Source organism: Lactuca virosa, chromosome 3 (genome assembly GCF_052849685.1).
Source record: "Lactuca virosa cultivar CGN04683 chromosome 3, Lactuca_virosa_CGN04683_v6, whole genome shotgun sequence".
Taxonomy (NCBI): domain Eukaryota; kingdom Viridiplantae; phylum Streptophyta; class Magnoliopsida; order Asterales; family Asteraceae; genus Lactuca; species Lactuca virosa.
The window spans coordinates 345,309,299-345,381,387 of record NC_136428.1 but is presented as its reverse complement, the minus strand read 5'-3'; the positions used below and the strand labels follow the sequence as shown (position 1 = coordinate 345,381,387).

The following is a 72,089-nucleotide window of genomic DNA, read 5'->3' as shown; positions in this document are numbered from 1 at the left end:
CTTGTCATGTCGTGAAAACCGGATAACAGCTTTTTCTGCTTCAAACTTATCTTCTTCTGGCTGTGGATAGTGTTGTTTTGTGGCTTCATGAAGCATCACTAAGGGCTCAGAGATGGTGTCTTCTTCAGTGGAAATGGCCATGATGTGAGGTTGCGGTTTTGAGTTGGTATTTTTAGGGAATAATCACTCGATCACAAGTTTTTTCAGTTGCCTATTTGAGTCTTGATGTTTGTAATGGAAGCTTGTTGGTTTCTTATTGTACCATCAGTATCATCTTGCCTCTTTTCACTTGCTTCCATGAACCTGTTCAGCATTGACTCAAAATCTGGTTTCTTCGGTGGTTGTTCTTTTTGGTAGTAGCGTCGACCGGTTTTTCGATACTTCTCTTCTTTAACCTTATTGTATTCATCATATGGCAACCATTCCCTCTTAGGCTTCCTCCAATCTTCATCATACAGGTCACCACTCGAGTAGCAAACTTGCGCTTTTCAGTTACCGTTCTCATCTAAGTCACAATCTTTTGTTAAGTGTGGTCCATTGCAATTGTCACAACCTACTTGTATTGCATGTATAGATTGGCCCATTTTGGTAATTCTTCTATCCATATTCTCAATTTTTTCCATAACCGCTGCTAAGTTCTTGTTTCCTCCATCTCCACTTACTTTGCCTCTTGTAATGTCTTCACGAGGGTTGTAGTATTCTCGCGAATGCTAGGCAAATTCTCCAATCAATGCCTTGATTGTAGCCGGATCCTTATTCATCATCGGTCCTTGAGAATCAAGGAGTTTACTTGTGGTCAAGTTTATCCCATCATAGAAAATAGACACTTCTTGTTGCACATTGAGGTCGTATTGAGTGCAATTTCTTAGAAATCCCTTATATCTCGCGCACGCTTTATATAAGGATTCATCGTCGTTTTGTTGGAAGTTTGCTATATTCTTCTTGAGTTTGGCTATATTTGAAGGACGGTTGAATTGTTCAATGAATGCTTCACGAGGGTTGGTCCAGGTTCTAATTGTTCCAGGTGCTAGTGATTTTAACCAAATTTTGGCATCTCCTGTAAATGTCACTAGAAGCATGCTGAGTAGCACTGCATCTCTTGAAATATTTGGAACATTGAAGTAGTTTGCAATGTCCAATACCTCATCAATATGTTTAAAGGCATCTTCATAGTCTTTCCCGGAAAATGAAATATCCTTAAGCATCGAGAGGATATTTCCCTTGAGCTCAAAATTCTTCGTGACGCGAATTTCTGGTGGAACGAGACCGGGACCGTTGTCGTTACACATCTGCCTTTTGTACTCCTCCATGGTCATTGTTTCTATATCTGCCATTGCTTCTATCTCGCTCTTGACTTCATCTTCTTAATCGCTTTTTGTTCCTGGCTCGTATCCGGTTCCTTTCTTGTAAGGAGTCTTCAAAAAGCTTTCGAACTTGTCCACGTGAAAACAACTACTTGATTCGTCGACCTTCTTATCTTTCTTTTGGTGGAATGCGGACTCTGGATCTTCAAGTGGTGGTGTGATAGGAAGCTGTGATCCCCTGGTCATAAATCATTGAAAAAAACAAAACAAAAACCGTAAAAACAAACTAAAAAGTAAATAAATGAAAAACTGAAAATTCAGATCTCACGTCGTGACAGAGAGTTGGTCACGACGTGAACACTGTAAAAGCAGAAAAATTAATTTAATGCAGAAAATTAACTTTTTGCGGTTTTGACCCCACAAAAAGGATCGATTAACCTAAATCAATTAAATAAAAGCATAAATAAGTCTTTCCTCAGCAATGGTGCCAAAAACTTGATGTGCACATATATACCTACCGGTTTTCAAGTTATAAAACCTAACAAAACTTATCTACTTATGCACTTATAGGCAGTGTACCTAGTCAGTTTATAATATCGAAAAAGTAAGTCGGGTGTCGATCTCAGGGAATGGAATTTAGCTAATAAAATCACTACTAAAAATTAATCTAGAAAAACAACTAAAGTGGGGGGTTTTTTTATCTAATTTTGCACGTTCAAATTAGCTTAAGTTACTTAAATCACTAATCAACTAACGCAAACAACTAACTAAATACGATTGTAATCAAAAGAATAAAGACACTTCCGTTTAGCTTTGAATCCCCTTTTTTCCTATGGTTAGTTTCAATACATGGATTAATTTAGTTGGTTACCAATATGTTGGAGCATGAAAATGCTCTACAATGTTGAGTGTTTATTAGGTTAGAATATTCCCTTGTATGAAAAGCATATTCCCTCCACTAGTATATAAAGTGGAGGTGATGGTCATTTTTATTGTAAGAGTGCACTATGTAGACTTTGTAGATTAGAGAGAGTGTGGTGGGATCTCTCCCACCAAGGGAGAGTTATCTCTCCCAACCATGAGTGTTCTTGTAATATTTTATATCTCTCTATCTATCTACTACAGTTTTACTCACATATATTGTTCAGCATGTTCATACACAATTATCTTCTTGGTAATATCTTCCGCACCGATCCAATCGATAAAATGGGAGCCTACAAGTGGTATCAGAGCAAGACCTTGGAGATCTCACGATTATTTCAAGGGAACGATTCCGATTGGTTTATTATCTTGAAGATTTTCGTCATTTATGAAGATTGTCTCAGCCTTCGCAACTGAAAAATCTTCTGTGAGTTATTTACTGTTTTGTTGGTGATGTTCTAGAAAAATAAAAATTTTGCTGCTACTGTTCATTACACTTTTGCTGCTGTTGAATTTGAGCTTATGAAAAGAAAAATATGTTTGCTGAAGAAGATGAAGTTCTTTTTAAAAAAGATGGTGTTTGATCTTATTATCCCATGCAAAAAGGTGTTTAGAAAAAGACAAAAATATGATTTTGGGGTAAGAGGTTGAACAGCTAGTCATTTGTTCGGAGTATGTGATTTTTTTTAGAGATGAAAATGAGTTGTGGATAAGATTTTCCGAGATGCTATGGATTTTGGAGAGAATTGGCAATCAATTTTCAAAGAGTACAAGTTTTGGCTAGTAATGTACAAGCTTATTATTTCGTATGTGTGAAAAGCACATTCTTTGAAGCTTGCGGTTTTTAGGCTGAAAAGGAAATTTACATGTAGGACTAATTCTCTATAAGAAGAAAGTCAAAAGTACATTGGAGACATAAAAAAATGATGACTGGAGTAGCATCTTTTTGTCGGCACATGTGATGAAAGTGTTCACATGTTTGGTGAAGTACACGTCAAATGAGCATTGTTGTGGGACACATTTTTTTTTAATTTGTTGCTGCCACACTTTTACCTTCCTACAAAAAGCGATGATACTCCATACAGCTGTTGTGCTCCTCTCAGCCGGGTCCCACATACATTAAACCTGCAGTTTTTTGAAGTCAAACAAGAATTTCCATCAAGCATTAATTGTTGCTTGCATTTGGAGACTACAACAATCACGTGCCAGCCTCAAGAATAATCACAGCTTCGGCGCTTGAAGTTCACGCTCCATTCACCGTTCGACAATTCAGCAAGTGACGACCCACTCAAACTTCAACTCGCCAGCTCATAGCGCCCGGGTCCCACATGTATTAAAGATGCAGTGCTTCCAACAACATGTTATCTGTCCGACAAAAATGTGCAGAGGAGAGAGAAGGTCAGATAATTAAATGATATTTTCTCTTTTGTCGGTTAATGCATGCACACTCAAGAACCATTTGCTTCCGGACTCGACCCATCCACTTGCCTTTTACAGTATTTCCTAAGCCAATAGCAGCTCCGGACTCAAACAGCCATTCCAGACCATTCTTATGTCCGGACTCAAAAAAAACCATTCCGGACCAAACGTAATTCCGAACTCAAAGCCCACTCCGGACCTTTTCTTCCAAATACCTCTTCCAGAACCAAACATCCATTTCGTACCTTTCTTATCCCTCACCCATTCCAGATTTTTTACTTTAAAAATCCATTACGAAATTTTTTTTAAAACCCAATTCCGGAACCAAAAAATTCCGGACCAAAAAAAAAAATTAAAATCTGGAACCCACCCACTTTACCCAATACCCATTCCGGAACCCTTTTTTTTCACTTAGAAACCCACCCATTTCCGGAATCAGTAAAAAAAAAAATTATCCGGACCTTAACCTCTTCTTTTTCCTTCCTGACCCTATTTTTCTTTTTCCCTCATGAATCTCTATTCCTAACATTTTCACTCCTAAACTTTTTCTACTTCTAACCTATTCCACTCCTTACCTTTTTCGGTTTAACCCATTTTCCTATGTGAATCCATTTTCATTATGGATCCACCTCCTAACCTTTTTTTAACTCCGCCTTTTTTTTTTCTCATTCCTTTTAAGCTTTTTTATTAAAACCAATTTCCATTTTTTTATAACCAATTTATTCCTTCATTTTATTTTAAAACCAATTAATTTTATTTAACACTCATTACTTTTTTAAAACCAATTATTTTTATTAAAACCAATTTTTTTTATTAAAACCATTTTTTTTTAACACCAATTTTAGCCCCATGGTTCAAGGCTTCATTCTTCTTGCTGATTATGAGTGATGACACAGTTGGTTCAGAGATTATTATTTTTGTGTCTCACTTCTACCGAGCTACTCGCATTTTTACTCCCTTCAGACTATTTATATATGGTTTCGGACCATCATTTGGGAGTTCGAGTTTGCATTTCGGTTATCGGCATTACTTCGGTTCAGCATTATGATTTTTCAGCAGTGGATTTTATGATATATTCTACAGTGTTTGTTCAGTTCGGCAATACATCACCATGTCTACCCATGACCAAAAAATAATATCCTCGTTTTTACTGGTAGATGCTCACATCAAGGGGGAGCGTGCGATGCTCCATCATATCCGACATATTTTCTTTCCCGGTTTCATGATTATTTTTGATCTTTATTGCCTGATCGATCAAAAATAGGGGGATAATTATGCGCATCCATTCTGGTTTATTATTGGAGTTTTGACGTTAGAAACATTTGAAGACGAAGATTCATTTAGTAGTGTGATGTGGCACTGGTTTTTGATCTTCATAGATCGAATTTTTGGCATTATTAGATGTTCTTCGGATTATGATTATTTATCTTCAGACTCTACACTTTGGGATGTCTCATTTGTGTTTTCATCCGGTTCCGATCTTATGATTGCTCGAGTTTGGATTTGCGATATTTTGAAAACGATGATTATTTTAGCAATGCGGCGTGACACTTATTTTTGATCTTCCGATCAAAGTTTTGGCATTGCTAGACCATGTCTTCGGATCACATTATTTATCATTCGGACTTTATTTTTGGATGCTTCACATTTTCAGCAGGTTATTCTTCAGAGATTATTTGGTGCATTATCATTCGATTTCGGAATATTGAAGATGTTGTGTGATTCGAGATTGTGCTCTTTGGTTCTACAGTCGAGGGGGAGACTATGAAGATGATTGGTTTTTGGGGACTGATCACATTCGAAGATTGGGATTTCATACTTTTATTCAGAGATTGGGGTTTCTCTGTTTATACTTTGATGCTAGAGATTCCATTGCCAGATTCCGAGATCACGACAACTTCAGCTTTTCCGAGACACTTCAACACCAGACCTACCGGACCTGCCTGTCGGATGTTCTGCCTTTTATCACTGCTTTACCCTCACCATTTCCGAGCATTTAGGGGGAGATTGTTGGAGCATGAAAATGCTCTACAATGTTGAGTGTTTATTAGGTTAGAATATTCCCTTGTATGAAAATCATATTCCCTCCACTAGTATATAAAGTGGAGGTGATGGTTATTTTTATTGTAAGAGTGCACTATGTAGACTTTGTAGATTAGAGAGAGTGTGGTGGGATCTCTCCCACCAAGAGAGAGTTATCTCTCCCAACCATGAGTGTTCTTGTAATATTTTATATCTCTCTATCTATCTACTACAGTTTTACTCACATATATTGTTCAGCATGTTCATACATGATTATCTTCTTGGTAATATCTTCCGCTCCGATCCAATCGATAAAATGGGAGCCTACACAATATAAAAGTTATTAGAATTCTTGATATGAACTCCTAACATTTTTACCAATTCATGAACAACTATGCAATTGTCATACATAAGTGGACACTAAATTGATTATTAAAGATTATTGGGTTATGTAACATATATCTAAGATTAATTATCTATGATCAAGACAAATAATCAAACAGAACTATGATCAAATTATGTACTCTAAGACAGTTAAAGTTATTATCTTTATTACCTATTATAGGATTTGGTTAATCACTAACTCTAGCAGTTTAATGATCATAAACAACTAGGTAAACAAGTTCATGCAATTAAAATTGTCATTCAACTACACCAAACTTGAAATCTAAGCAACAAGGATTAAAAATTTTAACATGCTAGGTATTGATAAATCAAACACAAGCTAAACCAACTTCATAAATCCATGTAAATTAGAAACTAATACATAGTATTATGGTTCATCATCACTAAACGAAAGGTTAATAATTTAGCTTATAACTCCAAATAGAAACACGTAACCACATAAGAAAGTAACCTAGACATGATCAAATCTAAGCAAACCAAATGTTTGATGTGAACTCTTGATACAATCTTCACTTCTCTTGCTCTTCAATCTTCTTCTCATTTTAATGGTCTTAGAATGTTAAATTTCACAGGTTTTCTATCCAGAAATTATCTAAAACTCCAACATCCTCCTCCAAATCAATATATCATGTCTCATATATAAAGTTTCATTAAAATCGCTCTTCACCTCGTGACCATAAGGGTGTCACCAAGTGAAATCAGACTATATCTCGTATTCACCAAGAAAGCTGAGCTTCTCCATGTAGGATTTGTTGAAAAATGTTTTTGTATGTGACCATCGTTGAAATAAGATGAACTGTTTTTATTTTTTCTGACAAATATTATCAGTTATTTCAGGTTGCGCGAATGCGTGTTCAAAACGGAAAATACGAAAACACGCGAAAGACAGAAAACGCATAGACGAGAAAATTAGTTGTGCGACTGAACAGTTTCAACAATATATATATATATATATATATATATATATATATATATATATATATGTATGTATTATATATATATATATATATATATATATATATATATATATATGTATTATATATGTATATATGTATTATATATATATATATATATATATATATATATATATATATATATATATCTTTGTGTGGAAAAGTAAACAAGGAAAAGTCAAGGAAATGAGAAGCTAAACCCATTCCCACGTTTTTTGCCTCCTACTCTACCACAACTTGCATACACCAGCTACTATTCCTTTCAACAAACACTCAAGTGCATGAAGATATTTGTTCATTCATATATGTATACGTGAGTTTGTATGTGAGAGTGTGTGCGTTCATTTTGTAATTTTTGTAACACTTCCTACAAACACCAAATACTCCGAACACCATCAACCATCTTCATCTTCTTCAAGAACAAGATAAATCCCTGGAGAAAGTGAAGAACACCAAGATCAACAAGCTAAATGAAGAACACCATCAACCATCTTCATCACATGTTCTTCATCAAACTTTAAGATCATCAACTTCACCACCTTTGCTCATCACACCACTTACCACCAAACACCTCTCTTATATCAACCTCCTTCCAACCTCAAAATAATCTCCAAACACCCTCCAAATACCCTCCTTAAACCTCCTCCAAAAAAACCCTTTCAAATCACCACAACCATCACCACCTTGCTGTTTTTCGACATCAGAATTTACATGTTAGAAAACAAAAAAACCGAGCACAACACAGCCAAAATACTACTAGGGAGATTTTCACCATCAATTCTTCAGGACCTTAACTACATCTAGAAATTTTCGTGGATGATTTTGACCACGGGAAACCCCAGAGAGACGCGAGAGAGAATTGGCTATCCAGAGAGATTTCTGTTTTCGAGTTCAGAATCTTCATGTTAGAAAACAAAAAATTGGGCACAACACAGCCAAAATTCTACTAGGGAAATTTTCACCATCAATTCTTCAGAACCTTACCTACATCTAGAAATTTTCGTGGACGATTTTGACCACGGGAAACCCCAAAGAGACGCGAGAGAGAATTGGCTATCGAGAGAGATTTACTCCGAAAATCTACATCCATCACCACCCAAAGCTCCTTCAACTTCACCATCTTTGCTGCCTTACACCACCAAAATTACAACCTTATTCCACCTCCTAACACCCTCCTAACACCCTCCAAATACCCACTCCAATCTCATCAAATCTCCTCAAAACACCCTATACCCGTATACAAATACATGACTCGTGTACTTTGCACTGTTTTGTAAACAACCCATTTTACATGAAAATGAACTTTTTATTACTTATCAAATACCGGATTGATCTTTGAACAAATATCGACCAGTCGTTCCAAGAGTCCCAATATCGACCAGTCGTTCCAAGAGTCCCAATATCGACCAGTCGTTCCAAGAGTCCAAATATCGACCAGTCGTTCCACGAGTCCAGTTCAGTCAATTTATTAACGAACCTACTTGATATATATTTATATATTTATATATTTTATTATATCTTTATGTCATTTAAATACAGTCATTTATATTATTTATAGCTTTACGTCATTTAAATACAGTCATTTATATTATTATAGCTTTCAGTCATTTATAGCTTTCATATTTATACTTATTCCGCAATTATTATTCTTTATATATATATATATATATATATATCTACATCTTATATCTTTAACTTATATATCTGTCACACAGTAACTGGTATCCGAGCCTTTTGTTGTGGTGATCAGATTTTTATATTTCCAACAATCGGTATCTTTTATATTTCCAACAATCGGTATCTGAGCTGATATAAAAGGAATAATTTCTCAACAATTGGTATCAGAGCTTGTGTGATTTACCTTGAAATTTTTGTCGAAAAACTTTTGGTTATAGCGTTTATAAACCTTCCATAAGCTTTTCTTTAAATATTTCATTTTAATATCACTTGTTCAAAATCCTTTCAAAAATTTCAAAAAAAAATGTCTTTGGCTAATTACTCCAACATGAACTCTGTCTCCATTGCAAATAGCTTAGGATCTGGTTCACGGGCACCCATACTTATTCCTGAAGAGTATAATTCGTGGGTTGGCCGTATGAATCTTCATCTTAACGCTATAAATGAAGATGTTTGGAAGTGTGTAGAAGGAACATATGTTACTCCAGAAAATATGGCTATTCTTGCTACAAATCAAGCCACTCAAGCTGAAATCAAAAAAAATTGGAACTCCAAGCCAAAAAGGAACTTGTTTCTGGAATACCTCACAGTATTCTAAGTCAAATGGATGACATTATACTGTTAACCGCAAATCAAATTTGGGAAAATTTGAAAAATCGTTTTTGTGGAAATAAAAGAATTATCAGAAACAAAAGAACACCTGTTTTAAATGAATTCGATAATTTCAAAATGCTTTCATCAGAAACCATCCATGATGCTCATGATAGGTTCAATTTTATTATGGTTAAAATGAACAATTTGGGTATCAAAAAGACACAACACGAGATAAATCTCAAGTTTTTAAACAATCTTTTCGAAAGCTGGAAAATGGTTAAACTCATTATTCAGGGAAATCCAGCTATTCATACTAAAACTTTGTACAACTTGTATGGAGAACTTCAATCGTATGAATCCTCGATTGACCCACCAATCACTGCAGCTTTTGGAGGACCACTTGCTCTTGTGTCCACAGTTTCTCAAAACCAAACACCTTTCAATGATCAAAACTTTAATCATTTTAATCAGGCTACATCTTTTCAAAACCAAGCATTCGAGTTTGATTCGAATGATGAAGCAGACTATCAACAATTGTGTGCGTTGGTTGCAAACACAAATCTCCAGAGATTTCTCCCAAATCATGGTCAATCAAATTTTAGACCAAACTTTCAAAACAGACCATCTTTTGGACAAAATAACGCAGGTTTTCAACCAAGACCATCCATTGGATAAAACAACTCAGGTTTTCAACCTAGACCTTACTGTGGACAAAATTATCAAAGACCTGCCTTCCAAAATAACTCAAACCAGGGATTTCAAAACGATCCCAACTCAGGTCATAATCACAATCCAAACAACAGTTTTCAAAATCAAAACAGAGGTTTCCAAAATCAAGGTTACAACAATCAAAACAATGGTTTTCAAAACAACCAAAATTTTGGATTCCAACAAAACCATACTCAACCTTCCCAACAAACCCAAACTCAAACACCTGAAAGACTTCCGATTAAGAGTCAAAAGGATGACAGTGATGAAGAAGTGATCATTTGTCACAACTGCAAAGGAACAAATCACTATGCCAGAGAATGCCGAGCCAAAAACAAAACCAAAATCAAAGACTCAGCATACTATGCTCAAAGAGTCGATGAACTGAAGAAACTGGAAAACCAAGAAAACCAAAGAGCATTGATGGCAATCCATGAACCAAGCGTGGAATATTGGCCAACTTCTGATGACGAAGCTGACAATAAACAAGCACAATCAAACTTCTGCTTCGTAGCTGGTGTTGATATACCTTCAAGAGCTCCCAACATCATAGAACAGGTATGGTCTATGATCTCTGAACTTGGTTTTTCCAAAACAATTTTTGAGTCCCACATAACCAAAATTGAGACTAGTCTGGAAGCTGATCTCAAAACATATCATGACACAATGGTCAATTATGATATTTGCAAATCTGAGTTACAAACCTTGCAACTCAAATTTGGAGAATCAACAAGAACAAAAAGCAAATTGGAAAGAGACGTTGAAAGAAAAGCAGAAGATTATAATCACGTCTTGGAACAATTGAATCAGACCCTAATTCAGAAAAGGGATTTGGAACAAAAAAATCAGTCAGTCATTTCTTCTGAAATAAAAGATGTTTTAGAAATGGAAATCCTTCAGTTGAAACAAGACTTTCAAGAATCAACTGACAAATACAATATTTTAAATGAAAAACCGACTGATTCTTTAAAACAAATCAATTCTCTTGAAGCTGAGAATAAAAGACTGATATGGAATATGGATTCTATCAAAGTTGCTAGAAAACTAAGTGATGATATTTTCACCAAGGCAAACACCTTAGGAACTGGCAAAATTGATACAAATTACACTGGCAAAATTGATACAAATTACAGACCAGGAATTGGAAGAGAATCCTTTGAAATTGAACAAGCAAAACAGGAAAACATGACGAATTGTGAAAACTCTAAATCCACTCTACCAGATCTTCTCACATTTGTTAATGAGGAAGATTCAGATGACGAAACAGTTATCAACTGTAGCCCAGATGATACTGCTTTCACTGTTTCCAAAAAGTCTTTCAAAAGAGTTGTAAATTCTGAAACAGACTCTGCTAGTTCTTTAACTCACCAAATCAAACATACCGACGGAACCACCAAACTTAAAAACTTTTTGAATGGAGAAAATTACTCTTATGAGGATGGTAGTACTTCTGTACCAACTGCTTTTCCTACAATGAGTTCATCAATTGTTGGAAAAACTAGTCCGGGACAAAAATACTCCAAGAAACAACAAACAAGCAAAAAATCCATTCAAGTCAACAAACCCCCACTTTTCAAACCAAAAGCTTTTGAAAACAAACCAAAGAAACCAGTTCAACCCTACGTCATACCTCAAAAACAGGTTTCCAAACAAAAACCAAAACCTTTTGAAAACCGCTTTCAAGATATCACTTTTAATCATTCAAGGAACTTTAAAAAACAATCACATCAGAAAGTTCCAAACCATCATCATCAAAAAGCTTTTCAAAACCGCCCTTCACATCCCAGATATGAAGAAAACTTTTCAAACAAACCTTCACATCTAGGATATCTTTCACCAAATCACAGATCTTATCAACCCACAGATTTTCAAAAACAAATCACATTTTGGGTAAACTTGATAAATCAAATCAAACCTCAACCATTCCATCCTTGTAAACCAAACTCTTACAACAACGCGAAGTTAAATGCTAGAAATTCATTAAGCAAAGAACCCAAAATAACAACTGACAAACCAGGACCCATTCAGATTTGGGTACCTAAACTTTCTGTCTGATTGCAGGTACTTAATGTTGGAGAACCCAATGATGATACATGGTATATTGATAGTGGCTACTCCAAGCATATGACAGGAAACCGGAACTACTTACGTGACTTCAAACCTATACAAACCAATCAAGATGTTACCTTCGGCAACAACATGACAGCAAAAATCAAAGGTTATGGAAACATAACAAATGGTAATTTCACCATAAAGAAAGTTGCCTTCGTCGATGACCTGAAACACAACCTCATCAGTGTTTCTCAACTGTGTGATAACAATCTTGAAGTTCTATTCACCAAACAACGAATCTTGATCATGGACGCCAAAACCAAAGATGTTATAGTTGATTCTGACCGTGCCGGAAATATATATCCACTTGACATGGATCTTATCTATGGTAAACCCGATATATGTCTGCTATCTAAAGCCCCAGCAGATATTAGTTGGTTATGGCACCGCCGCCTTTCCCATATAAACTTTGGGTACATCAACAAATTGATCGGCGATGATCTTGTTCGAGGGCTACCACTTCTAAAGCTCGATAACGAAACTCTTTGTGCCGCATGTGAAAAAGGAAAACTTTCCAAATCAACTCACAAAAGCATCTCATAATCTAGTGTATCCGAACCACTAGAATTGTTGCACATAGACCTTTGTGGCCCTGCCAAAACCCAAACCATACAAGGGAAGAAGTACATTCTTGTTGTCGTTGATGGTTTCTCGCGCTTTACTTGGGTCTTTTTCTTAAGACTAAAATCAGAAGCACCTGAAGAGATGATGAACTTCATCAAACAAATCGAACTGAAGCTCAACAGACCTGTTCGAAGAATCCGAAGTGATAATGGTTTAGAGTTCAAAAACAAGACTCTAGATTCATTTCTCAAAGACAAAGGAATTGAACATAACTTCTCAGCCCCATACACTCCACAACAGAACGGTGTTGTCGAAAGAAGGAACCGAACATTATGTGAAGCTGCAAGATCAATGCTTATCTTCGCTGATCTGCCACAATACTTCTGGGCAGAAGCAATAGCCACAGCTTGCTACACTCAAAATCGTTCCTTAATCCATAAACATCTTCATAAAACACCATATGAAGTCATTAACAACCGAAAACCAAACATTAAATTTTTTCATATTTTTGGTTGTCGATGCTTCGTAAAGAACAATAAAGATCACCTTTCAAAATTTGAATCAAGGTCGGACGAAGGAATTTTCCTTGGTTACTCGTTTTCTTCAGCTGCTTATCGAGTACTGAACAAACGTACTAGAGTAATTGAAGAAAGTACCGATGTTCATTTCGATGAATTTTATGTCAGGAAATTGGATCGTGAACATTTTGGTTCTAAAATGATTGATAATATTTTTCAAAATCCAATTCAACAAACACCTTCTCCTGACATAGACATTGAAATCGATCTTGATTTACTTTTTGAACAACGAAAAACCGCTTACAATTCTGAACTTCTAACTACTTCAATTGACCCTACAGGAACACCCAGTGAAGTTATTACACAAACAAACCAAAATGATGCATATCAATTTGAGGGGGAACCACCAACACATACTTCCTCTTTGGAACAAACACCAAATCCTCCTTTGATCACCCAATCCCCAAATAGCCAAAACAATCCCGATGCATCATTTATGGGGGAACCTTCAAACCTATTCCAAGATGAAACACCCGAAGAAGAACAATGGGATACTGAAACTCCAATTATTATAGCGGAAGAGAATCGCTTAATAAAGTGGACCAGAAATCATCCTACAGACCAAATCATCGGAGATCCCAACTCAGGCATTCAGACTAGAGCCGCATCCACAAATGAATGTTTATTTGGAGCCTTCTTATCCATGACTGAACCCAAAACCATACATTATGCTATAAAATATCCAGACTTGGTAAAATCTATGCAAGAAGAGCTAGCAGAATTTGAAAGAAACGACGTATGGAATCTTGTTCCTACTCCACCAGATGTTACTGTTATAAGTTCAAGATGGGTATACAGAAACAAGACTGACGATCAAGGAATCATTTGTCGAAACAAGGCACGTCTTGTAGTCAAAGGATATTCACAACAAGAGGGAATCGACTACGATGAAACGTATGCTCCAGTTGCCCGAATTGAAGCAATTCACATCTTTCTTGCATATGCTGCACATAAGAATTTCAAAGTATTCCAAATGGACGTTAAATGTGCATTCTTACACGGAGAGATAGATCGCAAAGTATACATCCAACAACCACCAGGTTTCGAAGATCCCAAATTTCCAGATCACAACTTTAAATTGCAGAAAGTTGTCTATGGCTTGAAACAAGCACCCCGAGCTTGGTATGCCACGTTGTCAACCTTTCTCGAAGAATCAGGTTTTAAAATAGGTTCAATCGATCAAACCCTCTTTCGTAAAATATTTAATAAACATCTGTTAATCGTACAAATATATGTTGATGACATTATTTTCGGTTCTACTGATGAATCTTGAAGTGTTAAGTTTGCAGATCTAATGAATAGCAAATTTGAAATGAGCATGATTGGGGAGATGACTACTTTTCTCGGACTTCAAATCAAACAGTCAACTGATGGCATTTTCATCAACCAAGAGAATTATGTCAAAAAGCTACTCACTCGCTTTTCAATGGACAAATCCAATACCGCAAAAACCCCAATGGCTTTTGGATACAAAATCGATGCAGACTTAAATGGCAAACCCATTGACCAGAAAAGATATCGTGGAATGATCGGATCACTCTTATACCTCATTGCCAGCAGACCTGACATCATGTTTTCTACATGTGTGTGTGCCAGATACCAAGCAAATCCTATGGAATCCCATGTAGTTGCTGTGAAACGCATCTTCAAATACCTTAAAGGCACTCCCAAACTTGGCCTTTGGTATCCAGCTAAATCCGATTTTCAGCTGAACGCTTTCACCGACTCAGACTACGGAGGATGCAAGCTAGATAGGAAGAGTACATCTGGTAGCTGTCAATTCCTAGGAGGTAGACTAGTGAGTTGGACTTCAAAGAAACAGACTTGTGTATCCACATCAACAGCAGAAGCTGAATACGTCGCTGCCGCCAGCCGTTGCTCACAAGTCATATGGATGCAAACTCAACTGCATGACTATGGCTTCAAAATCTCACAAATTCCCATATTTTGTGACTCAACCAGTGCAATTGCCATTTCTCACAATCCCGTTCACCATTCCATGACAAAGCACATCGACATTCGATATCACTTTATCAAAGACAACATTCAAAAGGGTCATATCGAACTACACTTCATCAACTCCGAAGATCAAATTGCCGATGTCTTCACTAAGGCTCTCGATGAAACAAAGTTTCAATACTTCCTAGGCCGTCTAGGAATGTTAAATCCAGATAACATCCATCCTTAAACTTTTACTTTTTGTTTGTACAAAAGTGTGTTTATTTTCATTCAAAAAGAAAATTCAAAAACAATTAAAAATTGCTTTCTTTTAAAAAAAACCAAAAACATTCAAATAACCAATATTTCCAAAAACATTTAGATAAACAAATCTTCCAAAAAGAAAATAAAACACTTACCATAATAAGCTTTTATAGAACCTTGTGATTAATCGTCTCTTGACTTAATTTTCAGATGCTTATGCTCGATGAAGATTTTAAGTCATATTGATTCTCAATTGGAGTAAAGGTTCAAATCTCATACTTTTCACAATGTATATAACTTTATTTCCTTCGATTTTATTTCATTATTGACGATTTTAAACAATCAAGGGACATAAGGTTAGGAGGTTCAGATGAAAACAAAAACCCATGTGAGAATTTGTGCCTCGTCAATCTATATCACTGTGGAATTCATTTCTTGTGAGCTTAGGTGTGTCACTATTGCTTATAAGGTATATCCGATTATACCTTGTCACGGTCTCATTTTTGCTTAGATATCAAAATGACCAGGGACGATACATTCATTTCTTACATACTAGACAAACTGTCTTTTATGCCACCAATCCCCACCTAGATATAAGCCAACCAAAAATGAACTCTTGAGATCCCGTGATCCATAAACAAGAAAAGACGAAACAAAAAGGATTTCAACAATCACTTATCAAAGAAAAAAAAATCTATCCACATCCAATCTTCAAAAACGAATCAAGATAAAGACAAATCAACAAAAAGGCCAAATCATTCACCGAAGAAATACCAAAGAAAACAAAAATATTCTACATTTGGTATTTTCAAACAAACTTTTCAACCAAATGGTTATTTCAAAAGAAACATCATAAGATCCCGTGATCTGTTTTTAACCATTTTTCACAAAAGAAGATATCTTAATCCTGCAAGACAGATACTCTCAAAAACCCAATTTTCTCAAATATAGCAAATTCTCGATGCTAAAACAAAATATCTTTTTACAAAAATCGATATTGATCAAAAAACAGAATACCGTCGAAGAAGAAGCTACAACAACATTGAATTTCCCGGGATACTGTAGCCTTCATCACTGAAGAATCTTAGTTGCAAACTGCACTATGAAAATTGCTAAACCCCTCTACATGTATTTCCCGACGGAGAGAGAGTGAAAGTAAATGGCATAAATGAAGAAACCCGCTGAGTAATGCCGAAACCAGTCTTATGTGATTGATTATCTAATAATGAGACTAAGTGACCTTTCAGGAAAAGCATAGCTGGACACCTCCAATATGAGTGTGAGTCGTCAGAGAGAGATATCACTCATTTTAGTGATCATTAACTTGTTCTGCTGCCAGAACAACCAAACACCCAAGTGAAGTGTGAGCTATACCTATGAGCGTTCATCTGAATCGACCTGTTAGACCACTTGTCATCATTAATAATGCTATAAAATCATAGGAAATTTCTTTAGATACATATATGGCTACCCTTTGATAACCGAACCCGAGACTTTGATTCGGAAACAAATTTCTGAAAATCTTTTACATAAGATATGTTAAACCAAGTCACAAACTTTCAAATCAATTACTATGGTTTTATATATATCTTATCTATTGACAAATCTTTTATCTCAAATCTTCAAAAGTTAACTGTCAATATGATTAAAGTGATAACTGTCCTTATTTCAACAATGATCACATAGGGGGAAATTCTTGAAAAATGTTTTTGTATGTGACCATCGTTGAAATAAGACGAACTGTTTTTATTTTTTCTGACAAATATTATCAGTTATTTCAGGTTGCGCAAATGCGTGATCAAAACGGAAAATACGAAAACACGCGAAAGACAGAAAACGCATAGACGAGAAATTAGCTGTGCGACTGAACAGTTTCAACAATATATATATATATATATATATATATATATATATATATATATATCTTTGTGTGGAAAAGTAAACAAGGAAAAGTCAAGGAAATGAGAAGCTAAACCCATTCCCACGTTTTTTGCCTCCTACTCTACCACAACTTGCATACATCAGCTACTATTCCTTTCAACAAACACTCAAGTGCATGAAGATATTTGTTCATTCATATATGTATACGTGAGTTTGTATGTGAGAGTGTGTGCGTTCATTTTGTAATTTTTGTAACACTTCCTACAAACACCAAATACTCCGAACACCATCAACCATCTTCATCTTCTTCAAGAACAAGATAAATCCCTGGAGAAAGTGAAGAACACCAAGATCAACAAGCTAAATGAAGAACACCATCAACCATCTTCATCACATGTTCTTCATCAAACTTTAAGATCATCAACTTCACCACCTTTTCTCATCACACCACTTACCACCAAACACCTCTCTTATATCAACCTCCTTCCAACCTCAAAATAATCTCCAAACACCCTCCAAATACCCTCCTTAAACCTCCTCCAAAAAACCCTTTCAAATCACCACAACCATCACCACCTTGCTGTTTTTCGACATCAGAATTTGCATGTTAGAAAACAAAAAAACCGAGCACAACACAGCCAAAATACTACTAGGGAGATTTTCACCATCAATTATTCAGGACCTTACCTACATCTAGAAATTTTCGTGGACGATTTTGACCACGGGAAACCCCAGAGAGACGCGAGAGAGAATTGGCTATCCAGAGAGATTTCTGTTTTCGAGTTCAGAATCTTCATGTCAGAAAACAAAAAACTGGGCACAACACAGCCAAAATTCTACTAGGGAAATTTTCACCATCAATTCTTCAGAACCTTACCTACATCTAGAAATTTTCGTGGACGATTTTGACCACGGGAAACCCCAAAGAGACGCGAGAGAGAATTGGCTATCCAGAGAGATTTACTCCGAAAATCTACATCCATCACCACCCAAAGCTCCTTCAACTTCACCATCTTTGCTGCCTTACACCACCAAAATTACAACCTTATTCCACCTCCTAACACCCTCCAAATACCCACTCCAATCTCATCAAATCTCCTCAAAACACCCTATACCCGCATACAAATACATGACTCGTGTACTTTGCACTGTTTTGTAAACAACCCATTTTACATGAAAATGAACTTTTTATTACTTATCAAATACCGGATTGATCTTTGAACAAATATCGACCAGTCGTTCCAAGAGTCTCAATATCGACCAGTCGTTCCAAGAGTCCCAATATCGACCGGTCGTTCCAAAAGTCCAAATATCGACCAGTCGTTCCACGAGTCCAGTTCAGTCAATTTATTGACGAACCTACTTGATACATATTTATATATTTATATATTTTATTATAGCTTTATGTCATTTAAATACAGTCATTTATATTATTTATAGCTTTACGTCATTTAAATACAGTCATTTATATTATTATAGCTTTCAGTCATTTATAGCTTTCATATTTATACTTATTCCGCAATTATTATTCTTTATATATATCTACATCTTATATCTTTAACTTATATATCTGTCACACAGTAACTGGTATCCGAGCCTTTTGTTGTGGTGATCAGATTTTTATATTTCCAACAATCGGTATCTGAGCTGATATAAAAGGAATAATTTCTCAACATGATTCTTCTGGGACATGTGGTCAAGACATGAAGGACCATATTCCACGTCGTGAGCATTATTTTTACGCATGTAATCGAGATCCTTACAAATGTCATGTTGTGGACTATAGATCTCCACGTCGTGGGAATTATGTATAACTTGAAATTTTCTCCTTTAAGCTCCTGGATTCAACTCTAGTCCTCCATGTGTACAACTTTTGTCGTTTTCAGTCCTTTTTCTTCAAGAATATCCTTTCTGGCTGCAAAATATAATTTAACTTAATAAGTATCATATCTCTTTGCATTTTACCAAAATATATCTTTAAATGTATTAAAATAATTCCAAAAAATGTATATAAGTATAACAATATCACTTTTTAGACATGCATGTCCAATGCATGTCTTGAACACATGCCTAGTCACAATGAAGGAAAAATGAAATCAAATATCATGTATGGACTCATAACTCACTAACTCTCCATACATAGGACAAGATATCACATAGGAGCCTCAAGAACTCATAAAGTTGCCAACTTTATGAGATCTCAACACTCAAACTTCCTCAAACATTATGAAAAGTGGACAAAACTCTAGATCTAACGTGTTTGAGCTAAAAAGGTAGGAACTCGAGGACTTACAAGAGTCTTAAGTCAGCTCACGATGGTGATGGAGAGGCTTGCTAGTTGAGATGATGCACCAAAACGCATTCTCTTCTTCTTCAAGTCTAAAAATCACCAAATAGGAGTTCACAATCAATAATGGAGGATTAGGGTTTTCCTGAGGTTGAAGGGAGGTGATGGAGGGTGAGGGTATGCAAACCCTAGCCCTCAATTCCTTTAAATAGGGCATAATTCCTTGAATTAGGGTTAACACCCAAGTGGCCGTCACGCCGTGACCACCTGCTCGTCATGTCGTGACCCACAAAAATGGATGCACACTTATGCATCGATGGTCACATATTGAGGTATCCTTCATCATGTTGTGACCATCTCAAAATCCATAGTTTACATCTTTAATTGACCAAAAAACATAAATGAATCATTTATCTAGAATAGGTGTTATAACTCTCCCCTACTTGAACTACATTTCGCCCTCGAAATCCTCAACTGAAAATAGATCCAGGCAGTGGTCTCACATCTCCGCCTTGCACTCCCAAGTCCACTCTGAGCCCTTCTGGTGTTGCTATTACACATTGACCAATGGTACCACCTTGTTACCTATAGCCTTCATCTTCCTATCAAAAAGTGCCATCGGTCGCTCAATATAATTCAGTCGATCATCAACCTGAGTATCATCTAGTGGAACAATAACAGACTCGTCGTTCACACATTTCCACAATTGGGAAATGAAAAAAAATATGTGAATCTGGTTGATCTCCTCTGCTAGATCCAATTGGTAGGCTACCTTTCCTACCCTAGCCACAACTCAGAACGGACCGATAAACCTAGGGCCCAACTTCCCCCCGCTTCCTAAAGCGAATAATACCCTTCTACGAGGATACTTTTAGAAGTAAGATATACCCAACTTGAAACTCCAACTTTGAATGGCGTCGGTCCGTATAGCTGTTGGGCTATATTTAGTGTTTTATGATTTGTTTTGAATAGATTATGTTGTTCTCGGTTTTGGACCGAAATCACCTAGTGATTTCGGTGGGCTTTGTGTGTTCTCGGTGGGCTTATTATGTATGGGCTTTAGGTTATCGGTTTAGTATATATATGGTCTATGTATAGCCGTTCAAAGATATGCATTTTTTTGGTGAATACTAGGGATTCACGGCTGAAGTGTGATTGAGTGTACTTGACAGTTATTCAATAGAATTGTGTGCATTCATGTTATTGAAACGTGTTCTTGATATATCTAATTGATTGTTTCGTATCATTGTATGATTAAGATTCCACATTAAATCAAACGATTGCATTGATACCTTGATAGATCCGAATTCATGGACTTACAAGTGGTATCAGAGCCTTAAAACCGACTTAAGGCCGTTTTGGTATCAATTGCTTTCGAAACAATAATTTGTTTGTGGTGTTATTGGGTTGTTATGGGAAAAAGGATTTTGCTGTTCATCATGTTGTTGTTCATCGTGTTCTTAATGTTCTTCACTAAATTTGGAGGATATTTTGCTTGAGATCATTTTTGGTAAATTACCGAATTTAGGACTCTTTGGATAAAGAAACTCGATCAAAGACTTTGATTTTGGCTAGGTCTTAGTGTTTTCGGTGACTACTTGGTGTTTTCGGTAAAAAGACTTGGGGTTCTCGGTACGGAGGAGTTGTCGGCCAAGAAATATCGTTCTCGGTCAAACAGTTGACTTTTAGGGATCTCGATCAAACTGGTTGACTGTCAAGGTTTTCGGTCAAAGGGCATTTATTTTGGTCTTCGGTCAAAATCAAATTGCACAATCACATTTTTACCTTTGGTAAATAATGAGCTCTTACAACAGTTCAATCACCACTTTTAGTACCAAGGAGGTAAGTGAAACCTAATGCTCTCAGTCCTATGAAGATAAAATAAATAAATACGGTGAACAAAATGAATTATTAGTTACAGAGGTTTTTGACCTTAAAAATGAAATATATGACATTAAGAAAGTCAATAAACCGCTTAAAAAAACTAGAAGCACAAACTAAATATTTAAGCAGGATTAAAGAAGAATATAACACCAAATGTGTTCACTATCGTTTTGTCAAAAAGAAAATTGCAAACTTAACTGCCGAATTTGATGCATTAAAGGCTAAATTTAAGGATGCTGACTTTAATTTTAAGAAATTCGATGTATCAAGTGAGATAGTTGAGTCTATGATTCAAAAACAGTTAAAATGGAAGGGTAACCAGAAAAAGGGTATGGGGTATCACAGTGTACCACCTCCTTTCAATGATAACTATACTCCGGCTTCTGAAACCATAGAGACAGAAAAATCTGTTCAACATGGTCATCCTACTATAGTTGTTTCAGTTAAGACTGAACAATCCAGCAGAACTGAGAATATTGAGGTGAACGATACTAATGTTTCTACTTCATGTGCAGAGAAAGTAACAGTGCAAGACGGGTATGAGAAAAACAAAGATAATTATAGTTTTAATGAAAACTCTTCAAAAACTAACATATTATCTTATGTTGCTTCAAAAGCTTGTGATAACATTGATAACAATTTTAAGCCACATAAAGTTGTGAAAAAGTTTGTTAAATTTGCTTGTACTTGTGGAAATTCAGTTGGACAGGGACCAAGTCCTGAACGTATTCCTTTTAAAAGACAAACTTGCTTTAACTGTGGAATTCCTGGTCACATTGCCAAAAATTGTCCAAATCGTACATATATTCCCTATTATGCCTAAGGTAGGCAGAACGTATCTCGAGGAAGATCTTTCAATAGAAACTCCTCGAGATCACATGATGGTGACTGGAATACTGCCAAGACCAAAAATCAGACTCTCAAGAACAAAAAGGTCATGTCTGACAAGAGATCTAATTTGAGAAATAGTTCAGTCAAACCAAGATCGGTAAGGTCGAAGTCATCTCGACGATCGGTCTCAAGCTCCAAAACAAGTGTTAAAGAATCCATCCGATTAAACAAGAAAATGGTTAAACCTGACTACAAATGGGTACCAAAAGTTCCTACTCCCAAATCACCTAAAAGTTCTAACATCTCTTCATTTTCTGTGTTTGATAAATAGGATATGACTTGGGAACGCGTATCACGCATAGATGGCAAAGGTCAACCCAGTTTCAAAATGGACTGGATTCCCAAAACCAATTAATCCCGCACTCTGTGCCGGAGCAGCTATGGAGGAATATCATCAGACTTCGGTATGTTGATAGTGGCTGTTCCAGGCACATGATAGGAGACATCTCTCATCTGCATGACATTCAGAATTTTAATGGAGAGCATGTGTCCTTTGTGGGAAAGGAAAAGGAAAGATCACAAATGGGGATTACATCAATTGCTGAAATATGGTTTGAATTTTCTGACTCTTCTATTCTATGTGATAATAATGCTGATCTTCAATCGTCCAAAAACCTATTTTTTCTAAAATCAAGCTCGTGCTTGTAGGATTTATTAAGATGATACGTTTCGAAGATTGAAATTTCTTTTCATTTTATTTATTATTTCTTATATTCTTTCAGTTTGTTTGTTTTTAGAAAAAGAAATTTGTGACAATCTTTTGGGAAGTGATATGAGTTAGTGATAAAGGGCAAACGAAATACGTGTGATGCACTAAAGCTGAATTGTCTAAACTCTGTGTTTAATGTGTTGGTAGGCATAAACGACTAAGACTAATGGACTAGACAATGTGGACTCATTTGGACTTAGAAAACCTCATTTGGACTGACAATACGACGCTTGAATAGATTTAACAGTAAAACAGACAAGGAGGCCTATGACATAAATTGAAGCTAACTATCATCTAGATATGTGGCTCAACACTTCATTGGCATATGGACTTGTGTCCTTAATTCTTGTATTGACAGGGGGTGACTAAGGGGTTCTGATAAATTGGGTATGTTTAAAATCGTTATTCTTTCTTTCTTAGTCAGTCGTATGTTGTCCCCTCTGCGTGATCGGAAGATCCGACCTGGGAGACAACATATGCACTCAGATGATGTTCACTGCTTTTAAGTTAGTATATTGTCTCCTACATATATCCTACTCTCTATGTTACTCATATGTTGTCCCCTCTGCGTAATCGGTAGATCCGACCTGAGACACAACATATGCATTCCAAAATGATTATTTACTCACCTAAAATAAAGGATTACGAAGAAATGTCCTTGATTACTGGGGTATGCCATGAAGTGGGGAACATGTTCTAGTGTACTAACATTAACTGCACCCATAACTAAAGGCTGACTGGTAGATTTTACTGGCTAAATTTAAGTGGACAACAATATCCCTGGTCGTCGTCAGATAAAATGGTCTATCTAGGAATATAGTAGCTATATATCGTCACTCATGATCTGTCCTGAAAAATGTCCTTTGTGTTTAAGTGGATCACAATATCAATGATTGACCAGAGCTTTTCATGAACGTGTGTGCTGATAAACCTCATTAATTTGCTTCATAACGTTTGATCCCAAAAGTTTTTGTTTTATTAGATTCTGTTTATTACATTTTTGTTTTATTTAAATTTGTACATATTTTCACTGTTATGCACAAATTTAGGGGGACAAATTATTCCAAAAAAAAATGTTTAATTTTATTTTTATTTTCGTATTTGATTTTTGAAACGTAAAATCGAAAGAAATCTTTTTATTAAAAACGGGTATTTTTCCTTGGCCCGAAATCATTTAGGTGGGTAATCTGGGCCGATTTTTCGGTCATATATATATATATATATATATATATATATATATATATATATATATATATATATATATAGGTGAGATCGGTTGAGAACTCATATTTTCCTGAGAACCCGATAACTAAAAGTGGAGTGTTGGATCAAAAGTAATTCATTAAGGACATGATCGTCATCTTACCAATCTCATTTAATGTTAAATTTTTTTGTGTTATTTAATATATTAATATAAATGTCTAAAAATTTACATCATAAATCAAATTTTCAGATTATTTTAAATATAGTATTTTTCGTTTTTTTTAAATGGAGATTTTTTAATTTTTTATAGAAAACATGAATTTTTGAAAAAAAAATTGAAAATTAAAAAAAAACCTGCAATTTTAAAAAAAAAATGCATTTTTTTTTCAAAAAAACTGCAGCTTTTCTAAAGAAAACTGCATTTTTTTCAAAAAAAAAACAGCAATTTTTTCAAAAAAACTGCAATTTTTTCAAAAAAACTACAAGTTTTTTAAAGAAAGTTACATTTTTGTCAAAAAAAAATGCATTTAAAAAAAACTGCAATTTTCAAAAAAAACTGCATTTTTTTTAAAAAGTAAATTTTTAGGTGCGTATATGCATATTTTTTCAAATGCATATATGTATATTTCTTATACTATAATATTCTTAAGGTAAATCACAAAAAATCTCATATTAATTAATCTATAAACATAATAGTACAAGTATTTTATTCGATACAAAATAAAAAATAAAAAATAAAAAAAGCTACAAATTTCAAAGCGTTTTCATGTTTTCGTGTCAATATTTCCTTATTTTCTTCAATTTATCATTTTTCACCTCTTCAATATTCACCACAATTTCTTCCAAATCTACAAGAAAATTAAAAAAAAAATGATTGATGCAAAAACACTCACAAAAATACATATGTGATTTTCATGTGATTAACATATGAATCACATGCGATTCACATATGAATCACATGCGATTCACATGTGATTTACATGTGAATCACATATGATTTACATGTGAATTGCATGTGATTTACATGTGAATCATATGCGATTTACGTGTGAATCACATGTGATTTACATGTGAATCACGTGTAAATGTGATTTACATGTGAGTCATATGTGACCAACTTGTGATTTACATGTGAATTACAGGTTATTCATATGTGAATTACATGTGATTTACATGTGAATCACGTGTAATTGCGATTTACATGTGAATTACATGTGATTCATATATGATTTACATGTGAATCACGTGTAATTGTGATTTATGTGTGAATCACATGTGATTCATATGTGAATTACATGTGATTTACATGTAATTCATATGTGATTTATGTTATTTAGGTTTATCGGGTGTTTCATTTCATTTACTAACAAAAGGAATGAATTAATCCAGACAAATGAAGAGAGAGATATAACCATGCAACAACTAAAACATGATGAGCAGATGGCAGACTCCAAATAACCAGCAAAATAACACTACAAACATAATAAATGATCTGATTAACCGCTCTTGATTGTGATACAAAAACCAAATTGAGTAGGCAGAAAAACAGCAACCAACTATGAATTAAATCTTACTCCACCCCACATTTACAACTGAACTAATCATCATAAAGATGTTATTCTCAGATCCTAATTTCCGTCCCCTAAAAACATAGCCATGAAATTAATTATGCCACACCAGGCTTTGCAATCAAAACTGTATTATTATCAAAAGATGTTACCAGAAGAAGAACCTTAGTTAAAGGCCAATAAATCTTGCTGATAGTTTATACCAACAACTCCTTAGCTGACAATCATGTCATAACATCGCCCAACTGTAATCAACCAATAACCTGATGTATCTGCTTAGCTTTGCTATTGAAATATTACCATGATTGAAGATAAGAGTGTACATACAAAAAGAACCTGGAATTGTGATCTTCAACTCTTGGATAATAATATCTAATCTTAATTTCTTGCAGACATGGACCAATAACCCTATCAATCAACTAGATTCGCAGTCAAAATTTTAATTATAACCCACATCTCCTCAGATAATTACACCAAATCATAATTTATCCGGCCTATGGACGTTCCCAAACATAGAAGATAGTAGAAAAAGAACCTAAAACCGCTTTCACCAGCGTGACGATTGTTATTCAGGTTTAATGGTTTGCCCTTCCCTTGTAAGTTATCGAACTGGCATTCCTCCATTAAATGCCAAATCCTTTGCTCCACAACATTGATAATATCTGTTTCTGACCTGATAATCAGAGAGGAAATTTAACGATTTGAAATTGAAACCCTAATTTGAAACAAGGATTCTCTAATTGAATGATTTACTGATTGAACGTAAATCGAATTTCGAGTAATTGGGTCTGAAATGTTGAGAATAGGGTAATTTACGAATTCAAAATTATTTACATGAGAATTGATAGAGAAGAGATGATACCTAATATTGTTGCGTTGGCCACGTAGTTCAGGAAGGAGTTTCCGATCATTAACAGCGTCTATTACACCGGATAGACGGTCATGCGTCTTCTTCTTGGGCTTTCCAACGGTCGCCGACGTGTCATCCGACGAAGACGAAGCGCAACTGACCTTGGAGATGCTAGAACAAAAGATGGCGATCACATACTTTTTTACTATCACCGACCAACGAACCAGTGATACAGAATTCTACCGCGACACTGTTTAGTCAGTTGGTAATCGAAGATAACAAGATACAAATCGCGAGGTCTAGAATTAGGGCACGGAACTACGAGGGGGAAGAAGGATGTCGCTACCACGTTGTTTAATCTATCAATCTGCGGGGGATCTTCAGTGGAGATAGGTTTATGATACAATGGATCAACGAAAGGGATTTTGATTCTGGATCTATGGTGGCAGTGTAAGGCGTCGATTGATGACATAGGTACGGTGGTTGTTGAAGGGCGGAGGGAGGTGGTCAACGGAGAGGGGAAGAACACGATACATTGAGAGAGAGAGAGAGAGAAGATATTGATTGATATTTCAATTGATAAGTAATTTGACTTTTTTTTTAAATTTTTTATACCGTATTTACCCCTGTGATCTATTGTTAAAAACCTAATATACCATTAAATTTACTTATAGTTACAAAGTATGCCACTAATCATCTAATCCGTCCAAAAATTTGATCCAACGTTCTACTTTTAGTTCTCGGGTTCTCGGGAAACTTTGAGTTCTCAAATGATCCTTTCTCTCTCTCTCTCTCTCTCTCTCTCTCTCTCAATGTATCGTGTTCTTCCCCTCTCCGTTGACCACCTCCCTCCGCCCTTCAACAACCACCGTACCTATGTCATCAATCGACGCCTTACACTGCCACCGTAGATCCAGAATCAAATGATCCTTTCTCTCCCAATATCTTCGAGATTTTCTGCTAAAATCTACTTATTCTTTGTTTCTGCTGCAAATTGTTCGGTGAATCAGGTAGCTTTTTGGTTTTCGATCATGGCAATGGTATTTAAGTTGTTTTTGGTGTACTCGGTTTCACAAATTTGCAGGTTTCGAATGGATTTTACGAGGCTTTCGACGAACTGCGTTGGAACAATTTCCGATGAGATTTCGGGTTTTCGGTTCAACCCGGATTCGACCGAGATCCGATGAAGATCCGACCCAATCTAACCAAAATCTGGGTTCTCGGCCGAAATCAACCAACGTTGATCGAAATCGTATGGTCAACAAGTGATTTCGACCGAAATCGATCATCTTTGACCGAAATCGGCTGAATTTTGGACTTTGAGCAAAATCGGATTTCAGACTCAATTTAATTAATTTTAAATTAGTTCTCACTTGGCTAGTTTAGTGCAGATAAATGGCAGAGAAACTTAAATTCGTAGACTCTCACAACATTGTTGGATATCTCATGGATCCTCCTGCTGCTCATCAAGAATTCAAATCCATGATGGTGGGTTTGAACAACTGCAGGATCTCTCAAGCCCTTCGTGCTAATCCAGTCATTCACAGAGACATGATGACTGTTAGTTTAGATTTATTGGATTGTTGCTACTCGTCAAAAATGACACAAAGCATTATTTCCTTTCATGCATTGTTTAAACAAGCTTTTAGATATTCTTTTAATGATGAGAATGGTTCTATTTCTGCTTATAAAAATTGTACTTTTTTTATTTTGAAGCTTTTCCTTGTGATGTGTGTAGACAATTTAGGCAATAGTGTATTTCAAATTGCTTCGTCTAATGGTATAGACAAAGCATACTTGTGGCATTGTCGTCTTGGACACATTCACAAGAAACGCATCGCCCAACTCCAAAAGGATGGAGTGTTGGAATCATTTGACCTAAGGTCAGATGATGAATGCGAATCTTGTCTTTTGGGTAAGATTAGAAAATCACCTTTCACTGGTAATTGTGAAGGAAGTGAATGTTTTTTGGACCTTATTCACACAGATGTGTGTGGGTCCTTCAGATCCACCACAAGAGATGATAATCGATTCTATGTGACTTTTACTGATGATTATAGCAGATATGGTTATATCTACTTAATCAAGCATAAGTCAGAAACCTTTGAAAAGTTCAAAGAGTTTAAACATGAAGTTGAGAATCAGTTGGGCAGGAAAATAGTGATGCTTAGATCCGATAGAGACGGTGAGTATAGTATCGAGTTCCACAACTACCTCAAGGAATGTGGAATAGTTTCACAATTGACACCTCCTAAAACACCACAACTTAATGGTGTGGATGAGAGACGCAATCGAACCTTGTTAGACATGGTTCGTTCCATGATGAGTCGAGCTTCTCTTCCAATTCCATTCTGGGGGTATTGCCTTAGAGACTGCCGCCCACATTCTTAATATTGTCCCAACTAAAAAGGTTTCCAAAACACCTCACGAGATGTGGACAGGGAAGGTTCCCTCGTTAGCACATATCAAGGTTTGGGGTTGTGAAGCTTTCGTTAGACGAGAGACTCATGACAAGCTTGAACCTCAAAGTGAGAGATGTATTTTCATCGGATATCCACAAAAGTGCTTTGGATATTTGTTCTACAGACCTAGTGTGAACGTGGTCTTTTGCAACGCCCGTGTTTCTAGGCTAGGCATTAATGATGATGTAATAGTCTAGGCCAACCTTTGTAACTTGTTTTGAAGTAATAAAAATGAATTATTTGAGTATTATGTGTTTTATACTTAATTATTATGATTTAATAAATTAAGGATAAAAATAAGCGTCAAAAATAAATGTTAGATAAACCTGATATCTATAAATAAAGTTGTAGTGGTTGAAACAAGGATTCTGGAGATATAAAGAATACCGAAATCCGAGTTATAACGAAGAAGTTATGACCTGTCGAAGTTTCGCGACAGAACCGGCACGACGCTGTGTGACGTAAAAAGTGAATTTACGATAAAGTGCTTTTTAGCCTTAGCGATCTAAATGAAAGTCGTAGTATACGGTAAACCGAGAGTGTGCATAAAAAAAATGTCCAAATCTGATTTTGTATGAGGAAGTTATGAATTTTCTAAGATTTGGCATAGAAGTGTGCAACCCGGAATTCGAATTATAGATCGAGCGATTTTTAGCCGACTCAACCTAAACGAGAATCGAAGATCTCATCGATAGTAGTTTAACGGTAAAAAGACAGACAAAAACGGACGTCGGATGAAGAAGTTATGAATTTTTAACGAACTTTTCATGTCCCGGCCTGTTAAAAATATAACTTTAAAAATAAAATCAAAATTAGCCGACGGAGTCTAAACGAAAGTTGTAGACCATGGTCTCACCTACACATGGATATAAAGAACGTAAAAAACGGAGCTCGTATGCGAAAGTAACGAATTTTTGAAGTTTGAAAAATCGGAGTACGCCCAGCGTACTCGTGTACGTGATCCGGAGTTCGTCACCCCCTACTTCTTCGCATGATGGACACGTGTTCGTAGCATTGACGCGTCCGAGATGATCCCTTCGTACGCCCAACGTACGAAAGTGTACGCCCAACGAAGAGCTTTGCGAGGAAGTACGCCCCGCATACTCTAGAACTACGCCCAACGTAATGAGGAGCTTCGGTCTCCTATAAATAGGATGCGAGGCTGCCCCGAAATTGTTTACAAAAATTACTTCTTTTTCACCCTTTTCTTTCTTTTTACCTACACTAAATACCCCCAATCCTAGAGTATCATCCTAGCATCATAAGCAAGCCCCGGAGAGCCCGAAGATCCCGAGAAAAGAGTTTTTCGAGTCGAAACTATGTCCGCGTGAAGCCCGGTTTTTGAGAAAACATCCCGGTTTCATCGAAAAAGATTGTTTTAAGGGACGAAGTGTTGTCCAATTACCACCTTATTAGGTGAGTGTGTAGTCACTTTCATCTTACACATAGATATGAAGTATTTTCTATAAAATACGTGCTATGTGTATATATATTGTTTGTTTATTTGAGATGGGTGCTGAATAGATGTTTTATACAAGTTTTAAACTGTATATGTATTTTTATCTACAAATATGTTGGGTAAAACATGGGTAGATGAAATAGTTGATGTGTAATAAAATGATGAGAGGCCTCGATGTCGATGTTGTTGTTGTTGTAGTCATCTAGCGGAGTATAGATGACGACCACGAACCTTTCTAGACTGTCCAGTGGAAAGCTAGCAGGCTCGCAACCTGTAGGTGTGGGTGAACAATATGTTCGCTGGTGTACTCCATCCGCCTCATGGTTGCCTAACGGACATATATGGCTGAGGAATCCCCTTAGCAGTAGTGTCCATCCCGATGATGATCTTTTGGCTAGGTCCCTTATGATATGTGTTTAGGGACGTAAAGTGAGGATAACGGGAACGGGTAATCAGGGTTATTGTTGGTTGATGAAATTAATAAATTTATTGTTGGTTGATGAAATTAATAAATTTATTTATTGTGGGTTGAAAACCCTATATGCTCACCAGGCTCCCAAGCCTGACCCACTCAGTTTTTTATATTACAGGTAGTGGACCCAGAGCATAGTTGGATGATGACGAGGGAGTTTTGGATTATAGGCCAGCAGATGTCAATAACTGTTGTAAGGCTTATAATGTACTCTTTATGCTTTTGGCCTGTATCGATGTGGACATCCCGAGTTTTGTAATGAAATGAAAAATACATTTCTTTAAGAAATGCTTTGATAAATTTTTATCATATTTTATTTTGGGGACAAATTCCGCAACACTTTTTGGAAGATTACTCTGATTTTATTTTAAAATCATAAACTAAATCGATCTTTTCTGGCCGAGAAATATGGGGATGTCACATCTTTGTAGCACGCAGGGGAGCCTTGAGAGAGAGAGAGAGAGAGAGAGAGAGAGAGAGAGAGAGAGAGAGAGAGATGGGGAGAGAGAGAGAGAGTGAGTGAGAGAGAACTCATATGCAAAGAGGAAAGTGGGAGTACAATTGATCTTGAATAAATCCAAGAATCAAACGATGAAGGAACCACTGAAGATGCTAGGGTTCAACCAGAGGAAGAAATTCCAGTTGAACCAGTTGACGAGTCATTACTTCTTAGGCATTCCACTAGAGTTAGAATGCAGCCTGAATTATATGGTTTCCATATAACTGCAGATGGTGATACTTTTATTAGTGACAGTGTACCGGTAAATTTAGATGAACTGGCTAACTACAAGGAAGCAATGGAAGGCCCTAAGGCAACCAAATGGCAAGAGGCAATGGACAGCGAGATCAAGTCCATGTATGACAACCAAGTTTGGAATTTGGTTGATAATGTACCAGGTCATAAGACAGTTGGGTGCAAATAGATCTTCAAGAAGAAGACCGAAATGGATGGAAAGGTACACACTTTCAAGGCTCGACTGGTCGCGAAGGGCTTTACTCAAACCCAAGGGGTTGACTATGATGAGACCTTCTCACCAATGGCTAAGATAAAATCTATTAGGATAATGCTCGCCATAGCTGCATTTCATGACTATGAAATTTGGTAGATGGATGTCAAAACCGCTTTTCTTAATGGGAAATTGGCTGAGGATGTTTACATGAGTCAGCCAGAGGGTTTTGTTGATGCAAAGTTTCCCAATAGAGTTTGTAAGCTTGAGAAATCAATCTATGGACTGAAACAAGCTTCTCGCAGATGAAATCTTTTCTTTGACGAGAAGGTCAAGAATTTGGCTTCTCAAAAAGTGAAGATGAGTCCTGTGTATATGTCAAAGCTAGTAGGAGTATAGTAACCTTCCTGGTATTGTATGTTGATGACATACTTCTTATAGGAAACGACATTCCAACTTTGCAAGAGGTTAAGTCTTGGCTTGGAAAGTGTTTGGCTATGAAGGATCTAGGAGAGGCTGTTAATATTATGGGGATAAGAATTCTAAGAGATAGGAGTAAAAGACTAATTGCACATAGTCAAAGTACATACTTGGAAAAAGTGCTAAAACGTTTTAGTATGGAAAATTCCAAGAAACTAGAACTGCCTATACAGAGTAATACCGTTGGATCTATCATGTATGCTATGACATGTACTCGCCCTCATGTGGCCTTTGGTTTGAGCATGGCCAGTCATTATCAGGTAAATACAGGTAGAGCTCATTGGATAGCAGTTAAGAATATTCTTAAGTATCTGCAAAGGACTAAGGACTGGGTCCTAGTACTTGGTGGCAGTGATACATTGAGAGTAATTGGGTATAGTGACGCCAACTTTCAAACAGACAGAGGCAACTTCCGTTCTCAATCTGGCTGGGTGTTTACCTTAAACGGAGGAGTGGTAACCTGGAAAAGTTCCAAACAAGAGATAGTGGTTGATTCTACCTGTGAATCAGAGTACATAGCAGCGAGCGAAGAGGCAATTTGGTTGAAGAACTTCATCGGAGACCTTGGAGTTGTTCCAGACATTAAGGATCCAATGGAAATTTTCTGTGATAATGAACGAGCGGTTGCCTTGACAAAGGAACGAAGAGATCATGGCAGATCAACACATATCGACATAAAATACCATTTCATCAGACATAGAGTAGAAGAAGGTGTGACATCCCCAAAATCACGGCAAAAAAAGACCGGTTTCATTTATGCTTTTAAATAAAATCAGAGTAATCCTTTGATTAAAAGAGTTGCGGAATTTGTTCCCAAAGCAAAATATGATAAAAATTTATCAAAGCATTTCATAAATAAATGTATTTCCATTATATAACAAAATTTCGGGATGTCATGTTCCGATACAGACCAAAAGCATAAACAATACAAAATAGACCTTACAACAGTTATACATAACTACAGGTCTATAATCCAAAAATATCTTCACAATGTCATCCAACTTATGCCCTTGCGCCACTACCTGTAATACAAGGAAACTGAGTGGGTCAGGCTTGGGAGCCTGGTGAGCATATAGGGTTTTCAACCCACAATAAATAATTATATTTAATTTCACCAACCAACACTAACCCGATTACCCATTCCCGTTATCCTCACTTTATGTCCCTAAAACAACAACTATTACAAGGGACCTAATCTAGGATTTTCATCGGGATGGACATTACTGCAGAGAGGCTTCCTTAGCAATAGATGTCCTAAAGGCAACCATGAGGGGGATAGAGTACACCGGTGAACACATCGTTCACAACACCTACAGGTTATGAGCCTGCTAGTGTTCCACTTGACTGTCTAGAATGAGTCCATGGTCGTCATCCATACTCCGCTAGATGACTAGATCAACAACGACATCGAGGCCTCTCATCATTTTATTTCATCACACACCAACTGTCTACCCATGTTCTACCCAACATATTAGTAGATAAAATATATACATTTATATACAGCTTAAAACCTGTACAAAACATCCATTCAACAACTAGTTCAAATAAACAATTAATATATAAACACATAACACATATTTTATAAAGAATACTTCATATCTATGTGTTAGAAGAAAACGAATATACACTCACATGATAACACGATGATCGGACAGCACCTCGTCTCTTAAAAAACAATAATCTTCGATGAAACCGGGATGTTTTCTCCAAAACCGGGCTTTACGCGGGCAGAGTCTCGGCTTGGAAACTTTACTTCTCGGGATCTTCGGGCTTCGGAACTTGCTTCGGGTCTCGGGAATGATACCGGGGCTTCGGCATATCTCTTTCACGAAAATCGATGCAAAAGGGGAGAGAGAGAAGAGAAAATGAGCAACGGAATCGGCTGCCCTCGCATTCTATTTATAGGGGAGGCTGGCCTTGCGAACGCAGCGCGTTCCTCCGGAGTACGCAGCGCGTTCACCGAACGCTGGGAGTTCCTTCGGACGCAGCGCGCAGGAGCGGGGGCGAGGGTCTTATCCGATGCCAGCTGAGTCAGCGACGACGTGGCCAATCCGAGGCCAAGCTTCCGAATTCGGGGCGTTCCTCATCCGAACGCGGGGCGTTCCCTCCTCGGGGTGCGCGCCTTGAACTTCAGAAATTCATAACTTTCGCATACGATCTCCGTTTTCGACGTTCTTTATATCCACCCGTAGGTGAGATTATGCTCTACAACTTTCATTTAGACTCCGTCGGCTAATTTTGATTTTATTTTTATTATATTATTTTTAGTAGGTCGGGACAGGAAAACTTCGTTATAAAATCATAACTTCTTCATCTGACGTCCGTTTTCATCTGTCTTTTTACCATTGCACTACTATTGATGAGATCTTCGATTCTCGTTTAGATTGTTTCGGCTAGAAATAACTTGATCTCATATTCGAACTTCGGGCTGCATACTGCTAAGCTGAAATTTAGAAAAATCATAACTTCCTCATACGAAGTCAGATTTGGGCATTCTTTTTATGCACGCTCTCGGTTTAACGTATTCTACGACTTCCGTTTAGATCACTAAGGCTAAATATCGCTCTATCTTAAATTCGTATTTTACGTCATACAGTGTCGTGCCGGTTCTGTCGCGAAACTTCGACAGGTCATAACTTCTTCGTTATAACTCGGATTTCAGCATTCTTTATATATTCGGAAACCTCGTCACGACTACTACAACTTCCGTCATAGATATCGAGCTTACCTAATATTTTATTTTTACGCTTATTTTTATTCTTAATTCAATTAAGCCACATAATTAAGCATAAAACACATAATACTCAAATAACACATTCTTATTATTTCAAAATGAGTTTACAAAGGTTAACCTAGACTATTACAACAACATTAATGCCTAGCCCAGAAACACGGGCGTTACAGAAGGTCGCCTTGCATCCGAAGAGAATCCTATAGATCCCCTCACAGAGGGTCTGAGTAGGGTCAAACACGTTCAACATGCTAGGGGCAATGGTCTGAAAGATGATATTAGTTTTAGTAGTTAGATAACTAGCTGAAACTTTTAACAAAGTAAATGTAATTGACTTTTGGTGATTAAATAATAGAGAATTATCTATGAGTTTATCTACTACCTTTTGTCAATTGAATATTGTTGTGTTTCATTTTTGCATGTTTTACTTCCCGGAGAATTCGATTATTCAAATTTCACAGTCGTTCGTGCTTTTGGAAGTAAGTAGTGAATTAAGACTGTCATGAATTCGATTATTTCATTTTTGCAATGTTCATTAGTACTTTGAAATGGAGATTTAAGTATTGGATTAACCCACGCTCATAGAATTACATCATGGAATCTATCACGAGTAATTCTGAGACAATAATATTTTATAATCTTGAAACATATATATATATATATATATATATATATATATATATATATATATATATATATATATATGAGTTGTGGTTTACAAGTCAGTTGTGCATTGATGATACGTAAACACATCAATAAATTTATGTTATAAAACGTATTGTGGCACATGATCTGATGAGTAAATGATGCAAGCATATAAGTCAAAGTTTATTCGTTCCTTTTGCCTTAACATGGAAAAGCGATATATTTGGGCCCCTCGGTGATTTGGTGTTGACTTATAGTGTCGGGCCCGACCAGGACTAAATTGATGTGTTCGATTAGAAGTTCTAGGTCATTACAAATCAAAAATCGGGAAACAAAGTATTGGACAATGAGATTGATTATGTTTCATGTCTCATGTCCGGATGATATCTTGCAGAACGGAGGATTATATGATCACTTATCTAAGGACACGTAACTGACTAGGTCAGAGTTCGAAAGCGGCTTTTGGAAGCTACAATTTGCTTATCAGTTTAGAAGTTATACTGACAATTATAGTCATTAGAATTATCCAAGTGGGAGGCTGTTGGATTAGGTGTCTAAGCTCATAACTATAATCGGTATATACTTGAATTGATAGCAGCATAGTCCATTTGGGTTGCCCTCAAACCTAGCAACTGGATATGATGATTTTGGGGGGGGGGGGGGGGGGAGAGAGAGAGAGAGGGAGAGAGAGGTTGATTTATTATTTGAGTAATAAATTGAAATAATTGATTTATTAATATATTATGAAAATAATATATTAATTACAAATTATATTTCTTAATTAATAATTAATCAGAAATTAATTGGAATTAATTTGGGATTAATTGGATTAATTAAAAGTGCAGGGTCCGTTTGGTTATCTATTGGAAGTTGAAGAAAGAAGGTCCAAGGACCTCATTGGATGAGGTGAATGAAAATCACTTGGGCAAGCCCAGGAGTTTTCGTCCAAACCCCTTGAATGATGGGAATGGGCTGATTAGTCACCAAGCTAAGGGAATTAGTGTTTCTCCCTTAAACCCTAGCTTTGGCACCAAGCTACCTCAACTATATAAAGGACCTAGCCCTTCATATTTTCAGCTCTCCTTCCCTCAAGAAGCCTTGGACGAATTTGGCTATCCCTTCTCCTCTCTCTATATTCATCCTCTTTCTAGCTAGGGTGTGATTCCATTAGAGGCACAACAATTATGATGCTTGCTTCCAAGAGATCAACAAGAAGGTGTTCATTGTTATTTGCTACAATAACAATCAAGGTATGTAATCCTTAACCCTAATTTGGTATTTTATAAAATAGCTTAGTGTTCTTTGGGTTTCCTTTTGATGTTAATAGTTATAGGTTCAATAGAGAAAACATAGATCTTTATTAGGGTTGCATGCACACTTAAGAGTTTAAGTTTGTTTGTTTTGTATAAAACTCATCAGAAGGCACTTTATGGTCTAAAACAAGCTCCTCGTGCCTCGTTTCAACGAATTAGTACGTTTCTCCTTGCTAATGGCTTTACTTGCAGTCAAGCAGATACATCATTATTTATCTTCAAACATGATAGTTGCATTATGTATCTCCTTGTTTATGTGGATGATTTCATTCTAACATGTAACCAAGAGACTGTTATTAGTTCCTTTATTAGTCGCTTGAACAAGGAATTTGCCATCAAGGATCCTGGTTATCTAAATTACTTTCTTGGTCATGAGGTTTCTTACACTACAGATGGTTTATTCCTCTGTCAGTCAAAGTATGCAAATGATATTCTTGATCGTGTCGGTTTACGTGAATCCAAACCGGTTCATACTCCTTTGGCTCCTCATGAATCATTCGCATCCGTTGGTGACCCGTTTTCCAACCAAAGTGTATATAGGTCTTTAGTTGGGGCTTTACGGTACTTAACAATCACCAGATCTGATATCTCTTATGTCGTCAATCAGGTCAGTCAATTTTTGCAGGCTCCCACAAATAGTGTGTCAAACATATTTTCGTTATGTAAAAGGCACGCTTGACTTTGGTCTCAATTTCACTAGGTCAGTTCATACTCCTTTGGCTCCTCATGAATCATTCTCATCCGTTGGTGACCCGTTTTCCAATCAAAGTGTATATAGGTCTCTAGTTGGGGCTTTACGGTACTTAACAATCACCAGACCTGATATCTCTTATGCTGTCAATCAGGTCAGCCAATTTTTGCAGGTTGTATTAAAGCAAGACGATCTACATACGGTTATTCTATCTTTTTGGGTGGTAATTTGGTATCTTGGAGTGCAAAGAAACAACTGATTGTCTCCCGTTCTAGTTGTGAGTCTGAATATCGAGCCATGGCCAATACTGCTGCTAAAATTGTCAGGATTACTCATTTATTATGTGAGCTTCATGCCTTGTCACCTAATCGTTCAACATTTTTGTGTGATAATCGAAGTATTTAGTTTCTAACTCAAAATCAAATAGCTCACAAGCGATCAAAGCATATTGATCTCGTTTATCATTTTATTCGTGAACTTATTTCATCCGGGAACTATACACAAAATTTATGCCCACTATGCTTCAGGTAACTGATATCTTAACCAAAAGTCTTCCGCATACTCGGTTCGACTTTTTTTGTGCCATGCTACGTTTGGGTCCGCCACCGTTTCGCTTGAGGGGGGATATTAGAAATAAACAAAAACAATAGTTTGTGGTGTATATTATAAATTATTATTTCCTCTTTATTAGGTTGTAATATTCATTATATATAAATATATATCTAACCACAACATGTGCCATGTGGTTTTTTCTCAAACTCCCATAATAGCATCTTAGTTTCATTTATTTATTTTACAACATCGTACATTTGAATATTTTACCCAATTATATCGGTGTCATCCGCATACAAATAGCAACTTACTTTCATTTGATTTGTTATTATAGGAATCTTTAGAAGTATAATATAATAGTAAGAAATACAAATTGGAAGTACAATGCATGCTATAGTTGGTTAGATTAACAACCAATTTTATATGCACCAAATAAGCATGCTACAAAAAATCCAAATCTCTCAACATATGCTATCAATAGCTGCACCATGCATCAGGGAATACATGGCTAGTTTCTGTTTTGATTAGCTCATAAAGTGTTTTTTTAAAAGAAAAGGTAGCTAAAAGATTTCACTAAAAGAAATATAAAGAGGGAAGCTGAATGGTTTATGTACTTGTGGATACATGCACAAATCAGATTTTTGCCCGCACTTATCTGCAATTGAAAGTTTTAAAAAAAAATCAGAAAGAGAAATAAAGATGATAGACTGAAACAAGTCTTAAATGTTAAGTTCTGTGATTCTGTCCTGAGGAAATTCATTTAGAACTTGACACCGAAATTTATGCAATTACTTTGAACCCGACCAACACAAAATAATTTATCTCAGATATACTAAATGATATTCCAGCTAAGAGTCTAAGGAGCATTCCACTGATTCTCCATCAACTTCAAAAGAGTCAAAGTTTGTTTCTCATTAAGCACAATCCTTTCCCAATTTATCAGTAGTTGAATACGTAGTTTTTCACCTATACATAAGAATTAAACTCTTCTCAAATTTAATCATTTCAATATCATCATGGTATCTTAACAAATCAATAGATAGATGAATTTAAACTAATGAAAACTCTACAACCAGTCCTAAAATTTCGAAATTTACAATTTATGTTTTTAAAATTTTAAAGTATTTAACTTATTAACCATCTTGATCTATTTTACAACCCATCATAGCTCTTACATGTTCACAACTACATGACATTCACCAACAAAGGAACTTTCTGATATTGACAAACATACTTTATGCTGGGTGTTGGTATCTATACATTCTCAAACTCGAAAACAAAGGAAGCAACAGTTTTGGGCAGTTGTCAATGGTGAAATGCTGCAGGGAGGTGAGGTGTTGGAGTCCAAATGAAACTGAGTTCAATTTCTCACAAGTGGCAAGACGAGTTGCTAAAGTCATACAACTTCCAATAAAAGTCAAAATTACATCGCAAAGAGTACAAATTGTTGTGACTTCAACATCGTGAAAGAGCAGATGGTCTCCCATGCATGTTTTTGTTCTGTTTCCGGTCTAAATCTCAAACACAGAGACTGCAGAATAAATCAAAATCAATAGATGGTAATGGGCTTAGTTAGTATTACTCATACTTTAGATGAATCATTGAATAAAAAACATAAAAATAACATTTTTAAATGGATAAGGAATCGGTAGCTATCAAGAAATACATTAGTTAAAAAAAAACTCATGTGTAAAGCGATTCATCATTTGTACATTTTTATTTAATTATTAGTACAAAGATCACAAAATATAAATCAAACAACTTCAATGAATAATACAAACTCTACAATAAATCGTAGTTCAGAAATTATTTTAGAATTTCGGATCTGTTTTACTTAAAAAATGAAATATTTACACTTGTTAACCATTTTGACTTATTTTGGAATTCATGGTGGGCTTTCCATGTACACAACTTCAATCATATCCAAGAACTAAAAAACAAAAAAAGAAGCAATTGCATGTCCATGTTAGCAACCATATTTTGGCTTGCAAAAAATATGTTTTATTAGATACGTACTTATATTGATACAAGATTTGCATTCTGTTGATTGAAAGAAAACAAAATCAATTATTATATTTATAACATATCAAAGGCGGAGGGAGAAGCATACCTTCAGATTAAGTTTGTAACTCCTCAGGATATGTCAATGCAGGGAATACGTGAGACGCGGGGCCAGTAGGAGCCTCTTTTACTACTCATTTCTTTCAGATTTGGGCATCCCCTTATTTCCAAACTCAAAAGTGAAGGCATCAACATTTCTGGTAGATCTATTGCCTTAGGGCATTCAATAATTGTGAGATGCTGGAGGGAGGTGAGGTGTTGGAGTCCCTTTGAAACTGATTCCACTTTCTCAAATTCGATTACGCAAAGCTCAGTAAGAGATGAAGGAAGAAGATGGGACAACTGACTGATATTACTCACATCTTCCGATTGTCCACCTATTAAAGTTAGGTCCTCAAGTGAGGCTGGAAAAGCCTGTGGGCCCCACTTTGAAATAGGCTTCTTCAACTTCCCTATAGTAAGTCCACACAATTTTGGAGGCCAAAGCCCACCAGAAAAGGAAGCATCCATACTCTCACAATATACTATTGCCAGACTTATTAACACATTGAGTTTTGGCAACTCATGGTCAGGAAATGACTCCAGATTTGGACAATTGCTTTCGAGTTCGGTGAGATGATTGAAGGAACTCAATTCAGTGATCGATTTCAGATTTGGCCAATCAGTTATGAATACAGATTCAAGCATGAGTATGTTTGAGTTGATCAGAGGCTCCTCTCGTCCTCCTACCAACTCCTTTTCCAATAATTTATTACAATTCTCGATGGTAAGTGACTTGAGGCTTTTTGGACAGCTGCAATGCTCCAAGCTATCACAATCCATTACAGACAAGCTTGTAAGAGATGTTAGGTTGCTCCCACAATTATCCTCCTCCTCTTTCTCTCCACTCACCAAATTTGAACAATTCCATACATCCAACTTCCTTAAATTCACAAGATACTTACTTCTGCTTCTGATTTCCACAAGTATCTTATTTCATTGCACTCTGTCATTCTTACTTCTTTGACTGCCCCAAGATACGCTATAACACCCCCCCATAACTGATCATTAAGTCCTGAAATAGAAGTTATATTCAACATGGTGATCGATAAAGCTACACAAACCAAACTTCTTAACACCTCATGACCACAACCAACTATTTTCAGAACCCTCAGTGAAGGCAGTGATTCAACTGAGACTCTAACCAAATTAGGGCAACTTTCAATACAAAGCTTTTGAAGGCATGGAAACGTTGTATCGACAACCCCACCACTGGTTGACCATGCCTCACACCCATCCATATCTCGGAAAGTTAGATTTTCAAGTGACGGGAATGCAAGACCAGTCCCAAGCAACTCCGGACCCACAACTTTTACCTCATCCATCCCTCCAATATCCAACTCCTTAAGTAATGGTACCTGCCCAAGTGGAGGTAGAGATGTACACTTTTTACAACCAATTATCGAGACACAAGTCAACCAACCAAATGAGGGACCCCCAACCCAACTTGGAAACTCTATACCTCCATATGACACAATTTCGAGGCTTTTAAGATTATCACTACAAGGCTTTAGCGCATTAAGCACCTCCTTTTCAAGTGTTTCTTTTCTGGAACCATCAAATACATCACTTCATTCCAACTCTAACTCACTTAGCCTCTTTTCAGATAAGTTCGCTTTCTGTGCATGCATTGAGCCTTTCACTTTTTCCAGCCCCTTAATGGAAATTCTCCCTTGGAGACCCTTTGAATCTTTAAGATCGCTGATTGAAAATCCATCGTCTCCTTCAATAACGATCCCATAAAGAGTTTGTAGGCTTTTCAACTCAAGAACCCCTAACGGCATCTTCTTCAACTCTCTGGAGTATCTCTCATGTCAAAATGTTGGTTCAGCCCCCCCTCCTTCAACCTACGAAGGAATGAGATAAAATAAAACAGATGTTATCTGTTGCTGTTGTACACGAGAAGAAGAAGAAAACAGATAAAGAAGCGAAGTATTTTGGACTAAAAAAAAACTGCACGCACACATATTATTCAGCAAAACAACTAAGGCTTTAAATAGCCTGTACATGAAGATAAAACCCTAAAGCTAAACTAACTATTCCTAGAGAATAGGTTTCACTTCCCATGAACTAGTCAAACACATTTATTCAAAATAGGTAAATTAAACAAATAGTAAATATTAACCAATACTCATCAAGATTATCCAACACAAAATGCCGCAAATTTTTAAGCTTTGAGAAGTTCCCGGGCAACTTTTCCAAACTCTTACAGCCAGAAACAATTAACGTTTGTAAATTATAAAGGTTGCAGACACTATCCGGTAAATGTGTGATTTGAGTTCGAGATAAATTAAGATACCGCAAGTGCTTCAAACTGCCAATCGATTCAGGCACCTCGCTTATGCTAAGATAACGCAAACTGAGGACCCTTAACAATGGAAACTCTTGCAGTAAGTCATCCAGGACCTTGTTTGATAAGTAAAATGTTGTCCAGTTTTCTATCACCCCAAAAGACACTGCTAAGAATGTTCTCAAACTTTTAGCTCCTTGGAGTGCCTCGAACCTTTTCTGAACCATATAATTCTCACAAACAAATGACATATGGCGGTGCTTTTCCAAAGCCTCCTGATGAAGTTCCTTCTTCATCTCAATGTCAAACCTTGAAAAAAAATCTCCAGCAACAGATGTGGCCAAGTCATTCATCAGGTCATGCATCACAAACAACGATTTGTCTTCTGGGGCATGTTGAAAAAATGACCTCGACAACAACTCGTCAAAACCTTCACGACCCAAGCGTTCCACTGACTTGCTTGTGCTTGATTGGCGCAAAAACCCTTCTGCTATCCACAAGAGAATCAACTCCTCCATATCAAACACATGGTCTTTTGGGAACAAGGAGCAGTATGCAAACAACCGCTTCAAAGAGGCAGAGAGATCATTATAGCTTAGTCTAAGAGCCGGTGCAATTTCATCTACCTTTTCTAACCCCCATATTTCACTATTCAACACCTTCTTCCATTCCTCTTTGTCTGTTTTTTTCCTTAACAACCTCCCAAGTGCAATCAAAGCCAATGGTAAACCGCCACATTTTTCGATAATACCATCACCATATGGTTTTAGTGTAAGATGTGACTCAAAGTTACTTTTACCTAAGGCATGTTGACAAAATAACGATAGAGCATTGTCACGTGACAAAACTGGAACATGGTAAGGTTGATTGTAACCCAGTTGGGTTAGCAACGACAGCTTCCGGGTTATCATGATAATCTTAGTTCCAGGTGCCCCGCCAAGAAATGGGCGTTCTAGAAATTCCTAGTCGCCATAGCATTCACTCCAAACGTCATCAAGAACCAGAAGAAATCGTTTCTTTGAGATCTTCTCTTTTAAAGCCACTTGAAGCAGATTTAAATTCTTAAATTCTCGATTTCCACCATCTATCGATTAGAATATAGTTCTGCTTATACTAAAGATATCAAACTCATCTGAAACACAAACCCATGCTTTGAGTTCAAAGTGATCATTCCCTTGCATTTCGTCGTACAAAAGTCTAGCTAGAGTGGTTTTACCTATGCCACCCATACCAACTATTGGGACGATGCTGAAGTTCCTATCACATGGTTTATGTTAGTATAATGTCTTCGTTTTAGTCCTTGAAAGCTTCATGTAAAGAAAAATTAGATGCAAACGATGTGGATGAGGCTCGAGTTGGACTCAATTCCCTTAAACAGATTCGCCGTCTGTTCCCAGGGTACAACAACCTAAACAGTATTGTGTACTGCCGAATATCACGACTTGCCTGAAAGAATCGCCGGAAGCAGGAGTGCAGAGAAGGAAGAAGAAGAAGAGTAATTTCATTCGTGTCTTTGAATGAGACGGCAAGGTCTTCTTTTATAGTTGAATCGTGAAACGGAAACAAATCACTAATTGATTGAGAGTTTAATGGCAATAAATGTCATTAATTACGAATTAATGCATCCGTTACAGAATTCAAAAAATAGGGACCAAAACTGTCAAGTTTAGCAAAAATGAGGGTAGCGCGCGCCAGAGTTTTCGGAGCTGCAGGTCGCGCCCATACACGAGTTCGGTGTTTTTGGTCTACGGAACCAAGATTTGCACCCCCCCTGCGCGCGGGTAGGAATTGTAGCATAACCATAGACACAAGCTTGTAAGCCTTCCATGCAATGAAGCTTATAAACCTTGTTGAGTTTGGTCTCTCTACCAATGTGGGACTCATTCCCACATTCCTCTCTTTTGCTAAACTTATTCTCAAATACCCATCTTTGAGTATTGATATCTCATTCACTTATACTCTATTTTGGACATATAATATATCGTTTCGAAGTCCTCATGGAGGAGAACACAAACCCACTTAGAGTTCGTTATATATACAACATATGTATATATTTATATATGTCCAAAGTTAGTAAAAAATATAAATATTTATACTAAATTTCCAACAGATTATTACCCAATAGTTGGTGGAGCAACGCATCCTTATCACCTTCACGCCCAACAATGCTTGATGTGTCTATCAAAGAGGTCTCTAATCTTCTATTTACATGTCGCGGGCTTTCTCCTATCACACTTAGACCATCTCCAATGCATTGAACTCATATGAGTTCAATGGATTGACACGTGTACATTTCACTCACTATACAACTTTATCCATTAAACTCTACACTCCATTAAACTCTATACAATTTAATGGATTGTCACATCATTCATTATTTTCTTTTTATTTATTATTATTTTTTACAAATTAATTGGCATGAAATGAAAAATTAAAAACTAAAATTTAAAATTTAAAATAAAAAATAATTTATATATATATATATATATATATATATATATATATATATATATATGTGTGTGTATGTGTGTGCGTGTGTATGTGTGTGTGTGTGTGTGTGGAGAGAGAGAATATAGAGTTCAATGAAGATTGAACTCCCCATTCCATTGAATCCTAGTCATTTTTCCACAATGGTGATTTTGATTTTAATGAGATTAAACTCTCCATTAACCCCTCATTAAACTCCCATTGGAGATGGCCCTAAACCAAGACTATTCTTTTCCTCTACTAGTCCTTGTAATTGGGTTGTAATATAATCTAACTTCCCATGTATCCTAGTACGTAGTAAGAAATTTGTGCGGCGTATTGGGATTAGCTTTCTTACCTTGCTGGTGATGAACTCACGATGCATGGCTTCCGTTGCTAGATCATCCAGTAGGTCGTCGATATCATAAGCCAAATGTTGGAGACCATTTAGCCATTCTTTAACAGCTTCATCACTTATTTCCTTCTTAGAAGCATCATTAAGAAGAGCTTTGATCTGAATTAATGACCTCTTCAATTTCTTGAGCTGGGAATCGATTCCCTTGGAGCGAGCAAGCTTCTTCAGGGCTTCTGATGCCAGCTTTTCAAACAACACCGTTAAGAAGGCAGAAAGAACGATTTCAGCCATTGCTTATGATAAGAGTAGAGAATATAGTAAAGATCGGGATGAAATGGATGCGCAGAACTACTGATCCTTATTGTTGTTTATAGTAGAGAGATTGGATTTGCGTCACGGAAAGAATCATTTTTATTGATTTTTTTCTATAGAAAATTCAACTATATGCAGGACACGTAAAGGACCACTTGTTCTTAAATTTTCTAATACTATTATTAGATTTAGTATTAAAAGGGATTTACGAAAGTTTCCATATAAAATGAATATATTCGGAATTATTTTTTCCAATACAAAATTGCGGAAAATAGCAACACTAACTTTTAACCGATGGGATTTTTTTTACCTTTAATAGCAAATCCGGCTGAGTAAATCCCTTTTAATACTATTATTAGATTTAGTAAAGGACCACTTGTTCTTAAATTTTCTAATACTATTATTAGATTTAGTATTAAAAGGGATTTACGAAAGTTTCCATATAAAATGCATATATTCGGAATTATTTTTTCCAATACAAAATTGCGGAAAATAGCAACACTAACTTTTAACTGATGAGATTTTTTTTACCTTTATTAGCAAATCCGGCTGAGTAAATCCTGCCACCCTACCATTTTCCAGCAAACAAATCGGAAATCCAAAACCCACAATGAAACCTACAAAAGCAAAATAAAGAAACTAATCACGACCTTAACTTAGGGGGTGTTTGACTTATCTTTTTAAGAGGTAAAAGTCCTTTTTGGAAAAGTTACAAAAAGTCAGGTTTTCCTGACTTTAAAAAGTCAGTTTTTCTTATATCAAAAATCCAAAAGTAACTTTTAAAATCCTTTTACCAAACATCTTTTAAATTTTATCTTTTCCAAAAAGGACTTTTGTCTCTCAAAAAGATAAGCCAAACACCCCCTCAGTTCAAAAGCCAGAAAACTGAACGCCAAAAGAAGACCGAATAAGAATCCACAAATCGAATAACCAATCCGTAAGAGAGAGAGGGGGGGGGGGGGTAACGATGATCGCTTGGGTTTGGGTTTCGTGTGTGAAGACTGAATAGGAACATAGGAATCGACAAGAAGATGAGATTGATCACCGGCGAGGTTTTCAGGGGTCTAGAAGGCAGGGTCATATCCCCGGTGGAGCGATGGAAACTAACCGGGTTGGTTTTACCTGGAGATGTAGAAACGAAGGAGTAAAAAACGTTCTTTTAGAATAAGGGTAAATTACATGGTCCCTTGATTTGGGATAAATAAATCTTTTTGTTCCTAACTTTTGTTTTTAAATTGGACCGTCCTTATTGTGTCCTTATTTATTGTATGTTTTTGTTGTGATTTTAACCAAATTAAAATGACTATATTATCTTTTATTAATTTTTTTTATTTCTTTTAGTTCTAATATTTATTTATTTATTATCAAAAAATTAACAATTTACAATGCTTTAATGCTAAAGTACAAACATTATTTTCCACCTTAAATAACAATCACACATTACCTAGATGGTATAAAGCTCTGTGAAACAAAAATAGCAGACTTAAACTAAACTAGTTACAATCTTTCTATCTCTCTTATCTAAGGTGTTGTTTTTTTTGTCCGCAGATATCATTGGTCTCTTCTGTCTGCATGGCGCAGACCACGCATAGACATTGGACTTTGCAGATTGTTTGTTTTTTTGAAGACTGCAGACCTAAAAAATGTCTATGCGTCCTCTTCTTGGCGCACATGTGGACCAGAGTCTTCAAACCTCTTCAGGTCTAAAAAAACACATATATCTTTGTTGTTTTTTTTAAACTTAGATTTATTACAACTTTATCTATTATAAACAATTTTTAATAAAAAAAAACTACAATACTAAAAGAATAAAGGTTTGGTGACACAAAAATAACTTTTATGAAAAATTTATAAATAAAGATTTAATTACAATAAGATTATTGAGGCTGTTTATATAAAAATGAAAAAAAATCTTAATAGTGTCTTATATTTTTTGTGTCAAAGTTTATAAAACATTACTTAATACAATATGATCCATTTCTTGGAAAAAATATTTATGCTCAGTTTTTAATTGATTTAACTGAAAAAGTAAAATAAAAATTTTGAAAATTTTCATTTAAAATCAAAGTTTATTTCCATCTGATTTATGTGTTAAATATTTTATCCCAAATTATAATGTTTAGGTATAATTTTACGAACAAAGTTTGTTGGTTTTTATCAAATATATACGTTAATTCATACCATTTTATTTTCACTTTTATACAATAATACATAAAAGTTGATCTACATGTGTTAATTATCTATAATAAAGTCATAAAACTATTGAAAAACTCTTTTAAGTTTTTTTTTAAAATAAGTTTAATTAGATTTTAGTTTATTCTAACAGTTTTTAGATGTTAAAAAACAAACAGTCTTTTTCTTTCAGACTGCAGACGTTTGGTCCACCTCTTCTACTGCAGATGTCTACAGATGTGGTCCGCAGACTACAAAAATTTTGCCTCAGAAAAAACAAACAACACCTAAGTTACTAAACCCTAAATTACTTTACACTGGCTGCCACCCCTTCAACACATATGAAGTGTATACTAAGATTTGGCTTTGCCTTTGAGGAATCAACACGGTTGTGAATATGAAGACGGTGACGATCATGTTGGGATTATTTTCCCTGAGTCAGATTACACGACGGAGCTAATAGTTCCGACCACAACAAACCGATAATAGTGAAGTATGTGTTGGAATCAGGAGTGCAAAGAGCGGAATCGACGGAGGGTTTCTCAAGAATTCCACTGCTTCATCTCTATAAAGAGGTGGGTTGGCTGGATTCGACCACAAAACGAGAACGCTGATCTATGTGGTTGGTTCAAGTCGTCGATCTATTCCGGTGAGTCAACATGGACGTTGTCGTTGCCAATTTAGAATTCAAATGACTATCTGCTTGGTTTGAATATAGACTATTTCTAATGTAAACTAACAAGTAAAAGACATATAACGGCTAGGGTTTCATATTGTTATCAAAGAGAAGTACAAACACAATAAAAAGGAAAGACATAATATATAGACTAGCTAATTAGGGTTTCCTAACTAAAAGGTCCAATCATAAAACCCAATACAAAAGAAAGCCCAAAATCTTATTAGGCTAACATCCCCCCTCAAACTCACAATGCAACAGCAATAAGCAATGAGAGTTTGTCAGACAGAAAATGGAATCGAGGAGCAGTCAACGGCTTCGTAAGAATATCAGCAATCTGCAAAGAGTAAGGAACATAAGGAAGTGTCACACCCCCAAACCAAGGATGGCGGAAACGTCCGGGGGTAGAGGACTTCATGTATAGTATCACAACAACGAGTATAATAGTGCCCAAAGTAAATACAACCATCATAAATATAATTGAAAAAGTTATACAATAGTATGTGTTTACATGTTTCAAATCAATTACACTTATGATGACAAAAATGAAATGTTTGACGATTTAACGTCCCATCCTCAAAAGCGGTTGATTTCCTGTTTCACTGAATTCCTGAGAATACAAGTAGTTTGAAAAAGCGTCAACAATTAAGTTGGTGAGTTCATAAGAGTTTTATTTGAGAAAGACGCCGTTTTCCTTGTTAAAAGCGATAGAATATGATTCCTGAAAATTTAATATTTTCCTATGTTATGCAATAATGTACCCTAGAAAGACCCGTAGATTCCTTCTATAATCACCCAGTGTATATAAGTTATATAAAATTTAATTTAAATAAATCGCCGAATATAATGGGTCTGCCCTAGGTCCACAACCAAACAAGGAACAGAAAGTAAGGCGGGCCCACCAATTCTAAGTCGATTGCAACTAGATTCTTATATAACTCTAGCATATATACTTAGCAATTATAGTTGAAGTCTAACAATCCTAGATGAAATGTAGTTTTAATAGAAATATGTTTCCAAAGAAAATCCAATATTTTCCTTATAAAAGTCATGTAGTCCTAATTGTTAAGACAGAGAATATGTGTGTGTTTTGTGCTTATAATGTTCATAATGGGAATGTGTTTCCAAAGAAAATCCAATATTTTCCTTATAAAAAGACATGTAGCCTTAAGCGTCAAGACCGAGAATCTACAAGTATTTTTCCATACTTAGAGTAATTCATGCAAGTTTAAATCGGCATAAACTCGTTTAATTTAGAAGTAAAACCCCTTTTCAAAGTAGAATTTTTGATGTAAACTTGAAATATTGTTAACTCTCTATGTTAGTCGCTATAACCATACTACGACAGAATAACCTGCTTGCGACGTTCTTCAGGCGTCGGAATCGAAATGACACTTGTCACCCCCGATCGGCCGATCGGACTTATGCAAGCAACATGGGTGTGGGTTGTCAATCCCAATATAGATCTATATACAATTATCACGCTCTCCCTACAAGAGACTCTGGTTATAACTAATTCATGATTTTCTGTGGTACTGAAGAGTACCCCGAAGGAGAATGTCTCACAACTTACATTAACTAGTTTACATATAGTTTGAGTATAAAACCTCTTCCGTGGAGGAAGTAAAATCACCTTTTATGAAAATACATTTGTGATATAAATCCATAAACTATTACTATTATAGTTTATCAAGTAGTATATGAAAAACTCATTTGTTTTGAGAGCAAAACCTTTTCCATGTAGTATGCTTTTATCGAAAATTCATAAACTATACTTAATGTAGTTTATTAGATGTGTTCGAAATGAATGGAGGAAAATCCTTAACATGAATGACTAATTTCTATTTATGATGATAAACTAACAAGAATGCATCCAAACATTGAGAAACTTATTGTTATGCACTTTGCTCAACATAATACAAAGTGTTGTTAATATGGTAAACTATGCAACTAGTTTTTATCATTTCTGCACTGTTTTGAAATTATCATAGAAAAATCATACGAAGTCGAAAACTAACTCCGTAAACTCTGAGAGCTTAGAACATGTGTCTAGTTTATTCATAATTTTTATTATGATTTTTAGAAGTTTCTAACTTATGTGAAAGTGTTCATAATCACAGACTGGTCCTAATTCGTTTATGAAATGATAGCCAGTTTTGTAAAAATCACCATAAATCGTAGAAAAATCATATGGAGATGTGCAAGTAGTCATTTTAAAGGTATAAACCTGAACTACTTGCATATTAAACAGTTTTGAAAAATATTAAGTTTAAGTTGGGTAAAACAGTTCGTGAACAGGTCACAACTTTTCTGTTGTAAGCTGTCAAGTTGAGTTTTGAATATGTTTTGGTATTTTAACTTGCATCCCCCCCCCCCCCCTAAAAACTGAAGAAAACTAGAAAATGTAGGGGTATGAACTCACCTTGAGTGATTTCTTGAAGATTGGAAGGTTGAAGATGACGAGTTTCAAGTCTAGACCACTTGATGAACACACGAAGTTTTGGATGGTCCTAAGAACGATTTTTGGTGTTAAGATATGAGTCAATGATCCAAGAGCGTTATGAAATTATGGAATGACACTTGAGCTTAGATGGAATACTTACCAAAAAGTGCTGTAGCAACTCAAGAACACTTGCACAAGGTGGTGGAAAGTAGAGAGAAAGAAGCTTTCTTGAGGTGATATGAGAAGTATGAAAGTGAAGGACTTATCAAAGTGAACCAAGAAATCCTCCAGGGATTTCTTTATATAAATGTTGCTGGAGCAATTTGCAAGATTGAAAGGATGTTTACCTTGGTTTGTGTGATGTTGATAGGGTTGGACTATTGAGAAAGTGACACATAGGAGGCAAGTGGGCACACTTGACCCACTTGTGGTGTAGAATACTCTTCTTATTGTAAAATAATGATTTATAATTAATAAATCCTTGAAAAATAATTAAAATAATTGTTCTGGGGGTTAAAAATGATAAAAATATGAATTTGGTAAAAATCTCACGTTAAAATCATGAAAAACGGGCTTAAAACGAAGTCGTGGTCGAAAACCGGGTGAAAAATGGGAAAATCCGAAGTCAGGCTTGGTTCCAGGTCGTGGCAGCCTTAAATCCGAAGCGGCTTGGTCACTGAAGTGGATCCGAAGGGAAGAAAGGACTGCGGTTCGGAGGATGCGCTTGCTGGCTGCGGTTCGCTTGGCTGCGGTCGGCTTGACTGCGGTCCGGGGGCTGCGGCTCGCCGGCTGCGGCTACACAAGGGCCTCCGGTTCAAGTAGGGTTTGGTCCCTATAGAGGGACCTCGGTTCAAATGGGGTTTGGCCCCTATAGAGGGACTTCGGTTCAAGTAGGCTATTTTCCAAGGTATCTTCCCGTTTCGCATGGTTTTTCACCAAGTTAAGGGTCGGGATGACCCGGATGACTATAAAAAGTTCGAGAGAGATTTCACATACTTGGAGAGATTTCACATACCTTGAGAGATTTGGGAGAGATTTCACATACTTGGAGAGATTTCACATACCTGGAGAGATTTGGGAGAGATTTCACATACTTGGAGAGATTTCACATTCTTGGAGAGATTTGGGAGAGATTTAACATACTTGGAGAGATTTCACATACTTAGAGAGATTTGGGAGAGATTTCACATGCTTGGAGAGATTTGGGAGAGATTTCACATACTTGGAGAGATTTAACATACTTGGAGAGATTTAGGAGAGATTTAACATACTTGGAGAGATTTGGGAGAGATTTCACATACTTGGAGAGATTACACATTCTTGGAGAGATTTCACATACTTAGAGAGATTTGGGAGAGATTTCACATGCGTGGAGAGATTTGGGAGAGATTTCACATACTTGGAGAGATTTGGGAGAGATTTAACATACTTGGAGAGATTTGGGAGAGATTTCACATACTTGGAGAGATTTGGGAGAGATTTAACCTTAGCCATTATTATCGCATAATCTCGCAACTGCAAGGTTCGCGAACCCCGTTTTGCTTCGTTAATGATCGTTTTAAGTCCCCGAAAGGGTCCTTAGTCATGTTTTGATGCGTTTAAGTCCCTTTTTAGGGTTTTTACATTGTTAACACATAGATTCTTCGAGACACTTGAATTGTTGACATAAAGATGCACGTTTTTATACATAGAATAACTTTTTAACATACAAGTACTAGTAAAGTTTGACCGGTTTGACTTCTTTGACTTTGACTAGAATTTGACGGCTGTCACAGTATCCCCCCGTTAGAAGGAATTTCGTCCCGAAATTTGCATTTTGAGAGGGACTTCAAGGGTCGGGGAATAGATGTGGGTATTTTTGCTTCATTTGGTCCTCACGTTCCCAAGTAAACTCGGGTCCTTGATTCACGATCCAACAGATCTTCTCAACAGAGATGCGTCTTTTGTTTCGTTGGGAGGTATCACAAGAGTCTCGTCGGACATACCTTTCTTTAAATTTGACGCGTGGATGGTTGGATGTACATTATTAGGTTCTTGGGGCAGTCGGAGTTTGTATGCTACTGAGCCAATCCTAGCAAGGATTTCGAATGGTCCGTTGTACCTTGGATTTAGTTTCCCTTGTTTACCGAAACATATCATTCTTTTGAATGGTGAGGCCTTCGGTAGAACTCGGTCACCAACCCGCAATTCTGAGGGTTTGCGTCGCTTATCTGTGTAGTTCTTTTGTCGGCTTCGAGATGCTTTCAGCCTTTCTCGAATTTATACTAAGTCGTAAGTAATACTTCCCCTCGGAGCGCTGCATAAGGTCTGCTTTAGTGTTTCTCATTTGATTAGGTCGGTAGGGAGCATATGGGTTCGGTTTTCGAGACTAGACTTATTCGGATGGTAGGACGTTCATTTTCACTCCTGGGTAGCCTTGTCCCGAAGTTCATGGTAGGACTCGTACCTGGTCTATCTATCTTTAACTTGCGTATAGAGGTCGTATGTAATTAGTATTGAAGGCGGTGTTGGCAATTCTAACCGCATATGACTATCCCCCGACACATACTAGTCACTTCTCGGACGAATATAGTTGATCAGGATATATTCCTCCCAGACTTAATTGCATATCCCAGGGCATATTCACATTGCACAACTCTTCTATTTTTAACTTTTGTGTTGTCCTAGATATGATACTATACTAGTATGTATGCATGCCCTCATACTTTTAACAAGAAATTATTTATTTCTAAAAGTATAGTTATTTGAAAATGTTTAAATCGGAGACTTAAGTCCCTAATGAATTTATAGTTTGTATATCTTATGTGGTTCGATATACTTAGTTCACTATAACCAATGCTCTGATACCAATCTGTCACACCCCCAAACCAAGGATGGCGGAAACGTCCGGGGGTGGAGGACTTCATGTATAGTATCACAACAACGAGTATAATAGTGCCCAAAGTAAATACAACCATCATAAATATAATTGAAAAAGTTATACTATAGTATGTGTTTACATGTTTCAAATCAATTACACTTATGATGACAAAAATGAAATGTTTGACGATTTAACGTCCCATCCTCAAAAGCGGTTGATTTCCTGTTTCACTGAATTCCTGAGAATACAAGTAGTTTGAAAAAGCATCAACAATTAAGTTGGTGAGTTCATAAGAGTTTTATTTGAGAAAGACGCCGTTTTCCTTGTAAAAAGCGATAGAATATGATTCCAGAAAATTTAATATTTTCCTATGTTATGCAATAATGTACCCTAGAAAGACCCATAGATTCCTTCTATAATCACCCAGTGTATATAAGTTATATAAAATTTAATTTAAATAAACCGTCGAACATAATGGGTCTGCCCTAGGTCCACAACCAAACAAGGAACAGAAAGTAAGGCGGGCCCACCAATTCTAGGTCGATTGCGACTAGATTCTTATATAACTCTAGCATATACACTTAGCAATTATAGCTGAAGTCTAACAATCCTAGATGAAATGTAGTTTTGATAGAAATATGTTTCCAAAGAAAATCCAATATTTTCCTTATAAAAGTCATGTAGTCCTAATTGTTAAGACAGAGAATATGTGTGTGTTTTGTGCTTATAATGTTCATAATGGGAATGTGTTTCCAAAGAAAATCCAATATTTTCCTTATAAAAAGACATGTAGCCTTAAGCGTCAAGACCGAGAATCTACAAGTATTTTTTCCATACTTAGAGTAATTCATGCAAGTTTAAATCGGCATAAACTCGTTTAATTTAGAAGTAAAACCCCTTTTCAAAGTAGAATTTTTCATGTAAACTTGAAATATTGTTAACTCCCTATGTGAGTCGCTATAACCATACTACGACAGAATAACCTGCTTGCGACATTCTTCAGGCGTCGAAATCGAAATCTGTCACACCCCCAAACCAAGGATGGCGGAAACGTCCGGGGGTGGAGGACTTCATGTATAGTATCATAACAGCAATTGTAATAGTAATTCAAGCAAACACAACCAACATATATATAATTGAAAAAAATTACATCATTGTATGAATTACATGTTTACGAATCAATTACAATATGTTGATAAAATATGAAATAGTAGACGCCTTAGCGTCCCATCCTCAAAAGCACTTGATTACCTGTTTAATGATTTCCTGAGAATACAAGTTGTTTGAAAAAGTGTCAACACAAAGGTTGGTGAGTTCATAAGCTTTTGTTTGGTATTATTAAAAGCCTTTCGTTTGTAAAAGTAGTATTTGTGTTAGAAAAATCCAATATTTTCCTTAATGTGTAAATGTAGTCTTAAAACCCAAAGACCGAAATGTACAAGTAATTTGTCATATTTATAGTAAAACAATGCAAGTTTAAATCGACATAAACTCGTTAAATTTTAATGAAGTTCCCGTAAATTCCAATGTTTGTTAATACTTTATGTGAGTTTATTATAACCATACTATGACCAAGGTTGCCTAAAACGACGTTCTTCAGGCGTCGGAAATGTTATGACATTTGTCACCCCAGACCTATCGGTCTAACTGTTGCATGCAGTTTAGGTGTGGGTTTGTCAAACCCAATATAGATCTATACACAAGTATCACGCTCTCCCTCAAGGAGACTCTGGTTACAATACAGGACTTAATGGTAATTTGAAGTAAATGTCTCACAAAGTCATTAACGGAATTACGTGTTATGAAAACTTGGTACCGTATGGCCGTACCTTGCTTAATGAAAATATCCTTTGTATAAATGTACCCTTTTTAAATGTATGTGTTATGTAATGTATCATAAACTATACCTATTATAGTTTATCAACCAAGGGTAGTACGTGGTAATGTATGCAAACTATATTCAAAATAGTTTATTTAATGTTTGAATGTATCGATTGTACTTTGATTATAATCACTTGTTATTCTTTATATTTTATATGACCAAATCCATTTGTAAACTGATGTGTGTCTAAATATTAAGATAAAATGTCATATATTGCAGTAACATATAATCACATAAAGATATACACCTTGCTCAACATGTTACAAGGTGAAATGAAATTAACAGCAACTTTTCGTTAAAAACAGTTTCTGTTACCGTTCTTAGAAAATTTATAGAAAAATCATCAAAGCTCTAAATCCAAATCCGCAAATTTTGAGAGTTTGGAATATGAGTCTAGTTTGTTCGTGAATTTTATCATGATTTTTAGTGATCTCTAACAGAGGTGAAAATGTTCATAATCACAGACTGGTCCGGGTTTGCCTCTGAAATGACAGGCAGTTTTGTAAAAATCACCATAAATTGTAGAAAAATCATATGGAGATGTGCAAGTAGCCATTTTAAAGCTAAGAGTTTGAACTACTTGCACCTGAAACAGTTTTGAAAACTAAAATATTTAAGTTAACCAAAACAGTCCGTGATTAACGTCCATCTTTTCTGATGTAATCTGTTAGAAAAAGTTTAATTGTGTTCTTGATGATTTTACTTGTATTCCCCCCTTAAAACTTAATAAAAACATGTAAATGTATGGGTATGAACTCACCTTATGTGGTTTCAGTAGATGAAAGTGAGAGAGAGGAAGTGTTCAACTCAAGAACACTAAGAAGATGTCTTGATGATTCGAGAATCTAACACCGAATAAGATGGAACTTGTGTAAGATATCAATGATTTGAGTAGAATGGAGTTTAATAATTATGTGAATGATGAAGATACTTACTAATTGAAGAAAGAAATCCCTGGAGAAAGCCTTGAAGTTCTTGAAGTTGAGAGAAAAGATGAGAGAATTTTGGAGAGTGTTCTTGGTTGCTAAGTGTAGAATGAAAGAGTTTTATGGAGAATGAGGAGAGAGGATCAATCCTCCAGCTCTTAGAACGTGGGAAGAGCTGGAGATTGGCTGTAAAGGTCCACTAAGGAGACAAGGGGTAGTGGGAAAGAGTGGCTAATCATAGAGTGAGGTGGTGGTGGTTTGCTTTTGCCATAAATTAAGGAAAAGCAAATATTCCCTCAATAATTAGTTCAATCATCAATTCTTTTAATATATTTTATAAAAACCCTGGAGATTTATATATTTTGGGGCCTTAGTTTATAAAATAAAGTTTTGGGTGAAAATCCCACGTTAAAATAATGAAAAACGGAGTTAAAACGAAGTCGTAGTCGAAAAACCGGTAAAAAAGGGCTGTCTGCGAGACCCTCGCATGGGGGTCGAAGATGCGAGGCTTCGGACCCTCGCATGCGAGGCTTCGGACCCTCGGTCTGCTGGCTTCGGACCCTCGGTCTGCTGGCTTCGGATCAGAGGCCTCGGATGCGAGGCTTCGGTCCAGAAGCTTCGGTTTCGGATCCTTAAAGCTATTTTACTCGTTTTCACCCCGTTTCAAGCGATTTTTGACCCGGTTAAGGGTCGAGATGACCCAAATGATTACAAAAAGTTAAAGTAACTTTTGAGAGAGATTTGGGAGAGATTTCAAATAGAAGGAGATAGAGTGAAAACGATTTAGAGAGGTTTCGTTTGTGATTAATTTGAGTGTCCGGCTTCACAACGCAAGGTTCGTAAACCCCATTAAACCGTGTTTTAGTGTCGTACACAATCCCGATGATTGTGCAATAGTGTTTTATCGCTTTGGTTCGTTGTTTAGCACTGTTAAGGCTAAGGAAAATCATACACATGAACTTTCCAAATGATGATTTCTCATTAAAATAGCGAATTGTATAGTGATTACATAACGTAAACCCTAACATACAAGGGTTATTGGAGTTGACCGGTTTGACTTGTTGACTTTGAATTGACCGAAATTTGACGGTTGTCACATCATCCCCCCGTTAGAAGGAATTTCGTCCCGAAATTTTCATTTTGATTGGGATTTCAAGAGTTTGGGAAGAGATGTGGATACTTTTGTTTCATCTGATCCTCGCGTTCCCAGGTGAATTCGGGTCCTCGTTTAGCGTTCCAACGGACCTTCACGATGGGAATACGACTTTGTTTCGTTCGTTTGATTTCCCGATCCATGATTTCGACTGGTTCCTCCACGAAGTGGAGATTTTTGTTAACTTTGATTTCGTCGAGTGGTATTACGAGTGTCTCATCAGACAAACACTTCTTTAGGTTCGACACGTGAAATGTGGGATGTACTTTGTCGAGTTCCTGAGGTAATCGAAGTTTGTATGCTACTGGCCCAATCCTAGCAAGGATTTCGAATGGCCCGATGTACCTTGGATTTAGTTTCCCGCGTTTGCCGAATCGTATCATTCCTTTCCAAGGGGAAACTTTTAGTAGTACTCGATCACCCACCTGGAATTCCAAGGGTTTGCGTCGTTTGTCTGCGTAACTCTTTTGCCGATCGCGAGACGCTTTCAGTCTCTTTCGAATTTGAACGATCTTTTCTGTGGTTTCCCTTATGATTTCAGGGCCAGTGAGGGTGCTATTAGAGACTTGCCCTCTAGCTAGCTGTGTATCCCCCACCTCAGCCCAACACAGGGGTGATCTGCATTTGCGACCGTAAAGAGCTTCGAATGGAGCGACTTTGATGCTAGTATGATAGCTGTTATTGTAGGAGAATTCGATAAGCGGTAGATGGGTATCCCATGCTTTACCGAAGTCTATCACACAAGCTCTTAACATGTCTTCCAACGTTTGAATGGTTCGTTCGCTCTGTCCGTCGGTTTGTGGGTGGTAGGCCGTACTCATGTCAAGCCTAGTTCCCAATGATTTTTGTAGAGACTGCCAAAACCGTGAGGTAAATCTACTATCTCTATCGGAGATAATGGATATCGGCACACCATGGAGTCGTACAATCTCTCTGATGTACGTTCTAGTCAGCTTCTCCATCTTGTCGGTTTCTTTTATCGGTAGGAAGTGTGCTGATTTGGTCAATCTGTCTACGATTACCCATATGGTGTCAATCCCGCCCGATGTCTTAGGCAGCTTGGTTATGAAGTCCATGGTTATTCGTTCCCACTTCCACTCAGGTATATCCGGCTGTTGTAATAGCCCGGATGGTTTCTGGTATTCGATTTTGACCTTAGCGCAAGTCAGGCACTTGCTCACATAGGTAGCAATCTCAGCTTTCATGTTCGGCCACCAGTATAATTTCTTGAGGTCCAGATACATCTTATCCGACCCGGGATGGATGGAGTATCGAGTCTTGTGTGCTTCATTCATGACGACATCTCGGAGTCCACCGAACTTCGGTGTCCAAATCCGGTTCATGATATAACGTGCTCCATCATCCTTGACTTCTAAGTTTTTATCCATTCCCCTTAATGTCTCTCCTGCCACCTTTTCTGGTTTCAAAGCTTCCAGTTGAGCTTCCTTGATTTGTATGGTCAGGTGGGAATGGATTGTCATTGTTAAGGATTTTACTCGGCGGCCCGAGTACTCCTTCCTGCTTAGAGCATCGGCCACTACATTGGCCTTGCCCGGATGATAACGAATTTCGCACTCGTAGTCATTCAGCAACTCTACCCATCTCCTCTGTCGCATGTTGAGCTCTTTCTGATTGAGGATATGCTAAAGACTTTTGTGATCAGTGAAGATAGTGCATTTCGTGCCGTAGAGGTAGTGTCTCCAGATCTTCAAAGCGAATACCACTGCTCCTAATTCCAGGTCGTGCGTAGTATAATTAACCTCGTGCGTCTTAAGCTGTCTTGATGCATACGCGATAACCTTCCCTCTCTGCATGAGCACACATCCGAGGCCTTGATTCGAAGCATCACAGTACACTACGAAGTCCTCGGTTCCCTCTGGGAGAGACAAGATCGGTGCGCTGCATAGGGCTTGTTTTAACGTTTGGAAAGCAGTTTCTTGTTTATTTTCCCACTTGAATATCACACCTTTCTGCGTCAAGGTGGTGAGTGGTTTCGCAATCTTGGAGAAGTTTTGTATAAATCTTCGGTAGTAGCCAGCAAGCCCAAGGAATTGTCGAATTTCGGTTGGCGTCTTGGGTGCTGACCAATTCTCGATTGCCTTGATCTTGGAGGGATCCACATGTATGCCTTTCTCACTTACCACATGTCCAAGGAAATCCACTTCTCTAATCCAGAATTCACACTTAGAGAACTTAGCATAAAGCTTCTCCGCTCTTAGTGTCTCTAGCACTTGGCGTAGATGTAGGCGATGCTCTTCTTCCCTTCGCGAGTAGATCAAGATATCGTCGATGAATACGATTACAAACTTGTCTAGGTAGGGTCGACACACTCTATTCATTAGGTCCATGAATACCGCAGGTGCGTTTGTTAAACCGAAGGACATCACCACAAACTCGTAGTGCCCATAGCGAGTTCTGAATGCAGTTTTGGGAATATCTTCTTCTTGAACTCGTAGCTGATGGTAACCTGACCTTAGGTTGATCTTTGAGAAGAAATTTGCTCCTTGGAGTTGGTCGAAAAGGTCGTCGATTCGGGGTAGAGGATATCGGTTCTTGATGGTGAGTTTGTTTAGTTCCCGATAGTCGATGCACATGCGAAAGGATCCGTCCTTCTTCTTTACAAAAAGGACTGGTGCTCCCCAAGGTGAGAAGCTTGGTCTGATGAACCCTTTGCTCAAAAGCTCGTTCAACTGACTGGACAACTCTTGCATTTCTGATGGTGCGAGGCGGTATGGAGCTCTGGCTACGGGGGTAGCTCCGGGTATTAAGTCAATTCTGAAATCGACTTGTCGTGCGAGTGGTACACCAGGAAGATCCTCTGGGAACACATCCGGGAAGTTACACACTTCGGGGATGTCTTTGATGTCTTTCACGTCTTGTTTCTTGTCTACTACATGAGCTAAGAAGGCATGGTACTCCTTCCGGAGATACTTTTGGGCTTTGATGCATGAGATGATTTGTAAATTCGCACTAGGTTTGTCACCATAGATGAGAAGGGTTTCGTCATTTGGTAGATTGAGGCGAACGGCCCTTTCGTAACATAGAATGTCGGCACGGTGAGGAACTAACCAATCCATCCCGATGATTACGTCGAAGCTTTTTATGGTGACTGGCATCAGGTCAATTTTAAATGTATGGTTGTCTAGAGTGAGAGTACATTCTGAGTATATATCGCTAGTGCGTTCTACTTTCCCATTTGCCATTTCTACTACATAAGTATCCTTTAGTGATTGGGGATTTTGTTCAAGTAAATGTTTATATTGGTGGCTCACGAAACTCCTCTCCGCTCCACTATCGAATAGTACGCATGCATAAGAGTTATTGAGGAGAAACGTACCGGTAACCACCGTGGGATCCTCGACTTCTTCCCCATGTCCTATTGCCAGGACTCTTCCTACTCCACCAGCATTAGGGGCTTGTGCTTTGGGGCAGTCTCTTTTGAAGTGACCTGCGTCTCCACAGTTGTAGCAGGTTCGGGTTGCCCCCGTACTGGCGACTTGGTTGATTGGTCGAGCCGGCGCTTTACAGAAACGAGCAGTGTGCCCCTTCCTGTCGCAGTTGTTACAGTGCATCTCCCTACAAGCACCATTGTGGTGAAAGTTGCACTTGTTGCACTTAGGTAGGGTTCCCGCATATGGCTTCGGTGGTGCTGGAGTGGTAGCAGTAGTGGCAGCATTAGTGGCAGCATGGACAGCAACAATTTGTTGCTTCTTAGCGGGGTCCTGTGCTGGTTGGCTCTTCTTTTCGTTCCAGAACTTCCTTTTGTTGTTTCCTCCTTTTGATTTATCAGTGGTGGTGGTTGTAGTATTATGACCGGCTCGGTGGTCAACAAGTTGTTGTGCCAGCTCCCTGGCACTGTCAAAAGTAGTTGGCCTTGAAGCCAGGACACTACTTTGCACGTGGAGAGACAGTCCCCAAAGGTATCGCTCCACCTTTTTCTCCTCCGGAGTAACCATTGTTGGGCAGAGGAGAGTCAATTCATTGAATCGGGTGGTGTAGGTTTCAAGGTCAGAGCCCGTCATCCTGAGGTTCCAAAGTTCTTGTTCCAGCTTTTGAATTTCTCCTCTCGGGCAGTACTCCTTCATCATCAACGTTTTTAGTTCTGCCCAGGTTATGGAGCTAGCCACTTCGAGAGTAAGTGACTTAATCTGGCAGTTCCACCAAGTAAGGGCCCGGCCGGTGAAGGTGAAGGCTGCGAACTTAACTTTGCTCGCTTCGGGGCAAGAGCACACCTGAAAGACTACTTCGGTCTTTTCAAACCATTGCATCAAAGTGATGACTCCCCCGCTTCCATTGAAGTTGTCGGGTTTGCCATTGGTGAAGTCTTTGTATGAACACTCTCTTGCACGCCACGTACTGTCTCCGTGGTTAGAGTGTGTAGCTCCCGATCCCGAACCACCAGCTCCGTTTGTCCTTATCTGGGACATTGCGGCCGCTACGGCTGCTGTTACTGCAGCCTGGAACAACGCGGGATCAAACTGTGGAGGCGGCGGCGGAGGAGGTGTTGCTGTGTTGTTGGAAGGTCTTGGTCTTCTCCTTGGCGGCATGGTTCTGTCATAAGTCGTAAACCAATGTACTTTTAGTAAAAGTGTATTTATAGGAAGAGAAATATTTTATACATAAAGTATATATTACGTTGTTTTCCGGTATGTTTACGATACATACGATTTTATACTTTTAATTGACCCAATACATTGGGTTACGAGGTAAAATGAAAGTATAAAATATTTTATTTGAGTTTCCTTGTTTCCAAGTATATGACTGTTTGTAGAAGTTTCACATATACTAATTTAGTCGGGACATAATTAATATATTATATTTTAAAATGATCTTTATCGGTTACTTAATTAGTTGCAAAGTGCATACCAGTCATATGTGATTAAGATATAATAGTCCTTCGAATAGATGACCCTAACTCCAAGACCACAACCAAACAAGGACAGGAAGTGAAACAAAGATACATAAATTCTAAGTCTATAGTATCTTAGTTACATATGACCTTAGCGCATCCACTTAGCAGCTATTGATCTATAAATAAAGACCTATTTAATTCTCAGATAATTTATTATAGTAACACAAAATACTCCTATAGTATTTGTAAATGTTTAGTTTTGAGTTCTTAAAGTATCCTTTGTAGTCTGTTATTAGGTTTGTTAGATTTGTTGTCCATCCTGACCATCCCCCGGTATATGCAAGTCAATTCCCGGACAGATATAGTTGATCAGGCTATATCCTTCCCAGACTTGATTTACATATACCAAGGCATACCCATAATGTACAACTCCTCTTCTTTTATTTTATGTTCTTCTAGTTATGACACTATATGAGCATGTATGCATGTATTTATACTTTTAATAAAAAAAATCATTTATTTTCTAAAAGTATATTTATTTGAAAAATGCACAAATCAGAGACTATTAGTCCCAATTGTGTTTATAGTTTGTATATCTTATGTGGTTTGATATACTTAATTCACTATAAACTGCGCTCTGATACCAATCTGTCACACCCCCAAACCAAGGATGGCGGAAACGTCCGGGGGTGGAGGACTTCATGTATAGTATCATAACAGCAATTGTAATAGTAATTCAAGCAAACACAACCAACATATATATAATTGAAAAAAATTACATCATTGTATGAATTACATGTTTACGAATCAATTACAATATGTTGATAAAATATGAAATAGTAGACGCCTTAGCGTCCCATCCTCAAAAGCACTTGATTACCTGTTTAATGATTTCCTGAGAATACAAGTTGTTTGAAAAAGTGTCAACACAAAGGTTGGTGAGTTCATAAGCTTTTGTTTGGTATTATTAAAAGCCTTTCGTTTGTAAAAGTAGTATTTGTGTTAGAAAAATCCAATATTTTCCTTAATGTGTAAATGTAGTCTTAAAACCCAAAGACCGAAATGTACAAGTAATTTGTCATATTTATAGTAAAACAATGCAAGTTTAAATCGACATAAACTCGTTAAATTTTAATGAAGTTCCCGTAAATTCCAATGTTTGTTAATACTTTATGTGAGTTTATTATAACCATACTATGACCAAGGTTGCCTAAAACGACGTTCTTCAGGCGTCGGAAATGTTATGACATTTGTCACCCCAGACCTATCGGTCTAACTGTTGCATGCAGTTTAGGTGTGGGTTTGTCAAACCCAATATAGATCTATACACAAGTATCACGCTCTCCCTCAAGGAGACTCTGGTTACAATACAGGACTTAATGGTAATTTGAAGTAAATGTCTCACAAAGTCATTAACGGAATTACGTGTTATGAAAACTTGGTACCGTATGGCCGTACCTTGCTTAATGAAAATATCCTTTGTATAAATGTACCCTTTTTAAATGTATGTGTTATGTAATGTATCATAAACTATACCTATTATAGTTTATCAACCAAGGGTAGTACGTGGTAATGTATGCAAACTATATTCAAAATAGTTTATTTAATGTTTGAATGTATCGATTGTACTTTGATTATAATCACTTGTTATTCTTTATATTTTATATGACCAAATCCATTTGTAAACTGATGTGTGTCTAAATATTAAGATAAAATGTCATATATTGCAGTAACATATAATCACATAAAGATATACACCTTGCTCAACATGTTACAAGGTGAAATGAAATTAACAGCAACTTTTCGTTAAAAACAGTTTCTGTTACCGTTCTTAGAAAATTTATAGAAAAATCATCAAAGCTCTAAATCCAAATCCGCAAATTTTGAGAGTTTGGAATATGAGTCTAGTTTGTTCGTGAATTTTATCATGATTTTTAGTGATCTCTAACAGAGGTGAAAATGTTCATAATCACAGACTGGTCCGGGTTTGCCTCTGAAATGACAGGCAGTTTTGTAAAAATCACCATAAATTGTAGAAAAATCATATGGAGATGTGCAAGTAGCCATTTTAAAGCTAAGAGTTTGAACTACTTGCACCTGAAACAGTTTTGAAAACTAAAATATTTAAGTTAACCAAAACAGTCCGTGATTAACGTCCATCTTTTCTGATGTAATCTGTTAGAAAAAGTTTAATTGTGTTCTTGATGATTTTACTTGTATTCCCCCCTTAAAACTTAATAAAAACATGTAAATGTATGGGTATGAACTCACCTTATGTGGTTTCAGTAGATGAAAGTGAGAGAGAGGAAGTGTTCAACTCAAGAACACTAAGAAGATGTCTTGATGATTCGAGAATCTAACACCGAATAAGATGGAACTTGTGTAAGATATCAATGATTTGATGTGCAAGTAGCCATTTTAAAGCTAAGAGTTTGAACTACTTGCACCTGAAACAGTTTTGAAAACTAAAATATTTAAGTTAACCAAAACAGTCTGTGATTAACGTCCATCTTTTCTGATGTAATCTGTTAGAAAAAGTTTAATTGTGTTCTTGTGTAAGATATCAATGATTTGAGTAGAATGGAGTTTAATAATTATGTGAATGATGAAGATACTTACTAATTGAAGAAAGAAATCCCTGGAGAAAGCCTTGAAGTTCTTGAAGTTGAGAGAAAAGATGAGAGAATTTTGGAGAGTGTTCTTGGTTGCTAAGTGTAGAATGAAAGAGTTTTATGGAGAATGAGGAGAGAGGATCAATCCTCCAGCTCTTAGAACGTGGGAAGAGCTGGAGATTGGCTGTAAAGGTCCACTAAGGAGACAAGGGGTAGTGGGAAAGAGTGGCTAATCATAGAGTGAGGTGGTGGTGGTTTGCTTTTGCCATAAATTAAGGAAAAGCAAATATTCCCTCAATAATTAGTTCAATCATCAATTCTTTTAATATATTTTATAAAAACCCTGGAGATTTATATATTTTGGGGCCTTAGTTTATAAAATAAAGTTTTGGGTGAAAATCCCACGTTAAAATAATGAAAAACGGAGTTAAAACGAAGTCGTAGTCGAAAAACCGGTAAAAAGGGGCTGTCTGCGAGACCCTCGCATGGGGGTCGAAGATGCGAGGCTTCGGACCCTCGCATGCGAGGCTTCGGACCCTCGGTCTGCTGGCTTCGGACCCTCGGTCTGCTGGCTTCGGATCAGAGGCCTCGGATGCGAGGCTTCGGTCCAGAAGCTTCGGTTTCGGATCCTTAAAGCTATTTTACTCGTTTTCACCCCGTTTCAAGCGATTTTTGACCCGGTTAAGGGTCGAGATGACCCAAATGATTACAAAAAGTTAAAGTAACTTTTGAGAGAGATTTGGGAGAGATTTCAAATAGAAGGAGATAGAGTGAAAACGATTTAGAGAGGTTTCGTTTGTGATTAATTTGAGTGTCCGGCTTCACAACGCAAGGTTCGTAAACCCCATTAAACCGTGTTTTAGTGTCGTACACAATCCCGATGATTGTGCAATAGTGTTTTATCGCTTTGGTTCGTTGTTTAGCACTGTTAAGGCTAAGGAAAATCAAACACATGAACTTTCCAAATGATGATTTCTCATTAAAATAGCGAATTGTATAGTGATTACATAACGTAAAACCTAACATACAAGGGTTATTGGAGTTGACCGGTTTGACTTGTTGACTTTGAATTGACCGAAATTTGACGGTTGTCACATCATCCCCCCGTTAGAAGGAATTTCGTCCCGAAATTTTCATTTTGATTGGGATTTCAAGAGTTTGGGAAGAGATGTGGATACTTTTGTTTCATCTGATCCTCGCGTTCCCAGGTGAATTCGGGTCCTCGTTTAGCGTTCCAACGGACCTTCACGATGGGAATACGACTTTGTTTCGTTCGTTTGATTTCCCGATCCATGATTTCGACTGGTTCCTCCACGAAGTGGAGATTTTCGTTAACTTTGATTTCGTCGAGTGGTATTACGAGTGTCTCATCAGACAAACACTTTTTTAGGTTCGACACGTGAAATGTGGGATGTACTTTGTCGAGTTCCTGAGGTAATCGAAGTTTGTATGCTACTGGCCCAATCCTAGCAAGGATTTCGAATGGCCCGATGTACCTTGGATTTAGTTTCCCGCGTTTGCCGAATCGTATCATTCCTTTCCAAGGGGAAACTTTTAGTAGTACTCGATCACCCACCTGGAATTCCAAGGGTTTGCGTCGTTTGTCTGCGTAACTCTTTTGCCGATCGCGAGACGCTTTCAGTCTCTTTCGAATTTGAACGATCTTTTCTGTGGTTTCCCTTATGATTTCAGGGCCAGTGAGGGTGCTATTAGAGACTTGCCCTCTAGCTAGCTGTGTATCCCCCACCTCAGCCCAACACAGGGGTGATCTGCATTTGCGACCGTAAAGAGCTTCGAATGGAGCGACTTTGATGCTAGTATGATAGCTGTTATTGTAGGAGAATTCGATAAGCGGTAGATGGGTATCCCATGCTTTACCGAAGTCTATCACACAAGCTCTTAACATGTCTTCCAACGTTTGAATGGTTCGTTCGCTCTGTCCGTCGGTTTGTGGGTGGTAGGCCGTACTCATGTCAAGCCTAGTTCCCAATGATTTTTGTAGAGACTGCCAAAACCGTGAGGTAAATCTACTATCTCTATCGGAGATAATGGATATCGGCACACCATGGAGTCGTACAATCTCTCTGATGTACGTTCTAGTCAGCTTCTCCATCTTGTCGGTTTCTTTTATCGGTAGGAAGTGTGCTGATTTGGTCAATCTGTCTACGATTACCCATATGGTGTCAATCCCGCCCGATGTCTTAGGCAGCTTGGTTATGAAGTCCATGGTTATTCGTTCCCACTTCCACTCAGGTATATCCGGCTGTTGTAATAGCCCGGATGGTTTCTGGTATTCGATTTTGACCTTAGCGCAAGTCAGGCACTTGCTCACATAGGTAGCAATCTCAGCTTTCATGTTCGGCCACCAGTATAATTTCTTGAGGTCCAGATACATCTTATCCGACCCGGGATGGATGGAGTATCGAGTCTTGTGTGCTTCATTCATGACGACATCTCGGAGTCCACCGAACTTCGGTGTCCAAATCCGGTTCATGATATAACGTGCTCCATCATCCTTGACTTCTAAGTTTTTATCCATTCCCCTTAATGTCTCTCCTGCCACCTTTTCTGGTTTCAAAGCTTCCAGTTGAGCTTCCTTGATTTGTATGGTCAGGTGGGAATGGATTGTCATTGTTAAGGATTTTACTCGGCGGCCCGAGTACTCCTTCCTGCTTAGAGCATCGGCCACTACATTGGCCTTGCCCGGATGATAACGAATTTCGCACTCGTAGTCATTCAGCAACTCTACCCATCTCCTCTGTCGCATGTTGAGCTCTTTCTGATTGAGGATATGCTGAAGACTTTTGTGATCAGTGAAGATAGTGCATTTCGTGCCGTAGAGGTAGTGTCTCCAGATCTTCAAAGCGAATACCACTGCTCCTAATTCCAGGTCGTGCGTAGTATAATTAACCTCGTGCGTCTTAAGCTGTCTTGATGCATACGCGATAACCTTCCCTCTCTGCATGAGCACACATCCGAGGCCTTGATTCGAAGCATCACAGTACACTACGAAGTCCTCGGTTCCCTCTGGGAGAGACAAGATCGGTGCGCTGCATAGGGCTTGTTTTAACGTTTGGAAAGCAGTTTCTTGTTTATTTTCCCACTTGAATATCACACCTTTCTGCGTCAAGGTGGTGAGTGGTTTCGCAATCTTGGAGAAGTTTTGTATAAATCTTCGGTAGTAGCCAGCAAGCCCAAGGAATTGTCGAATTTCGGTTGGCGTCTTGGGTGCTGACCAATTCTCGATTGCCTTGATCTTGGAGGGATCCACATGTATGCCTTTCTCACTTACCACATGTCCAAGGAAATCCACTTCTCTAATCCAGAATTCACACTTAGAGAACTTAGCATAAAGCTTCTCCGCTCTTAGTGTCTCTAGCACTTGGCGTAGATGTAGGCGATGCTCTTCTTCCCTTCGCGAGTAGATCAAGATATCGTCGATGAATACGATTACAAACTTGTCTAGGTAGGGTCGACACACTCTATTCATTAGGTCCATGAATACCGCAGGTGCGTTTGTTAAACCGAAGGACATCACCACAAACTCGTAGTGCCCATAGCGAGTTCTGAATGCAGTTTTGGGAATATCTTCTTCTTGAACTCGTAGCTGATGGTAACCTGACCTTAGGTCGATCTTTGAGAAGAAATTTGCTCCTTGGAGTTGGTCGAAAAGGTCGTCGATTCGGGGTAGAGGATATCGGTTCTTGATGGTGAGTTTGTTTAGTTCCCGATAGTCGATGCACATGCGAAAGGATCCGTCCTTCTTCTTTACAAAAAGGACTGGTGCTCCCCAAGGTGAGAAGCTTGGTCTGATGAACCCTTTGCTCAAAAGCTCGTTCAACTGACTGGACAACTCTTGCATTTCTGATGGTGCGAGGCGGTATGGAGCTCTGGCTACGGGGGTAGCTCCGGGTATTAAGTCAATTCTGAAATCGACTTGTCGTGCGAGTGGTACACCAGGAAGATCCTCTGGGAACACATCCGGGAAGTTACACACTTCGGGGATGTCTTTGATGTCTTTCACGTCTTGTTTCTTGTCTACTACATGAGCTAAGAAGGCATGGTACTCCTTCCGGAGATACTTTTGGGCTTTGATGCATGAGATGATTTGTAAATTCGCACTAGGTTTGTCACCATAGATGAAAAGGGTTTCGTCATTTGGTAGATTGAGGCGAACGGCCCTTTCGTAACATAGAATGTCGGCACGGTGAGGAACTAACCAATCCATCCCGATGATTACGTCGAAGCTTTTTATGGTGACTGGCATCAGGTCAATTTTAAATGTATGGTTGTCTAGAGTGAGAGTACATTCTGAGTATATATCGCTAGTGCGTTCTACTTTCCCATTTGCCATTTCTACTACATAAGTATCCTTTAGTGATTGGGGATTTTGTTCAAGTAAATGTTTATATTGGTGGCTCACGAAACTCCTCTCCGCTCCACTATCGAATAGTACGCATGCATAAGAGTTATTGAGGAGAAACGTACCGGTAACCACCGTGGGATCCTCGACTGCTTCCCCATGTCCTATTGCCAGGACTCTTCCTACTCCACCAGCATTAGGGGCTTGTGCTTTGGGGCAATCTCTTTTGAAGTGACCTGCGTCTCCACAGTTGTAGCAGGTTCGGGTTGCCCCCGTACTGGCGACTTGGTTGATTGGTCGAGCCGGCGCTTTACAGAAACGAGCAGTGTGCCCCTTCCTGTCGCAGTTGTTACAGTGCATCTCCCTACAAGCACCATTGTGGTGAAAGTTGCACTTGTTGCACTTAGGTAGGGTTCCCGCATATGGCTTCGGTGGTGCTGGAGTGGTAGCAGTAGTGGCAGCATTAGTGGCAGCATGGACAGCAACAATTTGTTGCTTCTTAGCGGGGTCCTGTGCTGGTTGGCTCTTCTTTTCGTTCCAGAACTTCCTTTTGTTGTTTCCTCCTTTTGATTTATCAGTGGTGGTGGTTGTAGTATTATGACCGGCTCGGTGGTCAACAAGCTGTTGTGCCAGCTCCCTGGCACTGTCAAAAGTAGTTGGCCTTGAAGCCAGGACACTACTTTGCACGTGGAGAGACAGTCCCCAAAGGTATCGCTCCACCTTTTTCTCCTCCGGAGTAACCATTGTTGGGCAGAGGAGAGTCAATTCATTGAATCGGGTGGTGTAGGTTTCAAGGTCAGAGCCCGTCATCCTGAGGTTCCAAAGTTCTTGTTCCAGCTTTTGAATTTCTCCTCTCGGGCAGTACTCCTTCATCATCAACGTTTTTAGTTCTGCCCAGGTTATGGAGCTAGCCACTTCGAGAGTAAGTGACTTAATCCGGCAGTTCCACCAAGTAAGGGCCCGGCCGGTGAAGGTGAAGGCTGCGAACTTAACTTTGCTCGCTTCGGGGCAAGAGCACACCTGAAAGACTACTTCGGTCTTTTCAAACCATTGCATCAAAGTGATGACTCCCCCGCTTCCATTGAAGTTGTCGGGTTTGCCATTGGTGAAGTCTTTGTATGAACACTCTCTTGCACGCCACGTACTGTCTCCGTGGTTAGAGTGTGTAGCTCCCGATCCCGAACCACCAGCTCCGTTTGTCCCTATCTGGGACATTGCGGCCGCTACGGCTGCTGTTACTGCAGCCTGGAACAACGCGGGATCAAACTGTGGAGGCGGCGGCGGAGGAGGTGTTGCTGTGTTGTTGGAAGGTCTTGGTCTTCTCCTTGGCGGCATGGTTCTGTCATAAGTCGTAAACCAATGTACTTTTAGTAAAAGTGTATTTATAGGAAGAGAAATATTTTATACATAAAGTATATTATTACGTTGTTTTCCGGTATGTTTACGATACATACGATTTTATACTTTTAATTGACCCAATACATTGGGTTATGAGGTAAAATGAAAGTATAAAATATTTTATTTGAGTTTCCTTGTTTCCAAGTATATGACTGTTTGTAGAAGTTTCACATATACTAATTTAGTCGGGACATAATTAATATATTATATTTTAAAATGATCTTTATCGGTTACTTAATTAGTTGCAAAGTGCATACCAGTCATATGTGATTAAGATATAATAGTCCTTCGAATAGATGACCCTAACTCCAAGACCACAACCAAACAAGGACAGGAAGTGAAACAAAGATACATAAATTCTAAGTCTATAGTATCTTAGTTACATATGACCTTAGCGCATCCACTTAGCAGCTATTGATCTATAAATAAAGACCTATTTAATTCTCAGATAATTTATTATAGTAACACAAAATACTCCTATAGTATTTGTAAATGTTTAGTTTTGAGTTCTTAAAGTATCCTTTGTAGTCTGTTATTAGGTTTGTTAGATTTGTTGTCCATCCTGACCATCCCCCGGTATATGCAAGTCAATTCCCGGACAGATATAGTTGATCAGGCTATATCCTTCCCAGACTTGATTTACATATACCAAGGCATACCCATAATGTACAACTCCTCTTCTTTTATTTTATGTTCTTCTAGTTATGACACTATATGAGCATGTATGCATGTATTTATACTTTTA

The 72,089-nt window shown here is 37.4% G+C and overlaps 1 non-coding gene and 1 pseudogene across 2 annotated transcripts; one reads left to right on the top strand and one right to left on the bottom strand.

Moving 5' to 3' along the window:
• The first annotated feature begins 843 nt into the window (after nucleotides 1–843).
• LOC145168014 (small nucleolar RNA R71) lies at nucleotides 844–950 on the top strand. The gene has a single exon (XR_013741610.1). It is a non-coding gene; the product is annotated as a small nucleolar RNA R71 (small nucleolar RNA).
• A 38,761-nt stretch (nucleotides 951–39,711) lies between these two features.
• On the bottom strand, nucleotides 39,712–45,986 carry LOC145163114 (putative disease resistance protein RGA4; annotated as a pseudogene). Its single transcript, XR_013739569.1, has 5 exons — nucleotides 45,587–45,986; nucleotides 44,971–45,118; nucleotides 42,741–44,131; nucleotides 40,595–42,405; nucleotides 39,712–40,015 (listed from the first exon to the last, which is right to left on the bottom strand). The product of XR_013739569.1 is annotated as a putative disease resistance protein RGA4 (transcript).
• Nucleotides 45,987–72,089: the final 26,103 nt, after the last annotated feature.